Source organism: Humulus lupulus, chromosome X, assembly GCF_963169125.1.
Source record: "Humulus lupulus chromosome X, drHumLupu1.1, whole genome shotgun sequence".
Classification (NCBI taxonomy): domain Eukaryota; kingdom Viridiplantae; phylum Streptophyta; class Magnoliopsida; order Rosales; family Cannabaceae; genus Humulus; species Humulus lupulus.
Window position 1 is genome coordinate 267,104,994 of NC_084802.1, and position 72,089 is coordinate 267,177,082.

The following is a 72,089-nucleotide window of genomic DNA, read 5'->3' on the forward strand; positions in this document are numbered from 1 at the left end:
TGTTGGCTCTCTGATGAGGGCACGGACATATCACGTTAACCCCTCTCAGGCCCAAGGCTTGAATGTGTTTGTCGAACATGCCGGGGTTAAGTTTGGTGGGTTTGGCTGTAAACACAGAAGGTGTTTCTTCTCTTTCTTTTCTTGGTTTTTGGATGGCTAATCGCTGGATCTCGGTAGTAAATTTCTGAGTGATTTTTCTCCGAGACTTGCTGGCTTTTTGTGTCTGGTGAGGCAGTCTTGAAGAAGCTGCAGTTCGGACCTCACAGCGTTCCACTACTTTCTGTATCGCTCTGCAAGCTACCTGAGGGTCCTGGTCCTGAGGAAGTCTGTTAGATTTCTTTACCCTAATTTCTGACTGCTCAACCTGTTGATTGAGAAACTGTTCTTCATGGAGGAGATATAAGGCTGATCGGGGAAGGATTTTTTTTAGACGGCGAAGGCGATCCTCGGGGGTGCGACTGTTAGGAGACTTCAACGAAGAGTCGCTGCTTTGAGGAGTATCGCTCGATTGCGGAATGGAAGTGTCAGAATTTGTATGGTTGTCACCTCCCCTATAGTCGAAGCGATTCATCTACAAAAAATAAATAAGGGGAGGTGAGTAACCAAACAAATATAAGTCAATTGATTCAGAAAAAATATTTATTTACTACTCAGGAAATATTTTATTGGGTAGGGTAGTAAAAATATTTTTTACTCCCTAGAATGAACATGTGTGAAGGAAAAAATAATGTATGAATAATTTTTGAAAACCCTAAGGCTTGGGAGCGTGTAAGATCGATCGAGTGAGGCTACTCCCAAGCGGATGTTGGGGCATGTCCGAGTGGCCCGCGTGATGTCCGAGAGGGTGGCCTGGGGTGTCCGACCAGATGCTGGGGCGTGTCCGAGTGGCCTGCGTGATGTATGTGCCGATTGGATGGCATGCGCATGTCTGGGCAGTTGCGTGTCATCCGAGCCAATGTATGAATTCATTCGAGTAGACTGTGCCTATTCGAGGAGCTGATGCATGCGTCCGAGGGATGTGCCGAGGCTTCCGAGCAGGTGTCGAGGGGTTGTGCTGGGGTTCCGAGGGGCAGTCATGGGTTGGTCCGAGGAGCAGCAGTTGGCATCCGATTGGATGGAGAGTTGGTCCGAGGGGCTCCTGCTTGGTGACCGATCGGTGGGCATAAAAATTAAGGCAAATCTCTTTGTGTCTGAACAGCCATAGACATTTTCGAGATTTCAAGCAAGAAAAAAGCTATGGCCAATCGGCCATGAATGCACAACCCTAAACCCATTTCGAAAAACAAAAGCCCTAAATTCCATAGGACACAAACACAATTCCTCATCCAAAATACACAACAACAAGATCAAAAGAGGTGATTTGAAAGGTTTCAAATGTTCTAGAGACCCTATATATCATCCATTGCCCATAAACCCATATATGTGATTTAGGTTGAATAATTCATTTTTTCTTTAAATTTCCATGAAATTGAAGATAAAATTGAGTTACCCATAACCTAAACAACATCAAAACAGCCACAAAACACATTGTATTTCAAAGATTCATAAACAAACTCAAGAGAAAATTTCCTATGGGGGTTTCGGCCTACTCATGTTTTTCTTAAAGCTTTGAAAAAAAAAAAACAACATAAGTGGAGATGAAGAAGAAGGACTTACCCAATCTTGAAGAACCCTTGGATTTGCTTGAAGAAATTGGAGCTTTTCCTTGAAATCCTTGAACTTTCGGCCAAGAAAGAGAACTATGGGGTATTCGGCCAAGAGGGAAAAGATGAGGGAGAGGTAAATTTTTTGCTCTTCTTCTTTTTGCTTATGAGAGTATGAGCACTTATGGGTCTATTTAAAGGGAAAAAGTGGAAATTGCCACTTATTCTTAGACCCTTGGAATTCCTTGAGTATATTTTCTTCCCACGATTGTGAGCAGTTAATTCCAGTGATCGTGGTCTGCTATGGAGTCGTGGTCTGTTGCGTAGGCGGGAAAATGAACAGTTGGATTTTTTTTTGTGCCGTCAGCAGTGGAGAAAAAAGTTTATTATGTGAGAACATCATATAATAAACTTGGGCGGAAAATGTTATCCCCAAAATTTGAAAACGATGATGTGGCAATAAAAGTGACAAATGACAAGGAATGGTTGGGTAATCTGGCTTAGGAGTGGTTCGGTAAACCGGTGAAGATTTTTGACTGACCAGTCAAGTGTCATGTCCGACTGGTCATATGCTTGTCTGCCCAGTCAGGCGCTTGTCCGTCCGGTCAGGTGCTTGTCTGCCCGGTCAGGTGCTTGTCCGCCCAGTCAGGTGCTTATCTGCCCAGTCAGGTGCTTATCCGCCCAGTCAGGTGCTTGTCCGACCAGTCAGGTGCTTGTCCGACCAGTTATGTCCTTGTTCGACCAGTGAAGGTTTGGCCGACCAGTGAGGAATTTTGGCCCTTCAGTTCTCCTCCTGAGCGTGATGTGGACCGACTAAACAGAACAGGCTACGCAAAAGATCCCAGTAACGGCTTCAATAAGAATCGGTCATACCTGCGCGGGAATCTCTCAGATTATCCCATAAAAATAGTGTTTTGTTCTATTTTGAATATTATTATTAATTGAATGTAGTGAGAATAGCGAAATATCCCGATTACGGGGGACATCATTTGTACGATCCTGAGCCTATAAATACAAGGCTCATGGCATCATAAAAGGGGTTCGGATTTCAATTTTCCAGAGAGAGAGAGTAATTGTATCTTGAGAGAACTCTTGTATTCTTTTAATCTGGACTGAAGAAACTCAGTTGACTCAGGTTCATCTGATCTTGAGTGTAGATCTATAATCATAACTCTAAGTGGACTAGGCTATTACCAACACATTGGGGCTGGACCACTATAAAAATTGTCTGTGTCGTATATTTCTCTTGAAGGTTTTTTGTCATTTTGACGTCTACACGTTGTTGGCCAAAAACGCGGTCAATAGAGTGGTATGCAGTTCATCTAAGATATCTTGCCGGATATCAGAATCCATCAGAACACAAATCCGACCCTTGTAATTCAATAACCCTATCTCCGAGACAGAAAAGTCCTTAGCCGCTCCGACTAAGACGTTCTCTCTGTGACCTCTCAAATGGGAATCTTTCCTTTGCGCCTCCTTGATCCTCTCAAGGAGTGTAGACTGAAGAGTGATGTTGGCTAACCGACCAACCACCAACTCTATACCCGCTCTAGTCATCTCCTCAGCTAGCTTCTCAGATATCTATCTCGAACTGAACAACTGTCCTGGGCCTTTTCGACTCAATGCATCAGCCACTACATTAGCCTTCCCAGGATGGTATAGGATGTCAAAATCATAATCCTTAACCAATTCCAGCCACCTTCTCTGGCACATATTCAGATCCTTCTGAGTAAAGAAGTACTTCAAACTCTTATGGTTGGTGTATATCTCGCATTTCTCACCATACAGATAATGTCTCCAAATCTTAAGTGCGAACAACACCACCGCCAACTCCAAATCATGCGTGGGATATATCTACTCATACTCCTTTAACTGTCTCAATGCATAGGCTATCAATTTACCAGCTTGCATCAACACACACCCCAAACCCTGTCTGGAAGCATTACTATAAACCACAAACTTTTCATTATCTGTCGGCAGACTCAACACTGGCGCGGTGATCAGTCGCCGCTTTAAATCTTTGAAACTATTCTCACATCTGTCTGTCCAAACGTACTTTGTCTTCTTCTTTGTCAATTTTGTCAACGTCATAGCTATCCTGGAGAATCCCTCAACAAACTGCCGATAATATCCTACCATTCCCAGAAAACTTCTTACTTCAGATACACTGCTCGATCTAGGCCAGTCTCTCACTGCCTCAATCTTACTTGGGTCAACCAGAATCCCCTCCTTACTAACAATATGGCCCAGAAATGTAACTTGCGGTAACCAGAACTCACACTTGCTGAACTTAGCATATAACCTATGTTCCCTCAACCGTTACAACACCAACTGCAGATGCTGCTCATGCTCTATCTCTGACTGAGAATACACCAGAATATCGTCGATGAACACAATCACAAACTTGTCTAAGTAGTCCTTGAAAACCCTATTTATCATGTCCATAAAAGCTGCTGGGGCATTGGTTAATCCAAAGGACATAACCAGAAATTTATAGTGTCCATACCTCGTTCAGAAAGCGACCTTTGGTATGTCCTCCTCTTTAATCCTTAACTGATGGTAACCTGACCATAGATCTATCTTAGAAAACACTTTCTTTCCCTGTAGCTGGTCAAAAAAATCATCAATCCTAGGCAATGGATACTTATTCTTAATGGTCAATTTGTTCAGCTCCCTATAGTCAATACACATCCTAAAGGATCCATCCTTCTTCTTAACAAACAACACTGGAGCACCCCATGGCGAGAAACTCGGTTTGTTATACCCCAAATCTAGTAACTCCTACAACTGAATCTTCAACTCCTTCAAATCCGCTGGAGCCATTCTGTAAGGTGTCCTAGATACTGGCTCCGCCCCTGGCACCAACTCTATAACAAAATCAATCTCCCGCAGCGGCGACAACCCTGGCAAATCTGCTGGAAATAAATCTGGAAACTCACATACCAATCTGGTCTCCTCCAGTCCAACCGATACAACCCTAGAGGTATCCACAACATTAGCTAGGAATCCTATGCAACCTCCCTGCATTAGGTCTATAGCCTTCAATGCTGAAATCATAGGTACTCGTGGTCCACTAGCTGTCCCCACAAATACAAAGGGTACCTCCCTTTCTGGTTTAAAAGTCACCATCCTGCGCTTGCAGTCAATTGTTGCCCCATACTTCGATAACCAATCCATCCCTAGGATCATGTTGAAGTCATCCATTGCAAGCTCAATTAGATCCGTAAACAATTCCCTACCATCTACCTCTACTGGTAAAGCTCTAATCCATCTCCTAGAGACTACCAGTTCCCTAGTTGGGAACAAAGTCTGAAAACCCCTAGCATACAAAATACTAGGTCTACACAGCTGATCTATCACTCTAGCAGACACAAACGAGTGAGTAGCTCCCGAATCAAACAATGCAGTATAAGAAGAACTAGCACTAGAAATTTGACCTATCATAACCAAGGGGCTAGCCTCCACCTTAGTTTAAGTCAAAGTAAACACTCTGGCAGGAGCGAGACTGTCGCCCTGCTTCGGCTCCCCTTTCCTGACTTGTGGGCAGTCCTTCCTCAGATGATTGGCACTCCCACAGATAAAGCAAGCTCCAATCCTACACTCACCCTGGTGTCATCGTTTGCACCAAGGACAAACTAGAAAGCTCCTCCAGTTGTCACTTCCGCCCTGACAACCACTAGAAGCACCCCGTTCCCTCCTATCCGAGCTGGGTGGAACAAAAGAATCTAGAGCCTTCCTCTTTTGCTCACTGGAGCCATTACCCCAACTGGATCCAACAAAAGGAGGCACTATCCTCCTGGCATTGCGCCTAACAACGCTCTCTCTCCAAATCTGGTCCTCGACCCCCTCAGCTGTAAGGGCCTTATCCACAACCTGAGCATAGGTAGTAGTCTCTGGATCCAAGGTGATCTTTACATCACGGGCGATCATAATGTTCAACCCCCGTACAAATTTGTCTCTCCTTGCTGCATCGTTGGCACTAAATCTGGCGCAAACTTTTCCAATCGGTCAAATCTCAAAGCATACTCAGTCACGGTCAACCGATTCTGAGTCAAGTTGATGAACTCGTCAACCTTCGCAGCTCAGACTGCAACACTATAATAATTCTCGTTGAATATGTTTATGAACTCTTCCCAAGTCATAACGGTCACATTCCTTCTCTGAACTACCGCATCCTACTAGATGCGGGCATCCTCTCTGAACATGTAGCTAGCACAAGCTACCCTCTCGTTCCCCTCAACCCTCATAAAATCTAGAATAGAGGAGATTATGTTCATCCACTACTCTGCCCGCAGTGGGTCTGGTCCACCCTCAAAGGTGGGAGGATGCTGCTTCCTAAACCTCTCATATAAAGGTTCCCACCTGTTGTCCACAACAGGTTGAACCGGCATTGGCACCATAATCTGCTGAATTGGCAACCCAGTGACCTGTGGAGGGGCCTGCTGCCTCAACTGTCGAAGTTCCTCCTCCGTTCGTTGCAACCTTGCTTCCATTTTGGCAAACATTTGTTGCCAATTCTGTGGGGCAGGTGGAGGGTCCTGACCCTGGCTGTCATTGTAACGACCCAAAATCACTAATATGGCTTAAGGGCCCTGATTAGTGTGCCTGGAAGGCATAATTGGCTTATGTGTGAATTTATTGATTTAATGCATGATTATATGATAGGCATGCTTGTATGATTATATGAATGTAAATGTGGTTAAATGTTATATCTGTGAGAACCATATTATTATGTGGATAGATTTGCAGTGTGCGACTTGAGGCGATCCTAGAGAGCCAGATAGCGGGAAAATTCACAACGGGGCTCAATATTTGACTTTGGATAAGTCAGGGGTATTTTAGGTATCGGGTAGCTATTTAGTCTATCGGGTTATGGAAATAAATATATGGAGAAATATTTGAGGATAGGAAGCCTAGGCGGGAATATTGGGGAAATTTACCGTTTTTCCCTCGGGGACGTTTCCGGTACCCCGAGCCTCGGGATTGATCTAATTAGCTAAGATTAGATTAAGTAATTAGAAAGTAGTAGAACAAAGACTCAATTGACCCATGCTCTCTCTCCTCCTCTCTTCTCTCCCAAGAAAACTACAGAAAATCTAAGGGAAATCAATTGGAAAATTCTGTGTTAGAGCTGAATTCATGAAGATTTAGCCTAGCTCAGACTAAGGGTCACTCAACCAAGATTAAGGTAAGAGTTGAGTTGTGTTTTGGGTGTTGGAATTCTGAGTTTTTGGCTAAATATTAAGGTGTTTATGATTTTGATGTTTAAGGGCTGAATTGAAGCTGCGTGCTTGGGTTTTAGCTCAGAGGTTGTCAAGGAAGTGGTTCAGCAAAGGAGGTAAGTTTCAAATCGTAATTTAGGGATTAAATTTGAGTTTTGCATGACTGGTTTTGGTGTTTTGAGTTGCTAGGTTTCAGAAATCAAAATGGAATTTTAGTAGGATTTTAAGCTGGATTTCTGTTGGATTATGGTATTAGAATCATGTTAAAAGTTTTGTGATTAATGAGTTTTGAATTAGGGTACTTTGGGATGGTTTTGAATGGGGTTAGGATGCTAGAAATGGTGGATTTTTTGGGCATGAAAGAGAGGGTCGCGACTCTGTTCTAGAGCGCTGCGGCCCTATGAAGCAAGAGAGCCAGGGAGGCTCGGCCAGAGGAGAGCGCCGCGATGCCATTGGGCAGGGCTGCGGCGCGTGTCTGCTTGCTGGGGGCCTTGGGCTCTATTTTAGGGGCGGGCCGCGGCTAGGTTTCAAGGGCCGCAACCTTTAGGTACATCTTGATCATTTGGGGATTTTAAGCGCGGGGATCTAGTCCAAGGTGCTCGGGATCGATTTCGCCACCGTGCTTGGTGGAATTCGATGTCCCGGAAGCTAGTATTGTACCCGGAAACCATTATTTGAATATTAATAGAATCCACTACCTTGGTTGTGACTAGGTGTTAAAGCTAGGGCTTGGGAAATGGATCATACTCGAGGAACGTCGCTTGTAATCAATGAACGTAGAAATTAAAGGTAAGAAAACTGCACCAGGTTGTGTATTTGTAATTGGACTATGGGCTCCCTAATATGTATGCTTGAAAGAATGGTATTATGCCATGTAAACAGTAACCAACGGCCTAAGAGTGCAAGGGTTACACTAGCGCACAGGTCGCAGCTTGGCCACTGGTAGCCAAGGCAACTTATTATGCACTGAGCTCGGTTTAAGCGGCCCGGAGTTAGTGGGGTAAACAGAGGGTGCGACCTAAGTTGTCGACCCTGATTATTATGCGACCTGGTTGTTATTAGTGATTAGCTGCATCATTGGTTCTGAATATGTGCTAAGTGGTTAATGTGGAATATTAAGTGTTTGATCATGCTTAAAGGATTGATTATCTGTTATTGTTGTTTGTGTTGCATATTATGTTTTCTTGCTGGGCCCTAGCTCACGGGTGCTACGTAGTGTAGGTAAAGGCAAGGGCAAACTTGACTAGCCCTGACTTAGAGAGCTCTGTGAGCTGAATGTACATGACCAGCTGCTCAGCCGCCACGGTTGGGGAAAAGGCAGGAACATGAGAGCCATAAATGTCTGTTTTGCCTTAGAATGGCTGATGGTTGTCTGTATTTTGGAGATTCTGTAAACTAACTCTTAAACACTGTTTCTTTTTGGGATCCCATGTATAAAACTGTTTAATTATATAAAGTGTAACTTTTGAGACCAAAACCTTTTTAACCCTAGCACAATTATGATTAGTGACACATTTTTAATTAAATGACTTGATTAGCAAGTCCTGCACCTTTATAAGTACACAGTGTAGCGGTCTTGGCTATCCAAGGCGTTACAGTCATCCTCTACCCTACTGCCGCGAAGTCTAAATGATTGTTGAGGCATCTAAACAAATATGCCTGCAATCAATGACGCCGCTCATCAGGCATGATAACAACATCCAAAACCTCCTCCCAATCACATCAGCCAACCACAAACAACAATCCACATAACATACAGATAACATATAACACACAATGGGCCATGCCCTGACATCATGCATATGTTAACTCATTCATCATGCTCTATACGAAATAAGCAGGCAGACAGGGCATTCAAGCACATATTCAGGAATATAAGTCAATCATACCAACCAACCCTAAGTCGAGCATGTCACTGACAGCGAGCGTTCATGTTCGGTTAATCTCCAGAAACCATAAACCTTAGCTCGCTCTGATACCAAGTTGTAACGCCCTACTTCCTTAGAGCCATTACTAAGTGAGTTTAAAACGTGCTTTTAACTTACTAATTTAGGTTTTAAGACAAAAGTGTAATTAAACCATAAACAGAGTCATAGACTTTGAAAATATTTCCAATCACTGAAAAATATAAAGCGTTTAACATATGGGATCCCAAAATACTGTTTAGAAATATTTACAACACATAAATATAAACAGAATCGGCTAAAAGACAAAATCTAGGTTTAGTACAAACATCTCCCAAGATACCCTTGACCGTTGCAGCCAGGCAGGCGAAACATGTATGCGCCGCTTCACGCTCTTCGTACTCATGGTTGGTCGACTTTTCCCTTGCCTTTACCTGCACAACAGAGCACCCGTGAGCCGAAGCCTAGCAAGAAAACCCTCACAAGCAGATAACATATGCATATCAACACTTAGCGTATAAATAAGCCATCAACAGGTTATACACATACGACCATGCCGTCCCAGGCGCTTTACCAGGCCCTGGGTTCACGGTCCACACCGTAAGGATATCCCAGGTATCCTTTAGGGTCTCGCCCTGGCAGCTCGCACTCCGCGTGCTAGAAGCTGCTCCCAGGCCCTTGCTGCACTCGGCCTTGCACTCCATGTGCTTAACGTCGTTCTCGGCCCCTCGCCATTATTTCTAGTAATATTAAATACATGACCGTATTTTAGCACTGGGGTAATAATATAATAAGTGATCATATAATATGTGATTAGTTATGATCCCGAGGACTAACTTTTTACATTAAATATGTTGATATTAATGTCATAAAATATCAACAGGTCTAGACTCTCACATATTATATGAGAGTCTAGCGTGGCCTTGCCACTCTCGGCCTTTGCCGTTCCCGACCCTCGCCATTCTTGGCTCTTTCCGTTCATTCACATATGTGCACACATAGCATAATAAAGCAAATAAGTAACATGAAAAACTCAATCAAAGGGCTACGCCTTGCAACACAATCATATCGGGCCGTGCCCTACACATAAGCTCTATGGGTACAACAGTTTTCTTACCTGTGTTCCGAGCTTTCCAAGCACCGCTGTCCCGAGCACACATCCCTAATCTGAGCCTCGTTGAAACCCTAGTCACAATGCATTAACAATATTAATCGATCAAGTTCTAATCCATTAAATAACTTCGAGCCATAATTCTAATCTTCGGGACCTTGAATTCTATCAATCCGGGTGATAAAATCGATCCCGAGCCTTAAACTTTGAGTTCCCAAGCCTAAACACACCTTAAAGCCCAAAAATGCACTAAGAGCCGCGACCCGCCCCTAAACTTGAGAGCCACTCCGAAATAGGGCAGGCACGCCGCGACCCTAGCTAGGGCATGTCGCGGCCCGCCCCTCTTCCAGGCCACCATCCTGCTTCAGAGGGCCGCGGCTCAGCAAGAACAATGTCGCGGCCCGAACCTTTGAACCCAAAAAAATCCTCCATTTTTTCCACGAAAACCAATCTAATTAACCCCAAAATCAACCCAACAACTCAAGCTAATCATCACAGAGGTTATACCAAGGATTCAGCAACAAAACCTAACAAGAATTCTAGCTCAAAGCCTCATCAAACTCAAGGATGAATATTCATCTCTCCAACATGCAAAACTCTTAACATACCAGTAGAAATTCAAGCACAATTCAAATAATTTAAAAGCTTACCCTTGCTTAATTGAGTCTCTAAGTTGATCTCCTAAGCTCCAAGCTCCTACCCTCCAAAGTTCTAACTTGATTCTTAGTTTCCAATTAGTTTTCACAAAAAGAACCTCTAAGCTTCCAAGGAAGAAGATAAGAGAGAGATAGAGTGGGTGGGTCGGTTCCTAAGTTCTGAATGTTTCCTTAACTTTGTTTTATTCAACTTAAGCTTCTAAGGTTACCTTAAAGCTCGGGGTGCCAAAAACGTCCCCGAGGGCAAAATAGTAAATTTCCCCAATTTTCCTTCCTAAACATTCTAACCTCAAATATATCTCCAAATATTATTTCTATAACCCGATAACCCCATAAAACATCTAATACCCGAAATACCCCGCGACTCATCCCGAGTCAGATATTCAACCCCGTTGTGACTTTCTGGCTTACAGCTCCCAGGGACTGTCTCGGATCGTGCTACACAGATATATCACAATTATAACAATTATCACATTTATGCCCTCATCGGGCTAAAATTACAAACATGTCCCTAATATCCAAACGGGGCCGACATGCATATTTAATTCAACTAAATATGCATCTCTAATCACATAAATTCACATATTATAACAATAATTCACTTACTGCCCTCCAGGCACGCTAATCAAGGCCTTAAGCCCTATTAGCAAATTTGGGTCGCTACAAATACCGTTTTACCCCTCATTGTATTTTGTCCTTAAAACACTTAGTTCCTTGTAAATGATATTTTAGTAAACTAATTTAATTACCGAAATGAGATCTCTATCATTTAACACCTTGAACCAAACTAAAAGGAAACTATCATTTCACTTCTTCATCAGAAGCTATAGATGTTCATATCTATGATTAACACTCCCAGTCAATTATACTACCAAGTTCCCAAGATGTAAGCTAGTCCGTAGGGTAAGCTGGTAACGAACAAGTCAAAGAACTCAAATACTACAATCAGTTAGAATACTAACCACTTAGAATTTAGATTGAATTGTCTTATGGTCAACTATATGATATGATTAGAATAGATGATAAAGGTATGTTTACTTATCCTATCAACTGTCAATATCAGGGAAAACAAGCTAAAGGTGTTGGAAATCTAGTCTAAGGTCGAAACTATCACTGAGGTAAGATTCAGAACAAGTTTCCTTACTGAATTCTTTAGTCTACTTTAAGTGTTTTAAGGTTATGAATTGAAATGTTTAAGCTTAGGTTGTAGAGAAGTTTAGTTGAGCTTTTGGGGTGCTTGTATCAGTTTTGTTGCTTGGATATGAATCTTAGACTGAATTCTAGGTTTTAAGTTTGAGATTGGTGAATTTCAGGGAGTTTAGCTCGTAAAATGCATGAGCAATTCTGAGTTTTGGGGCTCGAGCCACGGCCTGCATGAACTCAGAGGCTTGGGAGCCTCGAATTTTTGCCTAAGCGCCACGACTCGTGTCCCTTTGATGAGAGTCCATGGCTCTCTGACTTGAGCGTGCTGCGACCCTTAAGGGCTTGGTCGCAACTTAAATAAGAAATGTTGGCCATTTGAGGGTTTTAAGCTTGGGAACCCAAATGTTAAGGCTCGGGAAGGATTCTACCACCTGGTTTAGTAGAATTCGAGGTCCCGAAGGTTAGTATTTTAATCCGAAGTTTTATTTGGTTAAAGAGTTATGGATATCTATTTATTATGGCGATGTGACTAGGTTTTATGTCAAAGATTGGGTTTAGGGGATCATGCTCAGGATCGCGTTAATCTTTTAGCTCGGTACACAGGTAAGAAAACTGTTTGTGCCTGTAGAGCAGGGCAGGGCCCTATTATTTGTGTTTTACGGCGTGAACCTAATATTTGTGTTTAGTATATGTGTGAATAATTGTAAAAACTATGCTATGTTGTGCATGATTATGAATGAACGATGAAGGCCGAGAATGACAAAGGGCCGAGAACGATGAAGGCCGAGAACGACAAAGGCTGAGAACGACAAAGGACGGGAATGGCGAAAGCATGTTGAGTGTAGGCCGTTACGACGAAACCCTCTAAGGGTGTTGTATCCACCCGCTTGGTGAAGGTTGCGAACCCAGGGCCTGGTAAAGCACCTGGGTCGACATAGGCCACTATATGTTTAATCTGTTGACTATTTATGTTGTATATTATTGGATTGAATTGTGATTTGTTATGCGTTGAGTTTTCTTACTGGGCCTTGACTCACGGGTGCTCTATGGTGCAGGTAAGGGCAGGGGAAAGGTCGATCAACCATGAGTTGGAGAGTGTGGAGCGGCGTGTACATGTTCGGCCTACCTGGCTGCCACGACTAGGGTTATTTTGAGGAATATGTTGTAATGATTGGTTTTGTCGATTAGGTTCAACTGTATTCACATTTTGAGTTGTAAAACATTTTTCAAATAGTATTTTGGGATCCCAAATGTATAACTTTTATGATTTTGAGTGAATGTCCAAAACTTTATAACTAATGTTGTCAAATGAGTCTTTATTTCAATCTAATCACACTTTTTAACCTAAAACCTCGATTAGCGAGCTAATGGCACATTATATAAATCACATGGTAACGACTCTAAGGTAGTAGGACATTATAGCTTGGTATCAGAGCATGCCAAGGTTTACGGTTCCTGGAGATCGACTGAACATGTACGCTTGCTAGCAATGACAAGTTTGACTCAGGGTTGGTTGGTATTAAATGAACTATGTGTTTAATTGCTCGTTTAAGTTGCCTTGTTTGCCTGCATAGTATAGACAAAGAATGATGGGTGTGTTTATATATGTATGATGCCAGGGCACAGCCCCTAGATTATATGCTTATGCAATGTGTGTGATATGTTGCTTTGTTGTTTGTGGTTGACTGATGGGACTTGGATGTGATTTTTGGATGTTGTTATCATGCTTGATGTGCGACGTCATTGATTCATATTGCAGTTATGCTTCAGTGATCGATTAGACTCTGCGACAATAGGGCCGAAGATGACAACCAGGGTCAGGATCCTCCACCTGCCCCACAAAATTAGCAATAGTTGTTTGTTGATATGGAAGCAAGACTTCAACAAACGAAAGATGAGCTTCGAGAGTTGAGGCATCAGGCCCCTCCTTGGGGTATTAGGTTACAAATTCCATAGGTTGTGGCACCAGTGCCAGCCCAACCTGTGATGGAAAATAGGTGGGAGCCTTTATACGAGAGGTTCAGGAAGCAACATCCTCCCACCTTTGAGAGCAGACCAGAACCACTGTGGGCAGAGCAGTGGATGAATATGTTTTCTTACATCTTGGATTTCATGAGGGTGGAAGGGAATGAGAGGGTGGCCTGTTGAGGGAAGACGCCCGCATCTGGTGGGATGTTATGTCCTAGAGGAGGGATGTGGCAGTTATGACCTGGGAAGAATTTAGGGACATCTTTAATGAAAAATACTACAGTGTTGCAGTCCAAGCTGCAAAGGTGGATGAATTTGTTAATCTAACTCAAAATTGGACGAGGGTTACAGAATATGCATTGAAGTTTGACCGGTTGGCAAAGTTCACACTGGACTTGGTGCCTACTGATATGGCATAAAGGGATCGGTTTGTACGGGGGCTGAACGTCATGATAGACTGTGACATCAAGATAACATTAGATCCGAGGACTACCAACTATGCTCAGGAAGTGGAGAAGGCCCTTACAACTGAGGGGGCTGAGGATTAGATATGGCAAGAGGGCACCGCTAGGCGCGATAATTAGAGGACGGTGTCTCCTTTTACTGGTTCTAGCTAGAGTAGTGGCCCTAGTGAGCAGAAGAGAAAGACCTAAGATTCTTTTGTTCCTCCTTGTTCAGATAGGAGGGCACAAGGTGTTTTCAGTAGCCGTCAGGGCGGGGGAGACAACTGGAGGAGTTTCCTAGAGTGTCCTCGGTGTAGACGATGACATCAAGGAGAGTGTAGAGTCAGAGCCTGCTTTACTTGTGGGAGTGTTAGTCATCTGAGGAAGGAATTCCCACAAGCTAGAAAAGAAGAACCGTAGAAGAGTGACAGCCTCACTCCAGCTAGAGTATTCACCTTGACCCAGACTGAGGCTAAGGGCTGAGGCTGAGGTTGAGGCTAGTCCCTCAGTCGTGATAGGTCAAATTTCTAGTGCCAGTTTTTCATTTACTGCATTGATTGATTCAGGAGCTACTCATTCATTTTTATCTGCTAGAGTGATAGACCGTTTGTGTAGACCAAGTGATTTGTATGCTAGGGGATTCAGGACTTTGTTGCCAACTGGGGAACTGGTAGTCTCTAGAAGATGGGTTAGAGCATTACCAGTAGAGATAGACAGTATGGAGTTATCTGTGGAACTGATTGGGTTAGATATGGATGACTTTGATATGATCCTGGGGATGGATTGGTTATCAAACTACGGGGAGATTATAGACTGCAAGCGAAGAATGGTGACCTTTGAACTAGAAGGGGAGGTACCCATTGTATTTGTGGGGATAGTGAGTGGGCCGCGAGTACCTATGATTTCTGCAATGAAGGCTAGAGACCCAATGCAAAAAGGTTGCATAGGATTCCTTGCAAACATAATGGATACCTTTAGGGTTGTTTCAGTTGGACCAGATGTGTAATGCCCTGGATAGCCAAGACCGTTACACTGTATATTTATAAAGGTGCATGACTTGCTAATCAAGTCATTAAGTTGAAAACGTGTCATTAAAGCCGCTAATGAACTAGGGTTTAAAAAGGTTTTGGTCATACAAGACACATTTCATAAAATTAAACGTTTTTGTACAAGGGGATCCCAAAAGAAACAACGTTTGAAAGTCAGTTTACAAAATTTCAAGGTATAAACAACTGCTGGCCACTCTAAGGGAAAAATAGGCATTTATGATCCTCCTATTCCTGTCCCTTCCTCAACCGTGGCGGCTGAGCAGCTAGTTGTGTACATTATGACTTCAGAGCTCTCCGATCAGGGCTGATCAAGCTTACCCTTGCCTTTACCTGCACCACGTAGCACCTGTGAACCAAGGCCCAGCAAAAAAACATAACATCATAGCACAAGCACTGATAATAATCATATAACTCTTAAAGCATGTTTATACACTTAGCAATCCCTAAAAATCACATAATTCATAGACATGATCATGATTCCATAATTCATAGCAGGTATAAACAACTACTGGCCACTCTAAGAGTAAAATAGCCATTCAGCAATTCATATTCAACAGTTAACAATAACAATCAGATTACACAATAAATAGGGTCGACGCCCTTAGGTCACACCCTCTGTTTACCCCACCGAATCTGGTCTGCTTAAATAGGGCTAAGTGAATATTAAGATGTCCTCAGCTACCAGTGGTTGAGCCACGCCCTGTGAGAAAATGTAAACCCCAGTACTCTTAGGTCATTAGTTTACTATTCTCATGGCGTAATACCTACTTTCATAACACATACAAGATTAGGGAACCCTTAGTCCCATATAAACTCACAACCGGGTGCAGTTTTCTTACCTTTAATTTCCAAGTGTTCAGATCACAAGAAATGCCCTTAGAGTGTAATTCATTTCCTGAGCCCTAGCTTTTACCTAGTCACAACCAAGATAAGGGATTCCATTAATAATTGTAAAAAGGTTTCTGATTAAAGTTCTAGCTTCCAGGACATCAAATTCCATCAAACACGGTAGTAGAATCGATCCTGAGCATCCTAGACTAGGTTCCCGCACTTAAAACCTCCAAAAGGCCAAAATGCCCTTAAGGGTCGCGACCCACCCCCTGAAATAGAGGCTAGGCCTCCCTGAACATAGACACGCGCCACGACACTGCCCTTGTGGTTGGTTGGTTGGTATTAGAAACTAACCAGTTCCCCAGTAGGCAATATAGTCCCAAACCCCGCAGTCCGATACTCACTAGGTCTACAAAATCTATCAATCACTTTACTAGAAACAAATGAATGTGTAGCACCAGAGTCAATCAATACAGTAAAAGGAGAGCCAGTGCTAGAAAGATGGCCTGTCACCACCGAGGGACTAGCCTCAGCCTCTGCCTGTGTCAAAGTGAACACTCGAGCTGGAGTCAAGCTGTCCACCTTCTCTGCTTCCCCTTTATTCTCCGTTGGGAAATGTTTCTTGAGGTGTCCCACTGTTCCGCACACATAGCAGGCCTTGGCCTGACACTCACCCTGATGGCATCTTCTACACTTCGGGCACTCAGGATAACTCCTCCATGCCTCACTGTCGCCCTGACGGCCACCCTGACCACCCCAACCCCTCCTATCAGGACCAGCAGTGGTCGAAGTGTCAGGGGTCTTACTTTTCACATCACTGGGGCTCTGCCCTTACCTGACCCAGAATAAGGAGGCACCACTTTGCGACCCTCGTGCCTCGCTGCACTTTCCTTCCAAATCTTGTTCTCCGCTTCCTCTGCGGTAAGAGCCCTCTCAACAACCTAGGCATAAGTCATCCCCCCAGGCACTATTGTTATCCTCACATCCCAGGCTATCATGGCATTAAGCCCTCTAATAAATCTGTCTTGCCTAGCAGCATCTATAGGCACAAGATCTGGTGCAAATTTCGCAAGTCTATCAAACTTTAGGGCATACTCAGTGACTGTCATACTACCCTGCACCAACCCCACGAACTCATTAAACTTCGCTGCCCTGATGGCAACATTGTAATATTTATGGCTGAACAAATCCTTGAATCCATCCCAAATCAAAGTAGTGACGTCCCTGGTCTATGATGCCACTTCCCACCAAATGCAGGGGTCCCCTCTCAGCATATATGTGGCACAGGCCACTCTGTCATAACCTTCTATCCTCATGAAGTCCAGTACAGTAGTAATCATAGTCATCCACTGTTCAACCTTTAGTGGATCAAGTCCTCCCTCAAAAGTTGGGGGATGCTGCTTCTGGAACCGCTCATACAATGACTCTCACCTATTCCTAACCTCTACTGGCTGAAGAACTGGTGCCACTACAAGTGGCACAATATGTCCAGCACTCCCGGATGGAGCCTGCTGTCATAGAAGGCGAATCTGTTCATCTTGGATCTGAAGCTGCGCTTGCATCTTTGCCATAATTTGCTGCCAGTTCTCAAGGGCTGGCTGAGGATTCTGGCCCTGATCATCATCTCTAGTCTCAGATCTAGTGCCGGCTAGTTGCGTAGATTTTCTTGGATACATAGCTATCCAAGTTAATCTGCAATCAATGACTCGACAATCAGACCATGATGACAGGGTAAAAGCTTTACCAAAATCCACCAATGGAACATAATCAACCACATGCAATCAAAATATAGGCATTTACCCACATGAACTAGCACTGCTAATAAGCATGCCCCAACATCACCATACAACAGTCAGGATATAGACATCCATCCATACATTCACCCATATATACGCGATATACAATTAATAGTTCAAATATTCATTTACATGCATAGCAATGCTAATAAGCACGCCCCAATATAATCACACAGCAGTCAAGAGCTAGGCTCTATCAGTATCTCATGCTTCCTATTAATCCAACAGATAGCAACATTCATAATTCTTTCTAAGCACACAAGCATATAAGCGTACATACACATTACCAAACCCTGAATCGAGCTTGTCTCTAGCATCGAATGTACATGTCCAGTCGGTCTTCAGGAACCTTTTAACCTATGATGCTCTGATACCAAGTTGTAACGCCCTGGATAGCCAAGACCGTTACACTGTATATTTATAAAGGTGCATGACTTGCTAATCAAGTCATTAAGTTGAAAACGTGTCATTAAAGTCGCTAATGAACTAGGGTTTAAAAAGGTTTTGGTCATAAAAGACACATTTCATAAAATTAAACGTTTTTTGTACAAGGGGATCCCAAAAGAAACAACGTTTGAAAGTCAGTTTACAAAATTTCAAGGTATAAACAACTACTGGCCACTCTAGGGAAAAAATAGGCATTTATGATCCTCCTGTTCCTGTCCCTTCCTCAACCATGGCGGCTGAACAGCTAGTCATGTACATTTTGCCTTCAGAGCTCTCCGATCAGGGCTAATCAAGCTTACCCTTGCCATTACCTGCACCACGTAGCACCCGTGAGCCAAGGCCCATCAAGAAAACATAACATCATAGCACAAGCGCTGATAATAATCATATAACTCTTAAAGCATGTTTATACACTTAGCAATTCCTAAAAATCACATAATTCATAGACATGATCATGATTCTATAAGCTACTACCTAGCCATTCAACAATTCATATTCAGTAGTTAACAATAACAATCAGATTACACAGTAAATAGGGTCGACGCCCTTAGGTCGCACCCTCTGTTTAACCCACTAACGCTGGTCCGCTTAAACCAAGTTCAGTGAATATTAAGCTATCCTCAGCTACCAGTGGCTAAGCCATGCCCTGTGCGCAAATGTAAACCCCGGTACTCTTAGGTCATTGGTTTACTATTCTCATGGCATAATACCAACTTTCATAATGCATACAAGAATAGGGAACCCTTAGTCCCTTATAAACTCACAACCGGGTGTAGTTTTCTTACCTTTAATTTCCAAGTGTTCAGATCACAAGAAATGCCCTTCGAGCATAACAATTGTAAAAAGGTTTCCGATTAAAGTTCTATCTTTCGGGACATCGAATTCCACCAAACACGGTAGTAGAATCGATCCCGAGCATCCTAGACTAGGTTCTCGCACTTAAAACCTCCAAAAGGCCAAAAGTGCCCTTAAGGGCCGCGACTCGCCCCTTAAAACAGATGCTAGGCCTCCCTGAACACAGACACGTGCCGCGGCCCTGCCCCTGTGGCGCCGCGATGCTCCCTTAGCTCAGAGCCTTCCTGTCTTTTCCTTGCTCCGTAGGGCCGCGACACTCTAGAACAGAGCCACGGCCCAGCCCCTCAAACCCAGAAAAACAACCATTTTTAACACTCAAACCTCACTCAAAACCACCCAAAACCATCCCAATTTCATAGCTCAATTATCACAAAACTTCTAACACGTTTCCAACAACATAATCCAGCAAAAACTTAGCCTAGAAACTTATCAAAATCCCACTTCAATATCTGAAACCCAAAAGCTTAAAAACATCAAAACCAGTCAAGCAAACACCAAGATTCAGACATTAGATCATAGATTCGAGCTTACCTTCACTGAAGAACCAATTCTCTAAGAAATTTATGAGCTAACCCCCAAGTTCCTAGCTTCAATTCAGCCTTCAATTTCAAAACCCAAAAACCTCTTATAACTTAAACAAAACCACAGAATTTAAATAACCAAGAGTGTGATTCAAGTCTTACCTCAATCTTGGTTGAACTCCTTAGCTAAATACTAAATTAATCTTCCAAAACTTCAACTCAATTCGCTGAATTTCTAGCTGAATTTCCTTAAGTTCCAATGGTTTCCCTTGAGAGAAAAAGAGAGGAAAGAAGAGTGATACAACTAAGAGAAGGAGAGGGTTGGTTTAGGTTTCTTCTACCATTTTCTCAACTTTACTTGGTCTAACTTTAGTTAATTAAGTCAATCTCGAGGCTCGGGGTACTAAAACGTCCCTGAGGGCAAAAATGGTAAAATTCGCCAGTATTCTCACCTAGGCTTCCTATCCTCAAATATATCTCCAAATATTTATTTTCATAACCCGATAACCTAGATAATCATCTAATACCCAAAATACCCCTTAACTCGACCCGAGCCAAGTATTGGGTCCTGTTGTGACTTTCCTGCTAACTAGCTCCCTAGGATCGCCTCAAGTCGCATACTACAAACATATCCACATAATAATGTGGTCTCCACAATTTATCACATTTATACCCTCAACGGGCCAAAATTACAAATATGCCCTAATATTCTACATAAGGCCTACATGCATACTAATTCTCATAATCATGCATCTCATTTATTCATATAATCATATAAGCATGCTCATCACATAATCGTGCATTAAATCATTTAAATCATACATAAACCAATTATGCCCTCCTGGCACGCTAATCAAGGCCCTTAAGCCTTATTAGCAATTTTGGGTCTTTACAAGATGAGACCAGATTAGTATGCGAGTTTCTTGATGTGTTCCCAGCAGACTTGCCAGGGTTGCCACCACATCGATGTTTGAGTTTGACATAGAGTTGGCACCAGGGGGCGGAGCCAGTATCTAGGACACCTTATAGAATTGCTCCGACAGAGTTGAAAGAACTGAAGATTCAGTTGCAGGAGTTATTGGATTTAAGATTCATCAGACTCAGTTTTTTGCCATGGGGTGCTCTAATGTTGTTCATCAAAAAGAAGGATGGATCCTTAAGGATGTACATTGGCTACAGAGAGCTGAATAAGTTGACCATTAAGAACAAGTACCCACTGCCCAAGATTGACAACTTGTTTGACCAACTATAGGGGAAGACGGTGTTCTCCAAGATTGACCTTCGGTCTGGTTATCACCAGTTAAGGATTAGAGAGGAGGACATACCAAAGATCGCATTCCACACAAGGTATGGACATTATGAATTCCTGGTCATGTCCTTTAGATTAACCAATGCCTCAGTAACCTTTATGGATTTGATGAGTAGGGTCTTCAGGGATTATTTGGACAAGTTTATGATCGTATTCATCGATGATAAGTTGACCATTAAGAACAAGTACCCACTGCCCAAGATCGACAACTTGTTTGACCAACTATAGGGGAAGACGGTGTCTCCAAGATTGACCTTCGGTCTGGTTATCACCAGTTAAGGATTAGAGAGGAGGACATACCAAAGATCGCATTCCACACAAGGTATGGACATTATGAATTCCTGGTCATGTCCTTTAGATTAACCAATGCCTCAGCAACCTTTATGGATTTGATGAGTAGGGTCTTCAGGGATTATTTGGACAAGTTTGTGATCGTATTCATCGATGATATACTACTGTACTCCCAATTAGAGACATAGCACAAGCAACATCTTTACTTGGTACTACAACGGTTGAGAGAGCATAAGTTATATTCTAAGTTAACAAAATGTGAGTTTTGGTTACCCCAAGTAGCATTTCTGGGCCATATTGTGAGCAAGGACGAGATTTTGGTGGACCCAAGCAAGATTGAGGTAATGAGAGATTGGCCCAGGCCGAGCAGTGTACCAGAGGTTAGGAGTTTCTTAGGATTAGCAGGGTAATATCAGCGGTTCATTGAGGGATTCTCTAGAATAGCCACACCATTGACTGAGCTGACGCATAAGAAGACCAAGTATGTCTGGACAGATAGATGTGTGAACAGTTTTAAGGAGTTGAAGTGGCGACTGTTCACCGCTTTGGTATTGAGTCTCCCATCAGACAATGAGAAGTTTGTGGCCTACTGTGATGCTTCAAGGCAAGCTTTAGGGTGTGTATTGATGCAAGCTGGAAATGTGATAGCCTACCTGTTGAGAGAGCTGAAGGAGTATGAGCAAAGGTATCCCACACACGATCTGGAATTGGCAGTAGTGATATTTGCACTAAAGGTTTGGAGGCATTGTCTGTATGGGGAGAAGTGCGAAACATACATCGACTATACATTATTTCTTTACTTAGAAGGATCTGAATATGTGCCAGAGGCGTTGGCTGGAATTGGTAAAGGATTACGATTGTGACATTCTATACCATCTTGGGAAGGCCAATGTGGTGGCCGACGCATTGAATCGAAAGGGCCCAGGACAATTATTTAGTTCGAGGCAGAAATCAGAGAGGTTAGCTGAAGAGATGACCAGAGCAAGAATTGAATTGGTAGTTGTTCAACTAGCCAATATTACACTTCAGTCCACACTCCTTGAGAGGATCAGGGAAGTGCAGAAGGGGGATCCACGGTTGAAGAATCACACAGAGGATGTCTTAGCCGGAGTTGCTAGGGACTTTTCTATTTCAGAGGTGGGTTTATTGAGGTTTAAGGGTTGGATTTGCATTCCGATGGATTTTGGTATCTGATAAGAGATTTTAGATGAGTCTCATACCACTCCCTATTCCTTACACCCGGGTACGATGAAGATGTACCAAGACTTGAGAAATTTGTATTGGTGGCCAGGGATGAAGAGGGATGTAGTGGATTATGTGGCCAAGTGTTTGACCTGTCAACAGGTGAAGGCTGAACATCAAAGGCCAACAAAATTGTTGCAGCCTTTAGGGATTTTAGAATGGAAGTGGGAGGATATCACCATGGCCTTCGTGGTTGGATTATTAAAGACGATAGGATAGTATGATTCTGTGTGGGTGATTATGGATAGGTACACCAAATCTGCCCACTTTTTACTTATTAAGATAACTTACACAGTGGAGCAGTATGCTGAATTGTATGTGAAGGAGATTGTGCGACTTCATGGGACTCCGAGGTTTATAGTATCCGATAGGGACCCCACCTTCACCTCTAAGTTTAGGGAGAGCCTGCAGAAGGCTATGGGTACACTGTTGCAGTTTAGTACCAGTTATTATCCTAGGACGGATGGACTGTCTGAGAGGATAATTCAGATACTGAAAGACATGCTACGGGCCTGTGTGCTAGATTTTTGGGGCATCTTGGAGTAAGTATCTCCCTTTGATTGAATTTTCATATGATGACAACTATCAGACCACTATCAAAATGGCTCCATATGAAATGTTATATGGGAGGAAGTGCAGATCGCCCATCCATTGGGACGAGATGGGTGAGAGAAAGTATTTAGGTCCTGAGGCAGTTTAGAGGACCATTGAGGCGATTGAGAAAAATAGAGATCGAATGCTTGCCTCCTAAAGTCGACAGAAGAGTTACTCAAACTTAAGATGCATGAGTGTAGAATTTTAAGTCGGTGATCATGTGTTTCTCCCTTGAGAGGGGTGAAACGCTTTGGAGTGAGAGGCAAGTTAAGCCCGAGGTTTGTTGGCCCCTTTAAGATTCTGGAATGGGTTGGAGAGGTAGCCTACAGGTTGGCAATGCCTCCAGCTTTATCAGGGGTTCACAATGTGTTTCATGTGTCCATGCTCCAGAAGTATGTATTAGATTCTACACATGGGCTAAGTTATGAAAAGAAGCCAGTTCAGATTCTAGCCCGAAAAGATAAAGTCTTGCGACACAAGACCATTTCCTTAGTAAAAGTGCTGTGGAGGAACAACAAAGTGGAAGAGGCAACATGGGAACTTGAGACTGATATGCGGGATCGATATCCCATATCCCGTGTTACTCAGGTAAATTTTGAGGATGAAGTTTCTATAAGGAGGGGATAGTTGTAACGTCCCAAATTTGCTAATAAGGCTTAGTGCCTTGATTAGCGTGTTGGGAGGGAAATAACTGATTAAATTATGTTAATACGTGGATTAAATGATTATGTATTAGAAATGCATGTTTAGGTGAATTAAATATGCACGTGGGTCCATTTTTGTTAGTAGGGGCATAATTGTAATTCTGGCCTGTTGAGGGCATATATGTGAATTATATGTATGTTGGGCTTGATACCATAAGATTGTGGTGATATATTTGTGATGTGCAATCCGAGAGGGACCTAGGGAGCAGAATAGCGAAATGGTCACAACGGGGTTGAATACCCGGCTCGGGGTGAGCCTAGGGGTATTATGGGTACATAGTGTGTGTTCAGGATTGCCGGGTAACGGGTAGCAATTTAGTGATTGTTTAAGTATGTCGGGGATTAAATGGGAATTATAGGAACGCTTGAGGAATTAGCGGGATGTGGCAAATGACGGGATTTCCCTTGGTGGCATTAAAGGATTTAGGATAGACTTAAGGGCATTTTAGGCATTTTTTTGAAAGCTGTGGATACACTTGGTTTAGGCTAGACACCAGAACCCACCAGAAATCAAAAGAACTCACACACTCCTCTTAGCCTATCTCTCTTTCTCTCTCTCAGCTCCTTTTCCCTCTCTTGGTGACTTAGGGAATTTTGGGAAAAATTGAAGGGAAAACTCAGAATTTGAAGCTGGGAACTTGGGGAAAACAAGCTAAAGGTGTTGGAAATCTAGTCTAAGGTCGGAACTATCTCTGAGGTAAGATTCAGAACAAGTTTCCTTACTGAATTCTATAGTTTACTTTAAGTGTTTTTGTAACGCCCTACTGACTTAGAGCCATTACTAAGTGAGTTTAAAATGTGCAATTAACTCGCTAAGCGCGGTTTTAGGACAAAAGTGTAATTAAATCATAATCAGAGTCATAAACTTGAAAATAAACCTTTCATTGAAAATTATAAAGCGTTTAACATTTGGGATCCCAAAAATATTGTTTAGAAATATTTATAATTCAAAACTATAACCAGAGTCAACTAAACGATAAAATTTAAGTTTAGTACAATCATCCCCCAAAAGTATCCTTGGCCGTGGCAGCCAGGCAGAACAGACATGTACGCGCCACTCATCACGCTCACCATACTCAAGGTTGGTTGACTTTCCCCTTGCCTATACCTGCACCATAGAGCACCCATGAGCCGAAGCCCAGGAAGAAAACCCTCACAAGCAGATAATATATGCACATCAACACTTAACATATAAACAAGCCATCATCAGGCTATACACGTACAACCATGTTGTCCTAGGCACTTTACCAGGCCCTGGGTTCGCGGTCCACACCGTGAGGATATCCTAGGTATCCTTTGGGGTCTTACCCTAGCAACTCGCACTCCTCGTGCTAAACGCTGCTCCCAGCCCCTTGCCGTTCTCAGCCTTCGCCGTTCCCGACCATCGCCGTTCATTCATTTATATGTACACATAATATAACTAAACAGATACTTAAACACATATAAATTCGATCAAAGGGCTACGCCCCGCAACACAGTCATATAGGGCCGAGCCTTGCAACTCAGTCATATAGGGCTGAGCCCTGCTACTCAATCTCTATGGGAACAGTAGTTTTCTTACCTGTGTCCCCAGCTTTCCAAGCACCGATGTCCTGAGCACAGTCCCCTAATCTGAGCCTCGCCGAAACCCTAGTCGCAACGCATTAAAAAATTCCATCCATCAAGTTCTAATCCATTGAATAGCTTTGGGTCATAATTCTAGTCTCCGAAACATTGAATTCTATCAATCCAGGTGATAAAATCCATCCCGAGCCTTAACTATTGAATTCCCAAGCCTAAAACCTCTCTAGAATGCACTAAGCGCCACATCCCTAGGAACTCATGCCGCGACCCCCAGCTCAACTCGAGGCCCTGCCTCAAATCAACCTACACGCGCCGCGTCCCTTCTTGAAGGGCGCCACGGCGCACCTCCAATTCCAGACGCCCCTATGTTCTAAGGGGCCACAACTCAGCAAGAATAGCGCCGCGGCCCGACCCCTCAAGCCCAGAAAAACTCACCATTTTTACCTCAAAAACCAATCCAATTAACCCGAAAATCAAGCCAACAATCCAAACTAATCATCACAGAGGTTATACTATAGATTCAGCAACAAAACCTAGCAAGAATTCTTGCTCAAAGCCTCATCAAACTCAAGGATGAATCTTCATCTCTCCAACATGCAAAACTCTTAACACACCAGCAGAAATTCAAGCACAATTCAAATAATTTAAAAGCTTACCCTTGCTTAATTGAGTCTCTGAGTTGATCTCTTAAGCTCCAAGCTCCTAGCCTCCAAAGTTCTAACTTGATTCTTAGTTTCCAATTAGTTTTCACAAAATGAACCTCCAAGCTTCCAAGGAAGAAGATAAGAGAGAGAGATAGAGTGGGTGGGTCGGTTCCGAAGTTCTGAGTGTTTCCTTAACTTTGTTTTTGTGACAGTCAGAATCCCGTGATCCGTAAGGGGAAAGACCGGGTAAGCTGTGCAATCCCACACCGTCTGGGGAAGGTCAAGTGTGATGATTCTAAGGCTGTGTAGGTATGGGACTACACAGTTGAAGAGGGCTTAAATGGATTGATGGGTACTACCTATATCAACAAGATGCATCTTCTTTTCGGTAGCCCATCACTTGAGAACTCCAAAGTTAAGCGTGCTTGACCTGGGGTAATCTAGGGATGGGTGACCTCCTGGGAAGTTTTCCCAGAAAGCGTGCGAGTGAGGACAAAGCACACTGGAAAGACTCGTGTTGGTTTGTAGGGCCAGTCGTCATTCCAGAAAGCAGCCATAGTGACGTGAGGCGTCATAAATGGTATTAGAGCCTTGACCCAGCCGAAAGTGTGGCCGACGGGGACCTCAGGCCCGTAAGGGGTGGTGATTGTGACAGTTAGAATCCCGTAATCCGTAAGGGGAAAGACTGGGTAAGCTGTGCAATCCCACACCGCCTGGGGAAGGTCAAGCGTGATGATTCTAAGGCTGTGTAGGTATGGGACTACACAGTTGAAGAGGGCTTAAATGGATTGATGGGTACTACCTATATCAACAAGATGCATCTTCTTTTCGGTAGCCCATCACTTGAGAACTCCAAAGTTAAGCGTGCTTGACCTGGGGTAATCTAGGGATGGGTGACCTCCTGGAAAGTTTTCCCAGGAAGCGTGCGAGCGTGGACAAAGCACGCTGGAAAGACTTGTGTTGGTTTGTAGAGCCAGTCGTCAATCCAGAAAGCAGCCATAGTGACGTGGGGCGTCATAGTTTTATTCAACTTAAGCTTCTAAGGTTACGTCAAAGCTCGGGGTGCCAAAAACGTCCCCGAGGGCAAAATAGTAAATTTCCCCAATATTTCCTCCTAGACATTCTAACCTCAAATACATCTCCAAATATTTAATTCCATAACCCGATAACCCCATAAAATGTCTAATACCCAAAATTCCCCTCGACTCGTCCCGAGTCGGATTTTCGACCCCGTTGTGAATTTCTACCTAATCGCTCCCAAGGACTGTCTTAGATCATGCAGCACAGATATATCATAATTATTCGCAATTATCACATTTATGCCCTCAACGGGCTAAAATTACAATCATGCCCCTAATAACCAGATGGGGCCCACATGCATATTTAATTCACCTAAACATGCATCTCTAATCACATATTCACACAAATTCACGTATTATAACAATAAATCACTTATTGCCCTCCAGGCACGCTAATCAAGGCCCTAAGTTTTATTAGCAAATTTGGGTCATTACAGTTTTAAGGTTTTGAATTGAAGTGTTTAAGCTTGGGTTGTAGTGAATTTTTAGTTGAGTTTTTGGGGTGCTTGTATCAATTATGTTGCTTGGATATGAATCCTAGACTGAATTCTAGGTTTAAAATTCGAGATTGGTGAATTTCAGGGAGTTTAGCTCGTAAAATGCATGAGGAGTACACAACAACCAGAGCATACAACATAGTCAAGTGGCACGCAATGGCCCAACGAAGGTAACAAACAAGCAACACATAGACCGTAAAGAAAGCATACACAAAGGGACATGACAAAGCATCATTTTATTCACATAAGGCCTTGATAGGGCAAGGGAGTACACAGCTTAAGCCCCTATTTGCTGGTGGCCATGGTGCTTCCTTAAGTCACCAGCTCACCTCCCCCTAAGGAGCTTTCTAAGGAAATGAAGTCTTCCCAAGAACATATATGATTTTTGTCTGGGAGACATATGCATAATTACAAAAGTGCCATCCCCTACCCATGAGGTTACTTGGTGCAAGACTTGACTAATGATCAAGCACCAAGGCATGCTCATATATACAAAATGGCCCCCTGGAGGTGTGTCATGATGCAGCACGTCACACTCTCCTTGATGAGTAATCGGTCAGTCATTCGACAGCAACTTAAGTAGTGGCTAGGTCAGCCACTCGTTGTCTCTCAAGCTATTGCTTTGCCTAAGGCTTCAGACCTTCTAAAAACGTGAAGAGTTTGTCCACTTCGGACATGTCTTTGATATCCAGCATCAACCCAGAGAATTTCTTCACATATTTTCGGATTGTTCCAGTGTGCTTCAGCTCTCTTAACTGGCGTCGAGCTATGTAGGCAACATTTTCAGGGAGAAACTGCGTCTTCAACTCTCTCTTTAGATCTTCCCATGTTGCTACGGTGCATCTGCCATTCTGAATGCCATCGTACTTCGTCCTCCACCACACTTTGGCATCTGCAGACAAGTACATCATTGCCATGGCGACCTTGCCATCTTCTGATTTAGCTCTCACGGCTCTGAAATAATGCTCCATATCAAAGAGGAAGTTCTCTAAGTCCTTCGCGTCTCTAGCCCCACCGTAGGGCCTCGGCTCAGGGACTTTTACTCTCCCATATTCCATGCCAATGGGTCCAGTTGCAGGCTGATTCCTAACCGCCCTCATGGTGAGGTTCAGCTTGGTGTTCATCTCCAACATCTCATCCTTCAATGCCTCAACTGACCCCCTACAATTCTCTATGAGGTCATTTAATGCTTCTTGTAGGTCCTTCACCGCTCGTTCCACTGCCTCAATACGTTCCTCCCTCTGAGAACTATTGGATGTGCTTGAAAGGTTTTCCTTCTGCTCGATTGCAGTTATGCAGGATAGTAGATTGGTCGTATCCCACTCCAACATAGCCATGCGGTTTTGTGCGTTATTCATCTCCGGTTCTAGCGTGACAGAGCTAAGATCCCTGACTCTTTCATCCAGGCCGTCTAGCTCTCCAATGCGCCTCTCCAACACTTCAATCCTTTGAGTGTTGCTCACCATCAGGCAGGGTCACCAAGCTTTCTCAAACTTAGCTCTGATACCAACTGTTACGGGCCGCCAACTTCGATACTCGAATTGACGGAACGTGCGACACTTGTTAACGCTCTTAGCTAGCAAGTCAGCCTAGAATTCACACCTGCGGCAAGCAAACTCAATGGTTAGCCACATTACAAGTCTCACACAAGTAAGGGAAATTATGAAGCGGGAGAAAGCATGAGGCAAGCTATCCAGAGACAACATCCCACACAACAACCAGAGCATACAACATAGTCAAGTGGCACGCAATGGCCCAATGAAGGTAACAAACAAGCAACACATAGACCGTAAAGAAAGCATACACAAAGGGACATGGCAAAGCATCATTTTATTCATATAAGGCCTTGATAGGGCAAGGGAGTACACAGCTTAAGCCCCTATCTATTGGTGGCCATGGTGCTTCCTCAAGTCACCAGGTCACCTCCCCCTAAGGAGCTTTCTAATGAAATGAAGTCTTCCCAAGAACATATATGACTTTTGTCTGGGAGACATATGAATAATTACAAAAGTTCCATCCCCCTACCCATGAGGTTACTTGGTGTAAGACTTGACTAATGATCAAGCACCAAGGCATGCTCATATATACAAAATGGCCCCCTGGAGGTGTGTCATGACGCAGCACGTCACACACCGCGACCTGTGTCCCTTTTATGAGAGCCCAAGGCTCTCTGACTTGAGCGTGCCACGACCCTTAAGGGCTGGGCTTCAGCTCAAATAGGAAATGTTGGCCATTTGAGGGTTTTAAGCTCAGGAACCCAAATGCTAAGGCTCGGGAAGGATTCTACTACCCGGTTTAGTAGAATTCGAGGTCCCGTAGGCTAGTATTTTAATATGAAGTTTTTAATTGGTTAGGGAGTGATGGATATCTATTTATTATGGCGTTGTGACTAGGTTTTATGTAAAAGCTTGTGTTTAGGGGATCCTGCTCAGGATCGCATTAATCTGTCAGCTCGGGACACAGGTAAGAAAACTGTTTGTGCCCATAGAGCAGGGCAGGGCCTTATTATTTGTGTTTCAGGGCATGACCCTAATATTTGTGTTTAGTATATGTGTGAGTACTTGTAAATACTATGCTATGTTGTGCATGCTTATGAATGAACGACGAAGGTCGAGAACGGAAAAGAGCCGAGAATGGCAAAGGGCCGAGAACGGCGAAGGCCGAGAATGGCAAAGGCCGAGAACGATGAAGGCTGAGAATGGAAAAGGCCAAGAACGACAAAGGATGAGAATAGTGAAAGCACGTTGAGTGCAGGCCGTTAGGGAAAAACCCTCTAAGGGTGCTGTATCCACCCGCTTGGTGAAGATCGTGAACTTAGGGCCTGGTAAAGCACCTGGGTCGACATAGGATGCTATATGTTTAATCTATTGACTGTTCATGCTGTATATTATTGGATTGAATTGTGATTTGTTATGCGTTGAGTTTTCTTGCTGGGCCTCGGTTCACGGGTGCTCTATGGTGCAGATAAGGGCAAGGGAAAGGTCGATCAACCATAAGTTGGAGAGCGTGGGGCAGTGTGTACATGTTCAGTCTACCTGGCTGCCACAACAAGGGTTATTTTGAGGAATATGTTGTAATGATTGGTTTTGTTGCTTAGGTCCTGTATTCACATTTTGAGTTGTAAAACATTTTCAAATAGTATTTTGGGATCCCAAATGTATAACTTTTATCATTTTGAATGAATGGCCAAAAATAAGGGAAATTTAGAGCACATAATTCCCAAAGGGCCCTTGGATCCCTTAAATGTGAGGTAAAATAAGCAAGGGCATAAAAGTAATTTCCAAGAGTAGAGAAAGAAAGAGGAGTGGGCAGCAAGGCTAGGTCCTAGGGCTCTCAAGAGCTAGGACACATACCCCAAAGAGAATAGGAAGACTCTTACCATTCACAAGCTAAGGATTTAATCATTGTTTTGTTTTTCTCTCAAAACAATTTTCTCTACCATTTTCCCCCAAAACCGAGGCAGCCTCTTCCCCTTCCCTTTTCATTTTTCTCTAACTTTGAAAAGGGAAAAATCAAAGGCTCTCTCTTCCTCTCATTTCGTTCCTCTTTTTCTCTCTCATGGAGGGACTCCATTGAAGCTAGTGTTCAACCCTAAGCAAACTGAGTTCAAGGTAAGTGAAATCCTCTCTTGTGATTCATTGTTCCCCTTCTTATTCAAACCCAAAACCCTAGGGTTCCTTGTGCATGCATGTGATCTAAAAGACATGCATGGTCTTGTTCTTGTGTTCTAGGGTTCAAGAGAAGCCTTACTAGTCGGATCTCCAAGTTGAGCACCATTGTGATCAAATAAAGCAAGGTAAGAGGTTTTTGTGAGCTTGCATGTTCTTCTCCCTCATCTAAGTTTCTTTCTACCCTAGTCCTTTTCTTAAAATATGCATGTGGAACATGGGGCTCGGTTTTGAGAGTTTAGAGCACCAGTGGAAGGTTTTGAAGAGCTACGGAACACATCTCCAAGCTTGGGCTTCGAAAGGTAGAATCTATGGTTGAGTTTTTTATGTTTTGTGGTGATTCTTGTAGATCTGGTTGCATAGGGTATTTCAATAGTTTTTGAGCTTATTTTATGCTTAAGGTTGAGATTTATGTGTGTTATGATGATTTTCATGCACGCATGTGGCCAGGGTTATGCTAGAAGTGCTTATTGATGTTAGGTTGTGTAAAAATGCATGCAAGCAAAATTTCGTGGTCTAGGTTCCAATAGGTTGGATCGCACTCTACTGCCTCTGTCTATGAATAATATTTATGTAGTTTCATAGTTATTTGTGAGTACTTGATGATAGCCTTTGGAAAATCGTAAAAAGCTATTTTTAAACCCAAGTTATGAACGTTTTGGCATTTTGATGTAAATCTAGAAAATTTATGGGCAAGATGCACTGCCGAGATTTTTTTGACTCTTAAACGAATTTTACTAATCAATAAGCTATGAAATTTGATAGGGTGATAATTTAAATATGTATAAGGGTCACTGTAAAATTTTAGAGGAAAATGCGTTAAAGTATAAGAGATATGATTTTTCAAAGTTTTCCCTAGAATTTGAAAACAAAACTTCTGGGTAGCAAGCACTACCCAGATTGCTTTAATATTTTGATGAGTTTTATTATTCCAAAAATTATGAATTTTTAAGGAAGCTAATTTAGACATGAATAAAGATCACTATAAAATTTTAGAAAGAACTGGGCTACGGTGTAAGAGAAGTGAAATTTCATAGTTACCTTAAATCTGGGAAAAACTTCTGGGCAGCAGGCACTGCCCAGATTGATTCACATATTTGAATGAGTTCAGTGCTTTACATATTTGAATGATTTTCGCCATCGTAAAAATTATGAAATTTTGAGGCTAACTAATTAAGATGTGTATGAGGACTTCTCTAAAATTTTTAAGAAAAATGTGTCATTGTTTAAGAGAAATAATTTTTCTAAGTTTGCCCTAAAAACTGAAAGGTAGTAATTTCGAACACTAACGAAAAATGATTTTTGGGAGGTTAGTTCTCTTAACCTAAAACTAGTTTTGACGCGAGGCTTTCGCTTAGTTATTGTCCTTATGACATAGAACACGTGAACGATAATTTAAGTGTTTTTTTCCCAAAACTCAACTTAGGGAAAAAGTTTAAAAAAGAGATTTTACCCCTTAAATTAAATAGTGGATGTAAAGTTTTGGAAATGAGAAGAATTAATCCTTTGTAAAGATAACTAAGTATCTAGAGAATTAACCAATCCCAAATCAGCTTGAGTTAATTTAAAAGTTTATTTTTACCATTTTTAAGTTAAGGGTCCAATTTCCCTTCTTTTAAAAAATAACGTAAGAAGAGATCCTAGGTTATGGATATAAAAGTGGAAAGAATGGGAGTTGGGTTTTGTAAAACCTTTAAGAGAACGAGATATCATTGTCATATGTTATTTGTAAAGGGTCAAAAAGCGGTATTTTGGTAAATGATAAAAAATGGTAAACTTTCCTGAGAGGACGACAAGTTGGTATTTTTCTAAAGATAGGAGTTGAGTAGAACTCCTTTTTCCAAAAACCAAAATACAAGTTATCCAATAAGAGAGTTCTATAGTTAAAGAATACTAAGATACACGACACAGAGAGTGTGTTGTGGTGAGGCCGATTTTCTCATGATACTGTAAAGACCGAAACGAAATCCAACCTTATACAAGGTGTATAAGAAGCTATAGTATAAAGTCTCTAAGAGAACGTTATTGCATGTAGCTATCATAGAATATTCGCTATAAGAGTATGCCATAGTTTAATCCGAGTACACTGTATTAATTACAGTAATCGCGAAAAAGGAAAACGAATAGCGATGTTAAAGATCCAGTTGGGAGCTAAGGACTCCAAGTAAGTTAGCCTTTCTCTTTCTTGGCTACAACATGAATATACTAGTGTGTGCTTGTAGTAGTAAGTTACACTAGTTTTGTTTGGGTCATTAAGACCAGCTTATGCTTAATGCCTACTCTTGCAATGCTTTGGAATTCTGTGACTAAATGGTAAGTAGATTCGGGCTTGAGCCAGAACCCTAACGTAAAATAGTCTGGGTTGGAGCCTGGACATGGTAAGTATATAGTCTGGTTTGGAGCCAAGACATGGTAAGTATATAGTCCGGGTTGAAGCCAGAACAATGGTAATGTAGTCTAGGTTGGAGCCAGGGCAATGGTAATATGGTCTGGGTTAGAGCTAGGACATGGTAAAAATATAGTCCGGGTTGGAGCCAGGACAATGGTAATATAGTTTGGGTTGGAGCAAGGACATAAATGCTGGAACCGGGTTTTGGCCCGGATCCCTTGCTGTTGATTCATTGACTAGTTATGATATGTGTTATATATCTTAAATGTTCTGGGATTTTCTGATTGTAGGTTATCATGATATGTGTAACGTTGTTTGTTAGGTACAATCAAAGTATTTGATTCTGATTTGGCTATTGTTTGAGAATTGTATGATAGGGTTGGGATTTATCCAATACCCTAATGATCAGTAGTGATAACTACCTTAGGGCAACCCATTAATGAGTTTAGTATATCTGTGTGCAAGGCTATACTTACTAAGAGTTTTCGCTTACCTAGTTGTTTCATGTTGTCGGTAAGTGCAAAAGCAAAGTGGAGTAGTGAGCGTCGGAGTCTGCTTTTGGATATGTACATGTGGCCCGACCTGGGGAGGTTTTTGATGGAACCCATTATGAAAAGAAAAGCTGGGAGCTTGTTATTTCTTTTATGACAATTGTTTTGTTATAACTCTATGGAAGAGTAGTTGTATTTCTGTTTACTAAACTAAAAGTGTGCGCACACGATCTTTTAAAAGTTTTTTTTTATATTAAATTTCTGTACAATGAGTTAAAAGTAAAAAGTTTAAATTTTCGCATGATTTGGTCTTGTATGTTTTGAGGGTCGTCATAATATATATTGAAAATATAGTACTTCCATTAAGTTGAAACATTTAGTACAAGAACTTAATAGATATGAAGTAAGGAATTCACATGTCGACTAATTAAACCTAAGTACAATTTACTAGAGAATGAGCAAATATATTAACCTCCCTAATAACATGATAAATATCTGCTCTAGAGATATCAGTAATTACACCACTCAAATAAGAATAATCAGTAGTATTAGTGTAACGATCCAAAATTGCTAATAAGGCTTAAGGGCCTTGATTAGCATGCTGGGAGGGCATAATTGGTATATGTATGTTTAAATGGTTAAATGCATGATTATGTGGCATGCATGATTAATATGATTATATGGATATATTATATGCATGTTTATGAGTATTAAATATGCATGTGGACCTTTCTAGCTTATAAGGACATATTTGTAATTTTGGCGCGTTGAGGGCATAAATGTGATTATATGTGAAAAATTGGTGAGACCACATTATTATGTGGATATATTTGCAGTATACGGTTCGAGACGGTCCTAGTGAGTGGATTAGCGAAATAGTCACAGCGGGGTTTAATACCTAGCTCGGAGGGAGCCTAGGGGTATTATTTTTGGAAATTTAGAGAATATTTTGGGGGCTTATAGATATTGAATAAGTATTTAGTAATTAATTGGACATGACAGGGTTAATTAATTAATAGTAGGAACACTTGTGGAATTAGCGGAAACTGGGAGTGGAATGACCATTTTACCCCTTAGTACCCTTAGAGGAATAATAAGCTTAAATGGGAATTATAGCATTTTAAGGGGCTAAGAGTAATACTTAGGGGAGTAGGAAGTAACCAGAAACTTAAGGAAAGCTTCTCAAACTCTCATCTCTCTCTTCATCTCATGGTTTCTCCCTTTCTCTCTCATTTGTGCTTTGAAGCTAAGGAAGAAAGAAAACAGAAGGAATTAAGGCCCTAAGCTGAGAATTTTTGGAAGGTAATTAAAGGGAAAGACTGAGCTAAAGCTTGGAAACTAGGGGGATTCAGCTGGGAAGCTTTGAAAATTAAGCTCTGGAATTGAAGGCTTGAAGGTGAGGGTTTAGCAGCCACTAAGGTAAGAATTTTGTTAGGTTTTTGTTACAAATATGGGTGTTATGATCAATTGGTTTGGGTCCTTTAGTGATGAATTTTGACTAATTTGGGATAGTGATTTCAGTAGGATTGTTAAGATTTTTGGTGTTTAAATTGGGTGATTAAAAGTCTTAAATTTGTAGCTGATCTTGGTTTGAGTTGGGTGGATTGTTAGGGTTAAAATTCTGGGAAATTTGCTGGGAAGCATGAAGAGGAAACCCAGAAATTCTGGGTGCTCAGGGGCGCGCCGCGACCCAGCTCAGGGGCGCCGCGGCCCGAGTGTTCAGAACGCCCTGGGTGGCTCTCTGACCTGGGGGCGCGCCGCAACCTTAGGGGGGCAAGTCACAGCCTGCCTCCCCCTGGTGCTTGAAGTTGGAGCCTCTGACCTGGGGGTGCACCGCAACCCTTGGGGTCAGGTTGTGGCCCGCCTAGGGATTTTTGCCTTAGGTTAGTTTCTTGAATTAGTGAGGCTCGGGGAGTCAAACCTAGGCGCTCGGGACAAATTCTACTACCTGGTTTAGTAGAAATTAAGGTCCTGGAGGCTAGATTTTTCCTCCTAGGTATTTATTTGGATTAGAAATTGATTATTACAAATTGGCCACTGTGACTAGGTTTACCGCTAAGGCTCAAGATTGAAGATCGTGCTCGGGACCATTCTGTATTTCTCGCTCAAGATTCAAGGTAAGAAAACTGCACCCTTGTGTGGTTTTTAATGGGACTGAGATTCCCAATTATTGATTGCTTGTACTATGTCTTTGTAAAATTGATATGATGTACAAGAATGACCAGCCTAAGGGGGCCGGGATTAACGGTAAACGTACTGAGTGCAACCCAGCCTAAGCGAGCCGGGGCCAGTTAGATCAGTAGGGGCTCGACCTAAGTGTGCCAACCTTGATTATTTGAGAACTTGAGATTATGTGCTTATCATTGATTAATTGAATATTCATACTCTTTTTTATGTTTAAATGAGATAAGCTTAATTGTATACTCTTATTGCTACATGTGTTTGCTGTTCTTGGTTTTCTTGCTGGGCCTTGGCTCATGGGTGCTACGTGGTGCAGGTAAAGGCAAAGATAAACTGGATCAACCATGCGTTGGAGAGCTCTGGGGGAGGAGTGTTCATAGTCAGCTGCTCGACTGCCACGGTCGAGGAAAAGTACAGGGATAGAAGCCAGAAACTTGTATTTTGCCATTAAAGTGGCCACTGGTTGTATATAACTTTTGAAAATTGTAAATTTGTCTTTTAAACCCTGTTTTTGGGATCCCATGTACCAAGCATCTATTTTAATGAAAACTAACCATTTACGATCAAAATATTTTAATCCTAACCTGAACATTGACTTTAGGATCACATTTTTTTTTACTCAAATGACTTGATTAGCAAGTCCTGCACTATTTCAAATACACAGTGTAACGGTCCTGGTTACCCTAGGTGTTACAATTAGCCTTCCTAAGTCTATCAACTATAATTTTACAATCTAGTTCAATGATAAAAATAGGCAAGGACACTGCATGACACTATTGGAGAGTTAATAAAAAAGCTCCAGCCTTCATTAAAATAGGTGAGCAGCAACCCTCTCACTACAACAAAAAAGGACATTTGCGTCACAATTGAGTTTTTGCGTCAGTTTTATATGTAATGCAGAATCCCATGACGCAAACCAGGCTGGCGTTTGTGTCAGTGGGGCACTGCCATAAATGCCAGATTTGTGACAGTGCCTCACTGACGTAAATGCTAGCATGGTTTGCGTCAGTGGGGCACTACCACAAATGTTAAAAATGAGTATTTTTTGTGTCAGTTGGGAACTGTCACATAAAGTATTAACCAGGGAAATTGCAAATGTTTATGCCAATTTCCCTGGCCTATTTTGATAATAAAAAACAACAGAAACATAAAAACAGCAGCAGAAATAGAAAAGCAGCAGTATAAATAGAAAAACAACAATATAATTTTTTTAAACATTTATCTAAAGTTAACATTTATGATCAAATCTATAAAAGTAATTCAGATTTCAAAGTTAATCTATGTATATAGGTACTCTTGTGTTCTAAATTTCTATGTATTAAACCTACTTAAACTAAAATTTCCTCACCAACTTGCTCAATTGCTAACTGAGATACGCCATAATTGATTCAGTCCACTCATTCCGTATCTCGTTGATTTCGTGAGCCGAATATGGTGTTGTATTCGTAAACTAATTAGAAAATATTTAAAATAATAAGTTAGAAATCATCCAAATAAAATCATGAATGATAGTTTAAATTAAAAAGAAAAGGTAAAACAATACCTCATTTTTCAAGTAGGTCTTTGGTCTATGCAGTGAAATCAACTCTCTAGCAAACTTCATAATGTAAAAGCCACACTCGGTTGGCCTAGTTTGGTTTTGACACTATTACAACATAGTTATCCAAATTTAATTATTATATTTAGCAAGTTATTATAACAAAAATATGTCAAAAACTTTAATACGTTAAGTAATATAATTTACTTACCTTAGGAACACAAACTTTTAGACTGATTGACTCTTTTTGTCTTTAGTGTGTATCATATTGATCCAATGCCCTGCACAAAATATTAATATTTACCCAGTTTAAATGAAATCATAAATTAATTAAGTAATATGTATAAATTTCATGATAATTATCTCCTTGATTTCCGGACGAAAATGTGAGTTTACAGGATCCAAAAAAGCTACCGAATGACTGTGTGGCTGAATTAATACTAACATTCAATGATAGCTACAATAAAAAAACTTGTGTAAGATATTTATCAATAAACAAAATATATGAATATAAAATTAAATTGACTCACTTGTTGTCCAAGGACAAATTAGAAACTGTGTCTCTAGCTCCATCTGTAGAAACCGATCGAAGAGATTTTTAGCATGTATTTCATTGGTTCCTGCATTAGTGGACAATAAAGTGGGATGCATGAAAGTGTACATGTGGTTCAACCCCTTCGTTTGCACTAAATCATCGAGCAAGCTACATATAATTAAACAAGTCAATAAACTATTAAATTTCAAGTTACACTAAATAAACTAAAAGTTTATAAACACCATTGTACCTCATATATAATGCTAGTTCAGTCAGTCTGATCATCTCATAGTTGCAAAAGCGGAGGATATCATCTTTACCTAACAAAGTGATAGTTTAGAATCCAAATACCCTTTCTACAATTGGAATTTCTACCACGCGATCAACTTTCCATTTATCAGTAAACTTCACCAAACACTTAACCATTCTTGTCATAGGCACTTCTGTAGGCTCCTGTGTCAATGTATCTATTCTGCGCAAGTGGCTCTTTCGTTTGTTGATTAGTAAGGACCTAATGTTGTGGCCATCCAACATCATACCCAACTGTTTGTCCAACCAATGTATAACTGTAACAACCCAAATTTACTAATAGGGCTTAAGGGCCTTGATTAGTGTGCCGGGAGGGCATAACTGGATTATATGTGAGTTAAATGATTAAAATCATGTTATATGATAATTTGGATATCTGTGATGCATGACTATGTGTATTAGTATGCATGTAGGCCCTGATTAGTATAGAAGGGCATATTCATAATTTTGGCTCGTTGAGGGCATAACTGTAAATAACTGTGATAAATTGTTGAGACCACATTATTATGTGGATATATTTGTAGCTTGTGACTCGAGGTGATCCTAGTGAGCGGTTTAGCGAAAAAGTCACGGCGGGGATTTATACTCGGCTCAGGGCGAGCCTGGGGGTATTTCTGGAGATTTAGGAAATATATTGGAGTCTATTTTGATATTGAGGAATATAATTGGTGTTTAGTTAGGTGTCGGGATGTAGCGACCCAAAATCACTAATATGGCTTAAGGGCCTTGATTAGTGTGCCAGGATGGCATAATTGGATTATGTGTGAATTTATTGATTTAATGCATGACAACATGATAAGCATGCTTGTATGATTATATGTATATAAATGTGGTTAAATGTTATACTTGTGAGAACCACATTATTATGTGGGTAGGTTTGTAGTGAGCGACTTGAGGCGATCCTAGGGAGCTAGATAACGGGAAAAGTCACAACGGGGCTTAGTATTTGACTTTGGATAATTCAGGGGTATTTTAGGTATCGGGTAGTTATTTAGACTATCGGGTTATGGAAATAAATATACAGAGATATATTTGAGGATAGGAAGCTTAGGCGGGAATATTGGGGAAATTTACCATTTTGCCCTCGGGGACGTTTCTAGCACCCCGAGCCTCGGGTTTGACTTAACTGATTAGGATTAGACTAAGTTAATGAAAAACAGGGGAACAAAACACAACCGACCTCAGCTCTTCCTATCTCTTCTCATCTCTTCCTTCTCTATTCTCTTTCAAGGAAAACACAGAAAACCTAAGGGAAACAGCTGGGTAAACTTTGTGATTGAGCTGAATTCATGAAGGCTTAGATTAACTCAGACTGAGGGTCACATAATCAAGATCAAGGTAAGAGTTGAATTGTGTTTTTGGGTGTTAGAACTCTAAGTTTTTGGCTGAGTAATAAGGTGATTATGATTTTGTTGTTTAAGGGCTAAATTGAAGATAAGTGCTTGGGTTTTAGCTCAAAAATTGTCAAGAAGGTGGTTCAGCAAAGGAGGTAAGCTTCAATTCGTATTCAGAGGTTAAAATTTGAGTTTTGCATGACTGTTATTGGTGTTTAGAGTTGCTGGGTTTTAGAGAATCAAAGTGGAGATTTAGTAGGTTTAATTTCTGTTGGATTATGTTGTTAGAGTCATGATAAAAGTTTTGTGATTAATGGATTTTGAGTTAGGGTGCTTTGGAATGGTTTTGGATGGAGTTAGGATGCTAGAAATGGTGGTTTTTCTAGGCACGAAGGGGAGGACCGTGGCTCTGTTTTAGAGCGTTGCGACCCTACGAAGCAAGAGAACCAAGGAGGCTCGGCCAGGGGAGAGCGCCGCGACGCCCTTGGGTAGGGCCGTGGCACGTGTCTGCTTGCTGGGGGCCTTGGGCTCTATTTTAGATGCGGGCTGCGGCTAGGCTTCAGGGGCCGCAGCCCTTGGGTGCATTCTTGAACATTTGGGGATTTTAGGCACGGGAGTCTAGCCTAGGGTGCTCGGGATCGATTTCCCCACCGTGGTTGGTGGAATTCGATGTCCCGGAAGCTAGTATTGTACTCGGAAACCTTTACTTGAATATTAATGGAATTAAATACCTTGGTTTAGACTAGGTGCTAAAGTTAGGGCTCGGGAACGGATCGTGCTTGAGGAGTGTCGCTCGTGATCAGTGAACGTAAAAACTAAAGGTAAGAAAACTGCACCCGTTTGTGTATTTGTAATGGGACTAAGGGCTCCCTAATATGTAACGACCCAAATTCGCTAATAAGGCTTAAGGGCCTTGATTAGCGTGCCAGGAGGGCACGATGGGAATTATGTGTGATTTTATGAGTTAAATGCATGGTTATGATTTAAAGCATGTTATTTGACTATTTATTTATCTGAGACGCATGTATATGTGTATTAGTATGCATGTAGGCCCTGATTGTGTTTGAAGGGCATAATTGTAATTTTAGCCCACCGAGGGCATATTTGTGATAATTGTATTCCGTGATTTGTACCACGTGAGTGTGGTGTTATTTTTTGATGCACGTGCCGAGACGGTCCTAGAGAGCAATTTAACTTAAGAGTCACAACGAGATTTCTATACCCGGCTCGGGAGGAGCCTAGGGGTTCCTCGGGAATTTTATGGTTAAGTTGAGATTTAGCGGGTAATGGTTATTGGAGATTTAGTAACCTGGGTAACCATTAGTTACTGCTGAGAGTAACAAGTTCTAGGTAGAAAATGGTAGAAATGAAATAGAAGTAAAAGGACTTAAGTGCCCTTGAGGTTTAGTTGGGAAAGGATAGGCAAGGAGGGGTAAAATGGTCATTTGGCTGGGAAATTGATTTATGGCAGCTGGGTTATAGGGGGTACACGGTTTGGGGCTTGGCATTGATTGGTGTTGATAAAAACTAAAGAGAAGAAAAACCAAAGAGAGGGAAAGTTAGGGCAATGAGAAGAAGAAGAAGAAGAGAAGTGAAGGAGCTGAAATTTGGAGACTTAGGAGATGAATCAAGGGAGCTTGGGATGGGATTCTCTACTTAAGGTAAGGAATTTATTCACATTTAAGGCTTGATTATGTTATGGGTTAAGAGATTTGAGCATGGTTTAAGTTTGAACTTTGAGTTTTTAATTTTCTGAAATTGAAATCAAGGATGTGGATTTTGGGGATTTGATTGTGTGTTTGATTGCTTTGGTGATGTTTATGGGTTGCTAGATGGGTCATATGAAGTTTGGATTTGATTTTGGGGTTTGGGTATTGGTTTGGTATGAATTGGGAAGGATTTAGCTCGGAGAAAGCGCAGGTGAAAACCCAGAATTCTGGGTCTGCGAAGGCGTGCCGCGACACAGGTTTTTCGTGCCGCGGCGAGGGAGCCTCTGACTGATGGGTGCCGCGGCACAAGGATGTGGTGCCGCGGCACAAGGCTAAATTCAGGGCATCATTTTTAGGCAATTTTAGGCCTTTGCTCCGGGGGTTCGGGGGATGTCTCCGGGGTGTTGTTTTAAGGTTTTAGAGGTCCCGAGAGTGCGGGATTGGTCCCGGGAAGTGGTTTTGGGTTGATTAGTATTGAGGGATGTTTCTTGTGTGTTGTGACTAGGTTGTTGGTGAGGCTCGTGCTTGAGGACCGTGCTCGCGGCTTTAGTGCATCAGGAGGCTCGGAATTTAGGTAAGAAAACTATAACACCCGTAGGATAGGGCATGGGCCCATAGTATGATTGCGGGGCGTGGCCCTATATTGCATCACATGTTAGGGTGCAGACTTAAATGAATTAATATTTGATTGCATGTTGTCGTGTTATATTATATGTGTGATTATGATGAAATGAACGGCAAGGGCCGAGTACGGCGTAGGCCGGGGCGGCCGTGGGCCGAAAGTAACACCTAGCACATGGGATGCTATAGTCAGGGCGGGGCCCGGTGGATACATGTGTTATGCTATATTCAGGGTGGGACCCAAGGGATACATGAGTTATCCTCGCGGTGAGAACCGATACCCCAGGGCTTTGGTAAGGTCTCTGGGGCGGCATGGCCGTGTTTGCTTAGTCTAATGGTTGACTTGTTTATTTGAGGATTATCTGTTATGATAAACTGTATACATTGCATATGTTATGTTCTGCATGAGTTTTCTTGCTGGGCTTCGGCTCACGGGTGCTCTGTGTTGCAGGTAGGGCAATGACTGAGTCAACCAACCATGAGTACGGAGAGCGTGAAGCGACGCGTACATGTTTGGCCTGCCCGACTGCTTTGGTTGGGGGTTTATTTGAAAATGGCTGTAATAATCTATGATTTTTATGATTTATCAACTGTGAACTCATTTTTAAGATGTAAATAGTTTTCAAACCTTATTTTGGGATCCCAATGTTTAATATTAGGAGTTTTATTGAAACAACGCATTTTTCTAAGATTACAGCCTTAACTTTTAATTAGTCACACTTTCGTTTCAAAACCTCGGTTAGCGAGATCTTTGCACACTGTTTTGTCATAAAACTCACTAAGTAATGGCTCTAAGGAAGTAGGGCGTTACATAATATGTATACTTGAAAGGATGGTATTAAGCCATGTAAACAGTGAACCAACAGCCTAAGAGTGCCAAGGGTTACACTAGCACACAGGGCGCGGCTTGGCCACTGGTAGCCGAGGATAGCTTATTATGCACTGAGCTCGGTTTAAGCGGGCCGAAGTCAGTGGGGTAAACAGAGGGTGCGGCCTAAGTTGTCGGCCCTAACTATTATGTGACCTGGTTATTATGAGACCTGAATGTTTTTTGTGATTAGTTGCATCTTTGATTCTGAGTATGTGCTGAATGGTTAATGTGGGATATTTAATGATTGATCATGCTTAAAGAATTGACTATTTGTTATTGATGTTTGTGTTGCGCATTATGTTTTCTTGCTAGGCCTTGGCTCACGAGTGCTACATGGTGCAGGTAAAGGCAAGGGTAAGCTTGATCAGCCCTGACTTGGAGAGCTCTGCGAGCTGAATGTACATGACCAGCTGCTCAGCCGCCACGGTTAGGGTTTAGGCAGGGACGCGGAAACCAGAAATGTCTATTTTGCCTTAGTATGGTTGATGGATGTCTGTATTTTGGGAATTTTGTAAACCAACTTTTAAACTCTATTTCTTTTTGAAATCCCATGTATTAAACTGTCTAATTATATAAAGTGAAACTTTTGAGACCAAAACCTTTTTAACCCTAGCTCATACATGTTTAGTGACACGTTTTTAAACTAATGACTTGATTAGCAAGTCCTGCACCTTTATAAGTACAGAGTGTAGCGGTCTTGGCTATCCAGGGCGTTACAACTTAGTATCAGAGCGTCCTAGGTTTAAGGGTTCCTGAAGACTGGCTGGACATGTACATTCGCTGCTAGAGACAAGCTCAATTCAGGGTTTGGTAATGTGTATATGTGCTTATATGCTTACATGCCTGAAATGAATTATAAATGTTGTTGTTTATTGGATTAATAGGAAGCATGAGATATTGATAGGGTCTGGCCCTTGATTGCTTGTGAGAATATTGAGGCATGTTTATTAGCATCGCTGTGCATGTAAATGAATATTTGGATGATTAAATTGCATATTGTGTATGGATGGATGCTTGTTTCATAGCTATTGTGTGATGAGATTAGGGGCATGCTTATTAGTAGCCAGTGCATGTGGATGGATGCCTATATGTTGATTGTTTGTGATTGGTTATGTTCCATTGGTGGATTTTGGAGAAGTTTTTACCTTGTCATCATGGTCTGACTGCCGAGTCGTTGATTACAGATTGACATGGATAGCTATGCGTCCAAGAAAATCTACGCGACTAGCCAGCACTAGGTCTGGGACCGGGGGTGTTGACCAGGGCCAGATTCCTCTGCCAGTCCTTGAGAACTGGCAGCAACTCATGGCAGATATGCAGGCTCGATTACAGAGCTAGGATGAACATATTCGTCTATTGCGACAGTAGGCTCCATCAGGGAACATTTCCCTTATTGTACCACCAGCAGTGGTATCAGCTGTACAGTCTGGGGAGGTTGGGAACATGTGGGAGCCGTTATATGAGCGATTTAGGAAGCAGCAACCTCCAATCTTTGAGGGGGGACCAGATCCATTAAAGGCCGAGCAATGGCTGACTATGATCACTACTATCCTGAATTTCACGAGGATAGAGGGACATGCCAGAGTGGCCTGTGCCACGTATATGTTGAGCGAAGATGCCTGCATCTGGTGGGAAGTGGCATCGCAGACCAGGGATGTTACTGCTTTGAGTTGGGAAGGTTTCAGAGACCTGTTCAGTCAGAAATACTACAATGTTGCCGTCAGGGCAGCAAAAGTTAATGAGTTCGTGGTTTTGGTGCAGGGCAATATGACCGTTACTGAATATGCACTAAAATTTGACAGGCTTGCAAAATTTGCACCAGATTTTGTGCCTACTGATACTGCTAGGCAAGATAGATTTATCAGGGGGCTTAATGCTATGATAGCCCGGGATGTTAGAATTACAACGGTACCTGGAGGAACAACTTATGCCCAGGCCGTTGAGAAGGCTCTTACCGCTGAGGAAGCGGAGAATAAGATTTGGAAAGAAAGTGCGGTGAGATGCGAGGGCCACAGAGTGGTACCTCCTTATTCAGGGACAGGTAGGGACGGAGGCCCCAGTGACTTCAAGAGAAAGACTCCTGACACTTCGACAGCTGTTGGTCCTGATAGGAGGGGTCGCGGTGGACAAGGTGGCCGTCAGGGTGGCGGCGAGGCATGGCGGACCTATCCGAAGTGCCCGAGGTGTAGAAGACGCCATCTGGGTGAGTGTCGGCCAAGGCTTGCTTTGTGTGTGGAATAGTGGGGCATCTCAGGAAAGACTGCCCAACAGTGAAGAAAGGTGAAGCTGGAAAGGTGGATAACTTGACTCCAGCTTGAGTATTCACCTTGACTCAGGCAGAGGCCGAGGCTAGTCCCTCGGTAGTGACAGGTCAACTTTCTAGCACTGGCTCTCCTTTAACTGTATTGATTGATTCTGGTGCTACACATTCCTTTGTTTCTAGTAAAGTGATTGATAGATTGTGTAGACCTAGTGAATATTAGACTGCAGGGTTTGGGACATTATTGTCTACAGGGGAACTGGTAGTTTCTAGGAGATGGATTAGGGCACTGCCAGTGATGGTTGATAGTAGAGAACTTTCGGTGGATCTGATTGAGTTAGATATGGAGGATTTTGATATGATCTTAGGGATGGATTGGTTGGTCAGGTATGGGGCTACAATCGACTGCAGGAAGAAGATGGTGACTTTTGAGCCTAAGGGCGAGGATCCTTTTGTCTTTGTGGGTGCGGTGTCTGGACCCCGCGTACCCATGATTTCAGCATTGAGAGCCAGAGACTTGTTACAGGGTGGATGTATAGGTTTTCTGGCTAGTGTAGTGGATACTACTAGGGTTATGCCGGCAGGGACGGGAGAGACCAGATTGGTGTGTGAGTTTTTGGACGTATTTCCTGAGGATCTACCAGGGTTGCCGCCGCGCAAGGAGATTAAGTTTGAGAATGAGTTAGCAATGGGGACATAACCAGTATCAAGGACACCATACAGAATGGCACCAGCTGAGTTGAAGGAATTAAAGATACACTTGCAGGAGCTTCTGGATCTGGGTTTCATCAGACCTAGTTACTCACCATGGGGCGCACTAGTGTTATTTGTTAAGAAGAAGGACGGGACTCTGAGGATGTGTATAGACTATAGAGAATTGAACAAGTTGACTATCAAGAATAAGTACCCTCTACCAAGGATTGATGACTTGTTCGATCAGCTGCAGGGAAAGACGGTGTTCTCAAAGATTGATCTTCGATCTGGTTATCACCAGCTGAGGATCAAAGATGAGGATATACCGAAGACGGCCTTTCGGACACGGTATAGGCACTATGAGTTTTTGGTCATGTCTTTTGGTTTGACCAATGCCCCGACAACTTTTATGGATCTGATGAACAGGGTGTTCAGGGACTTCTTGGATCAGTTCGTCATTTTTTTCATCGACGACATCTTGGTTTACTCCAGTTTAGAGGCAGAGCATGAGCAGCATCTTCGACAGGTTTTACAGAGGTTAAGGGAACATCAGTTATATGCCAAGTTTAAGAAGTGTGAGTTTTGGTTGCTAGAGGTGACTTTTCTTGGGCATATAGTAGGAGCAGAAGGGATTAAGGTGGATCCGTCCAAGGTAGAAGCAGTAAGAGATTGGTCGAGGCCAAGGAACGCCTCAGAGGTGCGGAGTTTCCTTGGGTTGGCAGGCTATTACAGGCGGTTCGTAGAGGGATTTTCAAAGATTTCTTCACCGATGACAGAGCTGACAAGGAAGAATCAGAAGTTTTTTTGGTCATAGAAGTGTAAGAACAGTTTCCAAGAGTTAAAGCGATGACTTATTTCTGCACCTGTGTTGAGTCTTCCTTCGGAGGAACGAAAGTTTGTAGTCTACTGTGATGCATCAAGGATGGGTTTAGGCTGTGTGATGATGCAGAATGAGAAAGTTATAGCTTATGCATCGCGGCAGCTGAAGGAGTATGAGCAGCGGTATCCTACTCATGATTTGGAACTAGTGGCAGTGGTATTCACACTGAAGGTTTGGCGGCATTATTTGTATGGGGAGAAGTGCGAGATATACACTGACCACAAGAGTTTGAAATATTTCTTCACTCAGAAAGATCTGAACATGAGACAGAAGCGTTGGTTGGAACTGGTCAAGGATTATGATTGCGATATTCTTTATCATCCGAGGAAAGCCAATTTGGTGGCAGATGCGTTGAGTAGGAGGGGCCCAGGACAATTGTATAGTTCAACCCAGATCTCGAGAGAGTTAGCTGAAGAGATGGCCAGGGCAAAGATAGAGCTGGTGGTAGGCCTGATAGCTAATATTACCTTACAGTCGACCCTACTAGAGAGGATTAAGGAGGGACAATTGGTGTATGCACAGTTGCAGGAAGTTAGGCAACATGTTTTAGCGGGGACAGCTAAGGATTATTCCGTCTCTGAGACTGGTATGCTTCGATATCAGGGGCGGATTTGTGTTCCAGTAGATGAGGGGATCAGACGGGAGATACTGGATGAGTCTCACACTACGCCATAGTCGCTTCATCCGGGTACCACGAAGATGTATCAGGATCTACGGGCATTATACTGGTGGCCCGGGATGAAGAAGGATGTGGTAGAGTATGTGTCTAGATGTTTGACATGTCAGCAGGTAAAGGCTGAGCATCAGCGACCAACGGGATTGCTTCAGCCTTTGGGTATCCCAGAGTGGAAGTGGGAGGACATTACTATGGATTTCATGGGAGGACTACCCAGGACAGTGGGACTTTGTGACTCGGTGTGGGTGATAGTGGACAGATACACCAAGTCAGCTCATTTTCTGCCAATGAAGTCAACGTACTCAGTGGAACAGTATGCAGAGTTGTATGTGAGGGAGATAGTTTGTCTCCATGGGGTTCTAAAGTCTATTGTATCTGATCGAGACCCTATCTTTACCTTCAAGTTTTGGGGAGCTCTGCATAGAGCCATGGGGACTCAGTTGAAGTTTAGCACAGCTTTTCATCCTCAGACTGATGGACAGTCTGAGAGGGCGATTCATGTATTGGAGGACATGCTTTGGGCACCTGTGATTGATTTCGAGGGATCTTGGAGTAGGTATCTTCCATTGATCGAATTCTCATATAATAACAGTTATCAGTCTACGATTGGGATGGCCCCTTACGAGATGTTATATGGAAGGAAGTGCAGATCACCCATTCATTGGGATAAGATGGGTGAGAGAAGGTATTTGGGGCCAGATATGGTTCAGAAGACCAATGAGGCTATTGAGAAGTTTCGAGCCAGAATGCTTGCTACGCAGAGTAGACAGAAAAGCTACGCTGATCCTAAGCGTAGGGACGTGGAGTTCCAGGTTGGGGATCACGTGTTTCTGCGAGTTTCACCACTGAGAGGGGTGAGGAGATTTGGAGTAAAGGACAAGCTGAGCCCTTGGTTTGTTGGACCTTTCGAGATTTTAGAAAGGATTGGACAGGTGGCATACAGGTTGGCCTTGCCACCGTCGCTGTCAGGAGTTCATGATGTATTCCATGTCTCCATGCGAAAGTATGTTTTAGATACGACACATGTGCTGAAGTATGAGGACTTAGAGTTGTAGACATACTTGTCCTATGAAGAGCGACCAGTTCAGATTTTGGATCGGAAGGAAAAGTCTTACGGAATAAGACAATTCCGTTAGTGAAAGTGTTGTGGATAAATAGCAAGGTCGAGGAAGTGACCTGGGAGTTAGAGACAGTGATGCGGGATCAGTATCCCGAGCTATTCAGGTAAATTTCGAGGACAAAATTCTCAGTAGGAGGGGATAGTTGTAACGACTCAAAATCACTAATATGGCTTAAGGGCCTTGATTAGTGTGCCAGGAGGGCATAATTGGTTTATGTGTGAATTTATTGATTTAATGCATGATTACATGATAAGCATGCTTGTATGATTATATGTATATAAATGTGGTTAAATGTTATACTTGTGAGAACCACATTATTATGTGGGTAGGTTTGCAGTGAGCGACTTGAGGCGATCCTAGGGAGCTAGATAGCGGGAAAAGTCACAATGGGGCTTAGTATTTGACTTTGGATAATTTAGGGGTATTTTAGGTATCGGGTAGTTATTTAGACTATCGGGTTATGGAAATAAATATAAAGAGATATATTTGAGGATAGGAAGCTTAGGCGGGAATATTGGGGAAATTTACCATTTTGCCCTCGGGGACATTTCCGGCACCCCGAACCTCGCGTTTGACTTAACTGATTAGGATTAGACTAAGTTAATGAAAAGTAGGGGAACAAAACACAACCGACCTCAGCTCTTCCTAACTCTTCTCATCTCTTCCTTCTCTATTCTCTTTCAAGGAAAACACAGAAAACCTAAGGGAAACAACTGGGTAAACTTTGTGATTGAGCTGAATTCATGAAGGCTTAGCTTAACTCAGACTGAGGGTCACATAATCAAGATTAAGGTAAGAGTTGAATTGTGTTTTTGGGTGTTAGAACTCTAAGTTTTTGGCTGAGTAATAAGGTGATTATGATTTTGTTGTTTAAGGGCTAAATTGAAGATAAGTGCTTGGGTTTTAGCTCAAAAATTGTCAAGGAGGTGGTTCAGCAAAGGAGGTAAGCTTCAATTCGTATTCAGAGGTTAAAATTTGAGTTTTGCATGACTATTATTGGTGTTTAGAGTTGCTGGGTTTTAGAGAATCAAAGTGGGGATTTAGTAGGTTTAATTTCTGTTGGATTATGTTGTTAGAGTCATGATAAAAGTTTTGTGATTAATGGATTTTGAGTTAGGGTGCTTTGGAATGGTTTTGGATGGAGTTAGGATGCTAGAAATGGTGGGTTTTCTGGGCACGAAGGGGAGGGCCGCGGCTCTGTTCTAGAGCGCTGCGACCCTACGAAGCAAGAGAACCAAGGAGGCTCGGCCAGGGGAGAGCGCCGCGGCGCCCTTGGGCAGGGCCGCAGCGCGTGTCTGCTTGCTGGGGGCCTTGGGCTCTGTTTCAGATGCGGGCCACGGCTAGGCGTCGGGGCTGTAGCCCTTGGGTGCATTCTTGAACATTTGGAGATTTTAGGCACGGGAGTCTAGCCTAGGGTGCTCGGGATCGATTTCCCCACCGTGCCTTGGGTATGACTAGTTGCTAAAGCTAGGGCTCGGGAACGGATCGTGCTTGAGGAGCGTCGCTCGTGATCAGTGAACGTAAAAAACTAAAGGTAAGAAAACTGCACCCGTTTGTGTATTTGTAATGGGACTAAGGGCTTCCTAATATGTATACTTGAAAGGATGGTATTAAGCCATGTAAATAGTGAACCAACGGTCTAAGAGTGCCAAGGGTTACACTAGCGCACAGGGCACGGCTTGGCCATTGGTAGCCGAGGACAGCTTATTATGCACTGAGCTCGGTTTAAGCGGGCCAGAGTCAGTGGGGTAAACAGAGGGTGCGGCCTAAGTTGTCAGCCCTGACTATTATTTGACCTGGTTATTATGAGACTTGAATGTTATTTGTGATTAGTTGCATCTTTGATTCTGAGTATGTGCTGAATGGTTAATGTGGGATATTTAATGATTGATCATGCTTAAAGAATTGACTATTTGTTATTGATGTTTGTGTTGCGCATTATGTTTTCTTGCTGGGCCTTGGCTCACGGGTGCTACGTGGTGTAGGTAAAGGCAAGGGCAAGCTTGATCAACCTTGACTTGGAGAGCTCTGCGGGCTGAATGTACATGACCAGCTGCTCAGCCGCCGCGGTTAGGGTTTAGGCAGGGACGCAGGAACCAGAAAGGTCTATTTTGCCTTAGTATGGCTGATGGATGTCTGTATTTTGGGAATTCTGTAAACCAACTTTTAAACTCTAGTTCTTTTTGGGATCCCATGTATTAAACTGTCTAATTATATAAAGTGAAACTTTTGAGACCAAAACCTTTTTAACCCTAGCTCATACATGTTTAGTGACACGCTTTTAAACTAATGACTTGATTAGCAAGTCCTGCACCTTTATAAGTACAGAGTGTAGCGGTCTTGGCTATCCAGGGCGTTACACGGGAAGTAAGCGGTAAATATTAGAGACATTTGAGGAATTATTTGGAATTGGGTGTATTGACTAAAATGCCCTTAGGAGGTTTAAAAGCTTAGTTTTAAATGGGAGGGAAGTTTGGTCTTTTGGTGTTTAAAATCAGAGATAAGGGTCATGCTGCTTTATGCCTTAGTGGCATGTGTAGATAGTAGTAGAAGTCTGAAGAAAAGAAAGGAAAGAAGGAAAAAAGAAATAGAAGTCTCTCTCTCATGGTTTGGGGTTCTTTCTTCAATTCTTGGGGTCTTTTGGAACTAAAATTTAGAGGAGCTCTTGGCTAAGGCTATGCACTTGAGACCTTGATCAAGTTTGAGAATTCAGCAGGGAGTAGGCATTTAACTGAGGTAAGTTTCTAGGTTCTGCACTTGTGTTTATGGTTTTGGCTGAGATGATTTTCTAACTTGAGTTTTGGATGGAAACAAGGGGGATAAGCTTGAGGAAGTGAAGGGCTTGAGGCTGAAAGGACACTAGGGATAATCTAGGTTGAGAATCTCCATTGAAGGTATGAAATTCTAGCTCTAAAGCCTGAGATTTTAGTTGTTTTCTGTTGAGTTTTTGAGCTCTAAGCTCAGCCATGGTGATTTCTGAATTTTGGGGTGCATGTGATTGAATTTCATATGGTTAGGCCATTTGGGGTGAGTTGGAGATGTTGGTAGGCTTGCTTTGATGTTTGGAAGAGTTTTGGAAAGGTTTGGCTCGGGGAAATTCGAAGGAAGAAAAAACAGGGCTGGCTGTGCTGTGACTAGCGTTGTAGCGCTAGCCTTTGGGCGCTACAGCGCTAGGCCTTGTGGTCTGGGCGCCTGTTGGCTCTGTTTGTAGCGCTATAACGCCCTCTTTATGGCACAGTAGCGCTACCTTGTTTCCATAAGAGGGTTTTTGGGATATTTCTTAGGATTTTTGCCTGGGGGCTCGTTGTTTTATTCCACCACCCTGTTTGGTGGAATTAGGGCTTCTCGAGGGCTCGGGATTGGTCCTGAGGTTAGGTTTTGGGATTGAAGTTTGGTGATAATTCTGATCTATGGCTGTGACTAGGTGTACGGTAGGGCTCAAGCGGGATCGTGCTTGAGGGTTGAATTGAACAAAGCTATCGGAATCTAACGGTAAGAAACTGCACTCGGTTATCTATTAATGGTGGGACTAAGAGCTCCCTATGCATGAATTGTGTCATAGATGGTATTATGCCATGGGACATGTGATAAGTGGCCTAAGAGTGCCAGAATCTATATTTGTGCACAGGGCGTGGCTCAGCCACTGGTAGCTGAGGACAGCTTAATATTCACCAAGCTCGGTTTAAGCGGGTCGGAGTCAGTGGGGTAAATAGGGGGTGCGACCTAAGGGTGTCGACCCTGTTTATTATGTGAATTGGTTCTAAATGTTTAACGATGAGTATGGTATGCTGAATATCTATTTATATGAACACTATGGATTGTTGAGTATATGGCTATGCATTATGTACGCCCTAATTTTCCACGGGCTATTAACGGGCTGAGGTATGGCATAATTAAATCAGCCACGTGGATGCCACGTGGCCGGAGCTGCTGTTATCAGGTCCTACCTCTTTAGCTCGAGGTAGCCGAAAGTGTATCTAGATTACTAAGGAGCCGAGTCAGAGGTCTGAAGATCGCGGGTTAAGAAGGCATCCAGCTCGAGGCCGAGCTTGAGTTTGAAGCCGTGACCCTTTATAAAGTCAACCACGCAATGTAAACGTGCATATATCAGACATCACGTGTCTGATATATCCCTGAATTCTCGGACACGCAGCATAAACGTGCGTGTTCAGGCACCCACGACTGGATTGGGCCATGCGGCCCATTATCCCCCTTATCTATTGATTAGACCACACTTCCTTTGTCAGGTTTTAGGAATTAATCATGAATGTCACAGGAATGACATGATGGGTAAGAAGGTCACGGGATGACCCCCTTTGCCGACCCCCAGGTGTCCTCCCCTATAAATATGGAGACCCTGAGAGTTGCGAAGGGTTTGATTCTATTGTTTAAAGAAATACCCTGTAAAGAATACCAGAAATATAGCAATAACAGTGACTGGTGGAGTAGAAGGATTTTAACCTTTGAACCACCTAAAAAAGTATTCGTACCATCATTTCATTTTAAGATCATTCATCTATTTCGGTTCATTACTTAGCACTAATCCCATTCTCTTATTTTCTTAATTACCTGTTGTCGAAGGACTGTGTCAACACATTATGAGTTGCTTGATTGCTGATTTGCAAATTGATTGCTTAATGATTATGCTCTGTTGTCTGGTTTCTTGCTGGGACTTGGCTCACGGGTACTACGTGGCGTAGGTAAAGGCAAGGGCAAAGTGGACCAGTCCTGAGATGGAGAGCTTTGGGGCTGAATGTACATAGTCAGTTGATCGGCCGCCACGGCCGAGGAGTGGTATAGGACGAGAAAAGCCTAATTGTCTGTTTTGCCCTTAGAGTGGTTAGTAACTGTACTTTTATCCTGAAATTTTGTAAAGTGTCTTTTACCGCTACTACTTTTGGGATCCCATGTAAAAATGTTTGATTATAAGAAATGAAACTTTTGAGACCAAAATCTTTTAACCCTAGTTCAACTGTAGTTTCAGTAATGTTTACCGAGTTTTTCGGAAACGAATAACTAACAGAATAATAAAAAGATAAGAACTGTAGAAATGCTGAAATGTAACTAAACAAACAGCGTTTTTACGTGGTTCAGGCGTTAACAAGCCCTAGTTCACGAGTCGATGTTATTATACTTGGAAAAGGTTACAGTAAGGTGGCTTGTGCACAAGAACTTCACACACTCACAGTGTTTCTCTCGGGTTCTCTTGAAGAAGATGAAGCTAGAGAGATTTTAGTAGAGTTTTTGCTATGTGATTTTTTCGTCCCTCTTCTTGTAAAATCCAGGGGTCTTTATAGCTAGGGTTTCAGATTAGGGTTTTTCTCTACGTACATGAGTCTTAATTACACCAGCCATAAATAGGGGATACAATTACTGTAGTAGCATGGCTACAAGACTCTATGTGGGTATATTTACGTGAAAGTATGGGGAACACACAAAGTCAGCCGTCTTTTCCAAGTTGTCAGCGGAACAGTAGGCGAAAAGGTACCCTTAGGCGTGCTGGGATGTGTGCGGCTTTGACCTGACGGGCGTGTCAGGCGGGATCCTGTGTCAGACGGATATCATTCCAAATATGCCTTCTCCCGGACTCGACCGATCGGTTTTGTTCTGTACGAGGCACGGAACTGTTTCCGCGGAGACCACTCGAAGAGCCTTTCCTGGAAGGGGCCTCCCCGAGGGGTATCCTTCGGGAGTCCGGGAGAGTCGACGAGTTTCCGTGTTGTGCTTGCTTGGAAGAGTAATCCGGATACTAAACAGGAGAGGCGAAGCCTTTCTGTGGATCCGCGAGCTCTGGTCACCTACCGTGAAAGACATCGATAATTCTGCTTCCCCGAGGACATCAATCTAAACGCTATCCGGAAATCTGGATAACATTTACCCCCCAAGGTCACGGAGCTTTGAGAGATCCGGGAGCTTGTACAGTCCTCCGGGTATTTCGATTTCTTAGATTAGGCGAGGGGGCACCTTCTGTGTTCCCGGAAGGGTTCCTTTTTCCCGCCTGAGTGTTAGTATGAAAAAGAAAGGGAATTTCTTCTGTTTGAACTTAAGTACTCAAATGCGGCAAGGACCACGTGTCATTCTGGGAATGGTTCTGCGACCAAGACGTGTGCGTGAGGCGACTGGTTGAGTATGCGTGCGTCAGTCATCTGAATAATGATTTGACGGTTTTTAATGGTATTCCGGGCCCGAGGTGGTGTAATGATGGGAAATAAATACTTTATTCCCATCCGAGGAGTCATAAATAGGATCGTCGCTTCCTCTCCGGCCTTTGGATCTGATGCACACGGAATGGGAAGATCGGGACCGTTCATTTGAGGAATTCGAAATGACTTCCTCCCTGCTATAAAAACGAGGGAAAGGACCTTTCTTCCTCTTTACGCTTTCAGATTCTCCATCTTTAGGATTTTCAGATTTCCAAACCTTCGAACTCTCAGGTTTCCCAGCTTACGTTCCCCCGGACTTGCCATTTCTTTTGGTAAGTATCTGGAAACTTTTCTTTTGATTTGGCAGTGGGTTTATTCGCCAAAGTTCCTGGTTTGAATCGCCGTTCGTCTTTGCAGCTTTTACTTCTCGCGATCGTGCCGTGAAGTGATCCAGTTACCCCTTCAACCTCCAACTACCCGAATATCAGTAAGTATTTCTACTTTGCTCTTTCCTCCCAAACCTTAGGTTGTTGGTAGTTGTTAGAGTAGATGTTTCTGCCATTATTGCTTATGTGCATGTGTGAATAGGGCTTTGGTAGGCACGTGATTGATGTGAGTCGATAAGTAGGCATGTTCATGCTGTTTTAGGGCATAAGCATGAACACCTTTAGGGTGTTTTTCTCTGGAAAAACACTTCTTTTGGTGGGCTTAGGCTCGGAGTCGGAGTCTGGTTCCTTGCTGCCCTTCGGGTGGCATGGTGCCAATCCCTCGGTAAGCTCGGTGGGAGCCTCTCCAAGCAGTTTTCGGGGAGGGTCTCCCCGACGCCTTTGATACCACTAGGGTATGACAAGGGTGCTGACTGCTTAGAGTGTTTTCTTCTTTCTTTCTTTTGTCCAGTGACGAACATCCCAAAGGAACAACTCCTTGCTGTGGGGGAGGCTGATTCTGCCCAAGAGAAGGGTTCCCCTGTCGCTGGCGCAAAGGGGAAAGGAAAGGCGAAAGTGGTCGCGGCTAGTCCACCGACTTCCAATAGTTCCATCTGGGAGATGGACCAAAAGCCGAACCTTTTCAGGAATTATGGCATGCTGGAGCTGTATTCCTCCGAGGCAGGCCTGAAGAACATCCCAGGTCTGATGTGGCATCGTCTGTCGGTGCTGGGCGAGTCGGCTAGTCAGAGTCACGAAGGCTTCGGTGCCTGGAGCTGGGCACACATAGTGTGTGGGGCGCACTTGCCCCTAAGGAGCTACTTTGCCAATTTCTGTGTGAAGGCGGGGATTGCCCCCTTCCAGTTGATTCCTCCCAGCTACAAGCTCTTAGCAGGGTGGTTCATCTTTTGCAAGTCCCGGAAATTGGAGACTCCTACCCCGGAGGAGGTGCTGTACTTCTACGGGTTGAAGTCTCAGCCTATGAGGGGTCATTCAGACAAGGTGGGGTTTTACAGTCTGGAAAGGCACCCGGACGTGATGTGCCCCACCTGTCATACCGCGAGGGTTCCAGACCTCCGGGAATGCTGGTTCCTGACGACTGGCTTTCCGCTGAAGAGGGTGCCAGCCCTATCTTTGGACTTCAAAATCCCTGGTAAGTGTTCCTTCCTCTCCTTTTCAACTTTGTTTCTTTGTGTTTGATTTGCCTTTTGGTAGGATCTCTAACGCTCGTATTTGAATTTTGCAGAAGTCGTTCCGCGGACACCTCGCTGCGCGGAGATGATAAGGAGGTCCAAGTTCTACGAAGGGCTTTCTGAGGAAGAGTTGAAAGTGGAGGGACTTGTGACCTCCGAATCGTTGAGGGAGTATGGGTTACTTGCCTCCTTCCAAAACATCGAGCCAGTGAGTGGCAGGGGGCAAACTCAGGTGTCAGCTGACATCCGGGAGCAGATTGCCCTGGAGCTGTCTAAGGTGATCACCCAAGCAGCCCGGGACGAAAATACTTTATCTCCCAGTTGGGCGGAGAGGTTCCCCGACCCCCAGCCGGAGGAAGAGGAGATCGAGGCTCGCCACGCCGCGGCTTACCCTAACGAAGGGGCTTCGGGGGCTAGTACCTCCGGGAGAGGTAAGACTAGTTTTCGATTGATCCACACCCCCAGCCTGTCTGAGGTTTCCCGGACTTCTCAGATGGGGTTTGATCCCCGTTTCCTTAGGCTAGATCCGCGTAGGATACCCTTCGACAGATATTGCGATAGGGTAGATGAGCTCCTCTGGTGTCTGAGTGACGGTAGTCTGCCAGAAGGTGTCATCATGGTTGACCCTTCTTCTCTCAGCATGTCATTCTCGGACTTCAAGGAGTACGGGAGCTTCCTGGAGCAGAAAGCGATGTTTTGTTTTGCTCGGGGAAGGCCATCCACGTTTCTCGTGCATGGTCGTCCCTTTCAAACTTTTCTTTTTCTTGTTTCTTGTTCCCTGCTGGCGGGCTTGCTTGTGCTTTCATGTTGTTGATTGTCTTGTCTTCCGCTTATCTTCTTTCTCATTGCTTGTTGGTTCGTTAACCTTGCTTTGTACGTTTCTTGCAGAGTATCCAGAAGCCAAAATGTTGGGGAGGGTTACTTTGCTCATTAAGAAGGCTGCCACCAGCCAAGACCCGTCCACGGGGAAAGGATGGAAGACCAAGGCTGGTAGGGGAGGTAAAGCTGCCTCCCCCAAGAAGACAAGTGGCGAGGCGCAAGCGTCTCCGAGGGTAGAGAAGTCTCCTGCTGACGGGCCTTCCGAGACTATGATGGTCTCGAGTAGCAGCAGCGACGGGGAAGGGCTTGTGTTCCCCGTGAGGACAACTGGGGTGAGCAAGCGTCCCGGAGAAGATGCTGAGGGCGCTAAGAACAAACGCCTTAGACACTCTTCTCCCGGTCGAAGGCAACAACAACAGCAACGACAGCAACCACAACTACAACAACAGCAGCAACAAGAACAAGATAGACAATCACCAACGCCGCAGCAGCAGCAACAACAACATCCAAACCAGCAGCAGCAACAAGGGCAATTACTTCTGCTGCCGCAGCAGCAAAAGCAACAGGCCGGGGCCTTAATACCCCGTCTGCCTCCTCCTCCAGCACAAAGGGGGTCCACCCTTCCGGGGTCTCCTTCTTCTCAGACAACCAACCTTCCTCTGCCTGGCCTGAAGTTCCACTTCCCACGGAAGCCAACCAGTTTCCCCGCTGCCCTCCTGGAGGGTGTAAGACGGGCCGATAGTTTTTTGAAGAGGCGGAGAAGGCTGTTACTCAGGGAAGGGCAGATAACTTGTCTGCCGTGAAGAGAGCTGAGCTGGCCGAGGGGGTGAGATCCCTTCACCCGGCCGGAGCGGTTCTGGATGGTCCAGCCTTGGAGAAGAGGCTGGTGCCTAGGCTCGGACGTGCATTGGCGCCGTTCGGAGCTGAGATGATGGAGGACATGGCCCTGAGCTTATGCGAGCTCAATTCTGAGAAATGGGCCATCAGTAGCAGCAAGGATCTGCTGTTGCTGACACACGCTGTGAAGCAGCAACTGTCCGGGGTAAGCCGTCAGTTGTTATTTTTTGGGATCACCTGTCTTTTGGTCCGGCTTTAGCTCATTCTGTTGTCTTTCCTTGCAGGCCTCTATGATCGCGGAACGCTTGTTCTGGGAGGTTGGTGCAGTTTTGGTTCAGCTGGAGGAGAGCCAACTGGCTCGCCAGGCCTTGGAGGCGGAGAAACAGAAACTGACCCAACAGGCCTTGGGGGCTTCGGAGAAGATTGATCAGGCCCGGCGCACGGCTGAAGAAGAGGCGGAGGAGAAATATCTTGCCAAATATCAAGAGTACCGGGCCAAGGCAGAGAATGAGTTTAGACAGCGGTCGGATGGGATGAAGGCCGAAAACTCCAAGCTCCGGGAAGAGCTGTCCCAAGCCAAGGTGGAGAAGGATACCCTGGAAGCTCGCTTGCAATCAAAAAATGATCTCCTCCTTAAGCGGCAAGAGGAATATTCCACTCTTCAGAGTAAGCTGCACGAGGAGGAGCAACTCCATAAGAGGAGCAGGGATCTCGTGTCTATGCTGCAGTTGGGGCTCGCCGAGAAGGATAAAGAGATCGGGGCCTTGCAATTCACTGCCAGGGGGCATGTGACCGAGAAGCAATCCGTGCTGAACCAAAATAGGGAGCAGCGCAAGGAGATTGATTCTCTTAATGGGGAGCGGGATGCCTCCAAGGCCGAAATGGAAAAATTGAGGGCTCAACTAACTGTCGCGGAGGCACAGCTGGCAACCTCCGAGGCGGAGCGCTTGAAGGAGAAGGAGGATGCTGAGGTGATACTGAACAGGACGATTAATATATCGCATGTGGTCCTCATGCATCAACTCTGGAAAGTGAACCCGGAGGTATTAGGCTATCTGGGAGATGATGCCGAAGCCATGAGGGAGAAGCTACTCGTGTGGGATCAGGGCCCAGAGGCGTACGTCCAAACTTACAACATTGACGAACGTGCTGGAGCTCCTGAGGTGGGAGATCCCGGAGAGGCGGGGACCTCTGAACCTTCTCATGACAAAGTTCCGCCTTCCAATGAGCCGACTCCGCCAGCCTCAGTTGAAACCGATGCCCCCGAAGCTGCGGTCGTGGAAGCTGTAGTTACCCCCAATGCTTGAAGGGGTTTTATCTTTAATTATTTTTCATTTTGAGTTTTTCATTGCGGACATTTTTGCCATAATCATAGCATTCTCCTTTCTTTTCTGCCGAGTTCTTTATTTATCTTTGCGCTTAGGGTAGACATTTATACGGTAGAAACTGTTGTAGGGGCGTATGGGGTTTTGGTTCCAACGGCCAAAACCTATGCACTTCCCACTTGAAGCTTTAACGGATGATGTCTTTTCCCACATAGTTTCTAGGTTACGAAGGTTTCCTGGTTCCAACGGCCAGGCTCCTTTCACCGTATTTTAGCTTTCCTGAGGCAAATAGCCAATCCCGGGACTTGTAGTTATACTGTTCGCTGGGATTGCTAAGGTGAGTCGTTCCATTGTTTGGAACGGGAGTTCTTTTGGTGAGCGTTGCTAGACTTAAGGTTAGATCTTTGCGAAGCAAAACTAACTGTTGTTGCGAACCTCATGGTGGCTGACTTCAGGGGCCTGGCATGGAGCCCTGCGAGGCAAGGCTCATTGCTGTCGGGGAAATCGCCACGCCCACCAGGTGTGATCCTGGAGCAGGGGCTTTGCGAAGCAAGGCCGGCTGTGAGTGGGGGATCGAGCATGTCTGCTTCTGGAGCTGAAACTTGCAATGGCCATGGAGCTTGCCATGCATTATTTTGTGAGATTCGGAGTTGGAGCCTGCGAAGCAAGGCTTACAACGGTCGCGGATCTTGCCATCTTTCGCCTCGCGGGACCCGGAGCTGGAGCTTGCGATGCAGAGCTTTACAGCGATCACGGGTCTTGCCATCTTTCGCCTTGCGGGACCCGGAGCTGGAGCTTGCGAAGCAAAACTCTACAGCGCTCGCGGATCTTGCCATCTTTCGCCTTGCGGGACCCCGAGCTGGAGCTTGCGAAGCGAAGCTCTACATCGCTCGCGGGTCTTGCCATCTTTCGCCTTGCGGGACCCGGAGCTGGAGCTTGCGAAGCAAAGCTCTACAACGCTCGCGGATCTTGCCATCTTTCGCCTTCCGAGACCCGGAGCTGGAGCTTGCGAAGCAAAGCTCTACAGCGATCGCGGAGAATTCTGCAAAGGACTTGTCAGGGAGTTGGGGGTGTTTTGGCGTAGCTCTATGAACATGCCTCAACCCCCAGTCCCGTCCATCGCTGGGCTACACAGGAGATAATTTTCATGATACATAATGGCAGGCATTTCCATGGCAACTTTCACATAAGCACATAATGCACATATGACACGTGATGCAAGCAACAAATAAACCTAAGCTTAACAATTTAAACATTTCAAACAATTTAAAAATTTCAAACACAATGCTAGCACATAAGTGGTGTTCTGTGTACGTTTTGTTCAAGGGGCGTATGGCTATGCCTTAGCCATGTATACCCCCCAAGTGAGCGTGGGGTCCGGACGTCTCCGGACCGCGTGGTCACTTGTTAAAACGCAGCTTTGAACACAGGGATAAAAAGTGCAGTAAAAGCGGAGTGAATCTCTCCGTGTTTCATTAAATTAGCCTGCTAGGCGTGAGTTTTACAACAGGGAGGATTATTTCCACATTTTTCACTTTTGCTAATTTCACCAAGGACTTCCGACTGGATGGTCCGGGGCCTACTGGTAGTAACAGCGGAGGTGCTCCGCGTTCCAGGCGCGCGAGACTTTAGATCCGTCGAGTCTCTTTAAGTCATACGTCCCATGGCCCACTTTTTCTTGGACTTCGTAGGGGCCTTCCCAGTTGGGTCCGAGGACTCATACTCCCGGATCTTGCGTAGCAGGAAATACTCTCCGTAGGACAAGATCCCCAACTCCGAATGTACGGCTCTGGACTCTCGTGTTAAAGTGTCGGGCTATCTTGCCTTGGTACATTTTTAGTTGGACCTGCGACTGCTCCCGGAGCTCTTCGATCATGTCCAAGGACTCCTGGAGAAGGGCATGGTTCCGGGTAGGATCGTAGGTATCTTGCCTGTGAGAGGGGATCATAGTTTCTACTGGGATGACGGCCTCGCAACCGAAGGTCATGGAATAAGGCGTGTGCCCCGTCGAAGTTCTCTCTGTTGTGCGATAGGCCCAAAGTACTCGCGGAAGTTCTTCCGGCCAGTGAGCCTTGCAGGCTTGGAGTTTTTTCTTCAACGTGGTCTTTAATATTTTGTTTACAGCTTCCACTTGCCCATTAGCCTGGGGTCTGGCGACTGCGGAAAAGCTTTTGATAATTCCATGCGAAGCACAGAAGTTCGTGAAGTGTTCACTGTCAAACTGCTTTCCGTTGTCGGACACAATTTTTCGTGGAAGCCCAAAACGACACACTATATTCCTGATGACAAAGTCCAGTGCTTTTTTAGATGTGACCGTGTTCATAGGTTCAGCTTCAGCCCATTTGGTGAAGTAGTCTACCGCGACTATGGCGTACTTCACTCCACCCTTTCCAGTTGGCAGGGAACCTACTAGGTCAATGCCCCAAACGGCGAACGGCCAGGGGCTGGTCATTAGGGTAATTTCTGTAGGCGGCGCTCGCGGAACCTTGGCGTACCTCTGGCACTGCTCACATTTCCTGACATAATCCACACAATCCTTCTTCATGGTGGGCCAGAAGTATCCTTGTCGAAGGATCTTTTTGGAGAGGCTCAGCCCGGAGGTATGATCGCCACAGAAGCCTCCGTGAATCTCATGGATGATGGTGCTGACTTCGGTTCCGGCAACACACCTAAGGAAGGGTATGGACAACCCCCTGCGGTAAAGCTTTCCATCCATAACCACGTATCGGGGAGCTTGATATTGGAGCTTCCTTGCGTCAGCTTTATCAGTGGGGAGCTCTCCGGTGGTGAGAAATCTGAGGATGGGTCCTATCCAGGAGTGGGAATGGTCGATGATGGCGTTTATCCTTCGTGTCTCAGTACTGGGGGCTTCTAAGTGCCCGATGGGGACTAAGCCATACTGTTCAATCTCTGGGTCCGTTGCAAGCTTGGCCAGCGTGTCCGCGAGTGAGTTCTGGTCCCGGGGGACCTGGCGGATTTGGTAGCCTTTGAAATGCTGCAGTAGGTCGCGGGAGAGAGACACGTAGGCAGCCATCCTTTCGCCTTTCGTCTGGTATTTCCCGGATATTTGGTTTACCAAAAGTAGGGAGTCGCTGTATACTTCGATTTTTTGGGCTCCGACTTCTCTGGCCAGTCGTAACCCAGCTAACATGGCTTCGTGTTCTGCCTCGTTGTTGGATGCTGGGAACGCGAAACGGATGGCGCTCTGGAGCTGATGCCCTTGGGGAGATATTAGGATGACCCCCGCTCCAGCTCCTTTTTCATTTGAGGCTCCGTCTACATAGACCTTCCAGGTGGGAAGTTCCGGGACAGGATCTTCCGGGAGGTCATTCATTCCCGAGCATTCCACAATAAAGTCCACGAGAGCTTGACCTTTTATGGAAACATGTGGTTGGTAGTGGACGTCGAACTGGCTCAGTTCCATGGCCCACTTAAGCAATCTGCCAGAAGACTCGGGCTTCTGCAGGACTTGTCGGAGAGGGTGGTTGGTGAGTACTTTGATGGTGTGCGCCTGGAAATATGGCCTCAGCTTCCGTGAAGCAATCAGCAAGCAGAGGGAGAGTTTCTTGATCATTGAATATATGGACTCGGCGTCCAATAACCTCTTGCTTACGTAATACACAGGGAGCTGGATACGGCCATCTTCCTGGACGAGAGCGGCACTCACTGCGTGCTTAGTCACAGCTAAGTATAAGAACAACGCCTCTCCTTCGACAGGTTTGGACAGAATGGGAGCTCGGGTTAAATGTTCTTTGAGGTGTTGGAAGGCTGCTTCGCATTCGGGGGTCCACTCGAACTTCTTGTTTCCTCGCAACACATTGAAGAAGGGGATACACTTGTCAGTGGCCTTGGATACGAAGCGGCTGAGAGCAGCTATCCTTCCGGTAACGCTCTGGACATCCTTATGTTTCCGCGGGGAAGGCATATCTATGAACGCCTTTATTTTCTCAGGGTTGGCTTCCACTCCGCGGGAGCTGACAATGAAACCGAGGAACTTCCCAGACGAGACCCCGAAAGTACATTTCTTTGGATTTAGTTTCATCCCGTACTTTCGGATCACGGCGAAAGCTTCCTCAAGGTCGTCACTGTGGTCCCCGGAGGTCTTGGACTTTACCAACATGTCGTCCACGTACACCTCCATGTTCCTCCCCAGTTGGTCCTTGAACATTCTGTTTACCAGACGCTGGTACGTCGCCCCAGCATTCTTCAAACCGAAAGGCATGACCACGTAACAGTAGACACCCTTGTCCGTGAGGAAGCTGGTGTGTTCCTGGTCCGCGACATGCATCTTGATCTGGTTGTATCCGGAGTACGCATCCATGAAGGATAAGAGTTCGTACCCGGAAGTAGCGTCTACCATCTGATCGATTCGCGGAAGAGGGAAACAATCTTTTGGGCAGGCCTTGTTTAGGTCCGTGAAGTCAATGCACATTCTCCAGGACCCATCGGGTTTCGGGACCAGAACTGGGTTGGCCAACCACACGGGATAGTGCGACTCCTGGAGAAAGCCTATGGACATCAATTTGTCCACTTCAGCTTTGACGGCTTCGGCTCTCACTGGTTCCAGCGGCCTCCTCTTTTGGCGAATTGGAGTTGCAGATGGGTCTATGTTGAGTGCGTGGCACGCAACATTGGGATTAATCCCCGTCATATCAGCGTGGCACCATGCCAGGATATCCTGATTATCCTTCACAGTGGCCACGATCTTATCTCGAATGGCCGACGGCAGGTTTTTCCCCACCTGAATGACTTTGGTGGGTTCTCCCGGGTTGAGGATCACCTCTTCGACTTCCTCCATTGGCTCTATTGCTTTCTCGATCCCCACTCTTGGGTCGAGTTCATCAAAGTATGCCTCCTGAGCACCCCCAGTTTCTGGTAATTCTTCCGCCACAGAAATGGCAGCAAACGTCTCTTGGACCGTGTAGACGGATCGGACGGAGACGTTATAACAGCTCCGTGCACTTATTTGGTCTCCTCGGAGGGTGCCAATACGCCCATCGTCGCATGGAAACTTCAAACATAAGTGGCATATCGAGGTTATGGCCCCACAATCGATCAGGACCGGTCGGCCTAAGATGGCATTATACGCCGTGGGGCAGTCGACCACCACGAATGTGCTATGCTTGAAGGCACAAGCGTCGCTTTCTCCTCTGAGGGTGACTGGAAGTTGAATTTTGCCTAATGGCATGAGTGCATCCCCATTGAACCCTTGAAGCTGGATGGGGCATGGGGCCAGGTCTGTCTCGGTCAATCCGATCGCGTGGAAGGCCGCTTTGAAGAGGATGTTTACGGAGCTTCCGTTATCGACCAAGATCCGCGAGACCTTCTTATTGGCAATCTGGGCTTCCACCACGAGGGGATCGTTGTGGGGGAAGTGTACATGTCGAGCATCGTCCTCCGTGAAGGTGATGGGAAGATCCATCATTCGGGGACGTTGAGCAGGTGATTGAACCAAGGCGCACATCTCCTCGGCGTGTTCTAACTCCCTCAAGTACCTCTTCTGGGAGTTGCGGGTGCTTCCGGCAAGGTGCGGTCCTCCGGAAATGGTGGCTACGTGTCCGTCAACGGGTTGCGGAGCAAGGCCGGGCGGATATGGGTTGCCCGGTCCTGGAGCCAGCAAGGCAATGGGCGCCGGAGCGGGTGGAGCAGGAAGCGCCGGGTACTGAGACCCGGGAGCTTGGGGGTGACCGGCTCCAGGAGCGCTAGCGGTCCCCCTCTGTCCCGGGGAATATGCAGCTCCGTGAACTACCCCCTGTCCGGGATAGATAATGGGTATCCTCACCCACTGACCGAGGTGTCCCGCTCTTGCCAGGGACTCGATCTCATCCTTCAGCTGAAGGCACTCGTTCGTGGTGTGCCCCACGTCTCCGTGGAACTCACACCTTTTATTGGAGTCTCGCGGACGTCTTCCTCCGTGAGACACTTTCGGGGGCTTCCTGTAGTTGACCATATTACAGGTCGCCCGATAGACATTCTCTCGCGAGTCTATCAAACTGGTATATTCCGTGAACTTGGGCTCATAGTCCTTCCGGGGCTTCTTTGAATGGTCTCCCCGGTTGGAGTTTCTTCCGCTTCGTTTGTTCCGCGATTGGCTCAAATTTCGTTCTGGGGCTTCCGCTTGCGGCTGTGGCATGCCAGGAGCGATACTACATCCGGTTTGTACAGCTCCGTACCCAGAGAAATGGGTTTGACTCGGCGTCTGAGCAGACGCGGAAGGCCCGTACACACTTGGAGTGAATTGGGCTCCTGGAAGCGTGAGGGCTGGTGCGGGAACTTGCGAAGCAAAGCTCGGCGCGGTCACGGAAGGCGTTGGAGCTGGGGGAACTCCAAAGGCCTGCTGGTAGGCATCCTCAAGGTTGATGATTCCCTGAGCCTTTGACATGAATTCGGACAGCGTTTCTGCCCGTCTCACCTGCATTTCCCCCCATAGCAGGGAGCCGACAGTAAGGCCCGATTGGAGGGCGATCAGCTTCATGTCTTCGCTGACCTTGGTCTTTGCAGCAGCTTCCATCATTCTCTGAATGAAAGCTTTGAGGTTCTCAGTGGGTTGCTGCTTGATGTTGGTTAAGGAACCAACCTCCATGTCGTGGTCGCGGGCAGCAATAAACTGCCTCCTGAATGCGGACTGTAGCTCCTTCCAACTGTGGATTGATCCGGGAGCTAATCTTTTCCACCAGTCCTCCGCGGACCTGCTAAGGGTGAGTGAGAAGCACATGCATTTGGCGTCCTCACTGACACGCGCCACTTGCATCATTTTGTTGTATTTAGGTAGGTGGGTACGCGGGTCTGTCCTCCCATCATATAATTCTATGTGGGGCATTTTGAAGTTATCCGGGAGGGACGTTTCCGCGATCCTCCGAATACATGGTTCCGGGTCTTCCTCCTCAGAGTCTGACAGGGCCCCACTTTGCTTCCGGACCAGCTTGGTCAAGGCAGCAATCTGTTCCTCGAGCCTCTTCGTATCACTCTCCGGGAGGTCACGTCCCCGGAGCTTGTCATTAATATGATTTCGGAGGTCATCTCCGCGAGGCCGGGCCTTTTCTCCTTTGGCCTTTTCATACTTGGCCTCCAACCTTCTTCTTAGGTCCACCGTGGACCAGCTATCTTCGGAGTGCGAGTTCGCAGCCCGACCGTCCTGGTTGACGGAATCACTGGGGCGGTTGTTCCTTCCCCTAGGCCTGGGTGCCTTAGCACCGGGCCCTTTAGGCATGGAGTGCCCCCTTGGGGCTGAAGGACGTCTGGGCTTAGGAGCGCCAGAGACCTTCTGCGCGCGGGGGGGGGGGCAGTCGGCCTTGTGATTCACGCCTTTAGGAGGTGCAGGGGCGTCAGCGCGCACAGGCTCTCCAACTTTTTCTTTGCCCTTGTTAGGGGCGGCTTTGGATGGTCCAGCAGCGGCTGGATCCGGTATAGCGGCCTCAGCACCACCTAAAACAGAGGCGTCCTCGTCCGAGTCGCCTAGGTCTCCGAACTTGCTTTGGAGGCGCTCCATCATGCGCTGCATTTTTTCGGAGAGACGCTCCTGCTCAGCAAGCTTGGCTTTGGTGACCTCCAGTTCTTCGGCTACTTGGACCAGTTCTGGGTCCTTCTCATAGTAGCAGCCGTCCTTGTAATAACCGTCTTGGACATACTCTTCTTCGTCTTCTAAGTATGTTGTATCTTCGGTACTGACCCGATCCTGGCGGGATTTCGGGTCTTCACCTTGGTAGTCCAAGGGTTCGCTTTGCACCACATCTTCCATCACGGTATCGGGGTTGACCGTAGCATTTTTGTCAACAGCGGATTTTCTCGTAGTCACCATCTCTTTAGCACGAAGTGAATACAAAAAACGTACACAGAAAAAGAGCTGACTAACAACTTCCTACAGCTCTCAATGAAAGCACCAAAATGTTTACCGAGTTTTTCGGAAACGAATAACTAACAGAATAATAAAAAGATAAGAACTGTAGAAATGCTGAAATGTAACTAAACAAACAACGTTTTTACGTGGTTCAGGCGTTAACAAGCCCTAGTCCACGAGTCGATGTTATTATACTTGGAAAAGGTTACAGTAAGGTGGCTTGTGCACAAGAACTTCACACACTCACAGTGTTTCTCTTGGGTTCTCTTGAAGAAGATGAAGCTAGAGAGATTTTAGTAGAGTTTTTGCTATGTGATTTTTTCGTCCCTCTTCTTGTAAAATCCAGGGGTCTTTATAGCTAGGGTTTCGGATTAGGGTTTTTCTCTACGTACATGAGTCTTAATTACACCAGCCATAAATAGGGGATACAATTACTGTAGTAGCATGGCTACAAGACTCTATGTGGGTATATTTACGTGAAAGTATGGGGAACACACAAAGTCAGCCGTCTTTTCCAAGTTGTCAGCGGAACAGTAGGCGAAAAGGTACCCTTAGGCGTGCTGGGATGTGTGCGGCTTTGACCTGACGGGCGTGTCAGGCGGGATCCTGTGTCAGACGGATATCATTCCAAATATGCCTTCTCCTGGACTCGACCGATCGGTTTTGTTCTGTACGAGGCACGGAACTGTTTCCGCGGAGACCACTCGAAGAGCCTCTCCTGGAAGGGGCCTCCCCGAGGGGTATCCTTCGGGAGTCCGGGAGAGTCGACGAGTTTCCGTGTTGTGCTTGCTTGGAAGAGTAATCCGGATACTAAACAGGAGAGGCGAAGCCTTTCTGTGGATCCGCGAGCTCTGGTCACCTACCGTGAAAGACATCGATAATTCTGCTTCCCCGAGGACATCAATCTAAACGCTATCCGGAAATCTGGATAACAAGTAACACGTTTCTAACTAAATGACTTGATTAGCAAGTCTTGCACCTTTATAAACACACAGTGTAACGGTCTTGGCTATCCAGGGCGTTAAAATAACCTTCCATTGTAAGTGGATATGGTAAACTAGAATTCTCTTGAATGGCTACCTCAACTCTCACACGATAATTTCCCAGAGGCAGTTGAACGCTATGTCTTTCTGTGCAACAGGTACTTAAAAGTTTCCCCTCTGCAACTATATTTTGTGTCGAACCAAGACACAACTTACAATTAATCTGTTAGATTTTTCGATAACCTAGTTTATTTTTACTTTATCAAATAAATGCAATAATGAATTAATAAGATACTATTACCTCATCAGGAAAATTTGACTGTGGTGGTGGGGGAGCACATGGTGCCTGTGTTGGTGGTGGAGGAGCATATGGTACCTGTGAGGGTGGTTGGTGAGTATATAATGTCCATGTCGATGGTTGAGGAGCATATGGTGCCTATGTCAGTGGTGGAGGGGCATATGGTGCGTGAGTGTGTTTGAGGCTCCTCCTACACCCGAACCCGATGCATTTGATGATCCAAATGCACCGCTTTGTTGAGATGCAATATGCGTCATCAATTGGTTTAACTTTTCCTCCTGTTGACGTGCCCTTTCTTCAGATTGACGCCATTTCTCTTCAAGGTCTTTATAACGAGCATCTTCCACACCTTTTTGTTTGTGATTAAATCTTCTTGGCGGTGGGACATGAAAAAATTGACGGGGAGCGACATGTGCACCGATCCCCCTAACACGTCCCCCATGCTCTAGAGTGCCTAATGCCATTGTTAGTATATCATTTGAACCTTCCTCCACCAACTCGCATACTTTTGTATGTATTCCGCCTATATACATAGTAAGTAAATCAATTAGAATTTAACACACACGTGAATCATTAAAATTGTTTTAAAAATTCGAAGAATACTGGCAATCTTCTTCACCACCTCTCGAGCTTCTTCATCAATAACTTCTCCTTTCTTGTTCATTCGTGCCCATGTCCATATCTCAACTCTGTCATATTCGGTCAACTCATGACCCAAATTCCTGTTCCATTTGTTGCTCTACCAGTGCATAACCACCACACCCTGAGTGATGTGGATACTTGTTCTAAGCCCGAGCATCTTGTTTTTTTTTCCTCATGTCTTCCCAATCTGGGGTTAGTCTTTTCGCAACAAATTTTTTCCAATCTACTGGATCGTAATACTCGACGTAGTCTGATGGCGACTTGGCAAGAAACTCAGGAGCTACATTCTTATATACGTAAATAAGATATTTTGTTAGTCTTGTTTTCCAGTTTCTCTATATTTTTCATGCTTCTTTGAGGACGTTTGTTTTAGAAGAATTTGGAAGTTTGAACGTAGTCTGCACAAACAAACACAAAAATATTAAAAAAATTTCAATAGATTAATTTGTTAGGATAAATTTAATAGTTAATATTATAACTTACCTGTATTTGACCCCATACAATCTCATTTTTATCCTTCGACATTTGTTTCCAATTGTTGATATCTAAAGGAAGGATTGTGCGTGATAAAAGACCAATGGTGCTGTTCATCTTGATCCCCCCTTTCCCATCACTTGACCAAAATGATTGTACCCGACCTCATAATTGCGACCCTCACTTCTTGCTTTGAATACATCACTACAAGTCAATTTGCCCCTATACTTCTTATCTTGTGTATTTGTTGGTGCAGTAGGATTAATCCCCTCCAAACCATTACCATCATAATCAACAAACGAATCGCCCTCATCATCATATGATGGATCCATAATCAATAAACCCGCAATTAAGTAAAAAGAAATATTATCTGATATAAACTTCACAAAATACATAAAAACAAAATCACAAAATTAATATATATACCTTTAATTATCTACCCACAACCCTTCACCATTCTCGTGTATATAGTTATCATCATTATCAATGGTGGCATCAATAGGTGGTGAAGCAATTGTAAATGTTTCTTGTTCAAGTATAATATCATCACTCCTAGACTCTTTGATTAGATAATCTTCCGGTTGACTTGTTAGGACAACTAACCATCGAGCATTTATTGGATCACTCACATAAAATACTTGCTTGGTTTATGACGCCATTATAAATCGGTCAGATTTATGTCCGATTCGGTTTAAGTCCACCAGTGTGAATCCTAAGTCATCTGTTTTGACCCCATTATCACTTTTCACCCAATCACACAAGAATAGAGGAATTTGAATAGTCACATAATCTAGTTCCCAAATTTCTTTGATCACCCCATAAAATGTCATATCATATTGTATGGGATTTTTATCTTTGGAACTAGATATTTGAAAAGTCTGGACGATAATAGTAACACCACTATTTTGTGTCTTTCTAATATTATCATGTTCAATGGTGTTGAATTGAGTATCGTGAATATAATAGCATTGATACTTAATTACACTCATTGAAGGACCTCGTGCTATCCATTTTAGTGTTTCAGACACTTTGTTTGTGGTGTTATTCAGAACCTAGAATACAATAAAATAAAACAAAGTATATTAAATTCTAACAAGCTAAAATACAGTAACACTCAAACAATAACAACACAAGTATTTTACCTCATTCTCAAACCAAGTACTGAAATTTTGATAATGTTCATCTTGTACCCATTTTTTATTCTGAGACTTATTAGGATAATTGGTCTTGATCCAATTGAAATGTTATCTTCAAGAAAAATCATTTATATCAACAAACTACATTCATTGTTAATATAATGAAAAAGAAAAATAAGATTGACCATGCATATGTATAGGAACTTACTCGATGTATGGTTGAACATCATCAATATTTTGTAAGACTAGGCGATGTGCTTCATCTCTATCAGATTTATTTACTTCAGAAACAACACCACCTCTATCGCCTTTACTTATTTCAAGCTCAATTTTATAAAAACATAGTCCAATGCTTGCAACACCTGATAAGTATTCTGAGCAGAACTCCATTGAATCTTCAACGATGTAGGATTCAACTCGACAACCCTCAGGTCTACTTCTATTTCTAACATAACCTTTTAAAACCTTCATATACCATTCAAATGGGTACATCCATCTCAAGTATACTGGTCCACACAATTTTACCCCTCTCACCAAATGAACTATTAAATGAACCATTATGTCAAAAAATGAAGGTGGGAAATACTGGTCCAACTCACACATAGTTATCACGAGATTTGTTTGAAGATTGTCCAACTTTGACACATCTAACACTTTGCAACAAATAGATTTAAAGAACAAGCATAGTTTGGTAATTGCATATCAAACTTTTTTAGGTAACACAGAACAGATAGCGATGTTCAAGTAGTGTATGATGGTCATGAGACTTCATTCCAACTAAATTCAAAATTTTCATATCTACCAGAGAAGAAATATTTGAAGAATAACCTTCCGGTACTTTCACATTCGACAAAGAATGACAAACAATTTGATTTTCTTCTTTAGACAGGGTATAACACGCAGGTGGTAAATATGTTCGTCTCTCACCAACCTCTGGTTGTAACTTACTGTGTATACCAATTACTTTTAAATCCATCCGAGCTTTAATTCCATCCTTACTCCGACCAGGAATATTCAGCAATGTACTAATTAAGCTATCCAACACATTTTTCTCAATGTGCATCACATTCAAGTTATGCCGCAAAACCAAATTCTCCCAGTATTCAAGTTAAAAAAAAATAGTTTTCTTCTTCTAATAACCTATCGCACCATCTACAACCTCCTTTGTTTTTTCACGTCTAACATTTTTT